This window comes from Beta vulgaris, chromosome 5 (genome assembly GCF_026745355.1).
Source record: "Beta vulgaris subsp. vulgaris cultivar EL10 chromosome 5, EL10.2, whole genome shotgun sequence".
NCBI classification, from domain to species: Eukaryota; Viridiplantae; Streptophyta; class Magnoliopsida; order Caryophyllales; family Amaranthaceae; genus Beta; species Beta vulgaris.
This window is the reverse complement of record NC_079206.1, coordinates 49,780,688-49,852,195: the sequence shown is the minus strand read 5'-3', so window position 1 is coordinate 49,852,195 and position 71,508 is coordinate 49,780,688. Positions and strand designations below refer to the sequence as shown.

Here is a 71,508-nt window from a genome sequence, read left to right as displayed (position 1 = left end):
TAAAATCTTTTTCATTTCATTTACACTATTTATACCAAATGCCCCTTAAGAAGTTAAAACTTTCCATTATGTAAATCCACTACTTCCTTTATGTCAATCTTTATACGCAAACCAATTTTGTTACATGCTATTTTCCCTTTTTATCTTACTGAAACCCTTTCAGACGATCACATTTCATACTTCCATACTGTATAGTAAACCATAAATGTACTAGAAACTAGAAAGTGCGCATTATATTATCTGTTTGTTTACTTGCCCAGAATAGCCGCACTGAAAGAATAAAAAAAATGATCCAAGGATTCAGAAGCGTGAGAACACAGCAACACACAAGCTGGATCAGTTGGAAAATTCAACTGGAGCAATATTCCTTTACTGCTATAGCACTGCCCATAGATGAGCAATATGCCTTTAGTTAATTGTGTTGGATGATGAACTTATTTCTATTTGTGAGAATTGTTACACTTTATGTAGTAAATGAATTTTTGATGTTCTTATGTGAGTTGTGAAAGTTTCATTTAGTGGTTATTGATGGTGTTATTAATGGTGTACATTGTTAATGGTTGATATAAAAACGCATAGGCGTAGTTTTGGAATAAAAACTTCAAATGTTCGATGATTTTTGGAGTATAATTGCGAATGAGATAAAAAAAACACTTTCATAGAGATTGTTAAAATATAAACAAAAACATCAAAAACCAGAGAGAAGGAAAGAAAGGGAAAGAAAAAGAGAGGGGGAGTAAGAACAAATACACGTCTTAAACGATAACAATAATGATTTGGCTCAAATTGTTACACCATTGATTTCATTCATCAATTTTTTCGACCTTGGCGGATGGCGTTGCTAAGCCTACAAACTAAGCTAATGCATTAATGATCCAAATAATCCTTTTGTTAGATGTTTGCTATTCCGACTACTGGTATGCGTTAATAGTTTGCCCCTTAGAGTTAGGTGTTGTGTCGTATAAACGAAAACCTTTTGCTAGTAGCCCTGTTTAACTTCTTGGAATATATATATATATATATAACAATGACCTGGGATCGAATTGCTACATGTTCTAGCAAAGACCCTTCTCGTATTTTGTAACCCAACAATACCAAAATTAACAAGGGCTATATGCACTTATGTGAAGCAAGCTACTTAACTTATGTCCTTAACTATCAAAGTTAGATGCCTTTGTTTCCCCTTACTCGATTATTGTAAAGTTCAGTTCGAATAGCTAAAGCAAATACACTTTGTAAATTATAACAAATTAGCTAAAATTGTTACACTCTTGATTTTGTTTCTTAATTTTTTTTCCACCTTCGGGGTGCGGTGCGCATCGCGTGTCGGACAACAACTTGTTATATTAAAAAATAAATTAAACCGATAACACTTGGATCAACTGGGTGGGAGTTGTTCCAACTTAACCGATAAGCGAATGGAGCAGCACCGCAAGGAGAGTTGATCCCCTTTTCAGGGCATGTGCTTACTGAAGGATTTATGTCCTCGACTTAAATGCAATTACTAATATATAATGGATCGTATTATAGAGATAATAAGTTCGTTATATTGGGTCGTCTATACGTCTTGCTAGAGAAAGCTATAGAACTTCGGATTAGTAAATAAATAAACCCGAAGCCCAATGTAACGGATCCTACAAGGTCACACATTAAACTTGGATCAACAAAAGAAACCTAGAGCCCAAGAGGGCCCTAGGGTGGCCGGCCAAGAGAGGGGAAAAGGAGAGAAATCTGACCTAAATACTTTTATATATTTGGGTTAGGCAGAAAAGAAAACAATCAGTTTTTCTCTTATTATCTTCTCTCTCCTATTCTCTCTCTTCATCAAAGTCACGTTTAAACTCCAAAAACAAGAAAGAAGTTTTCTTCCTTTCCAACTAGCATTGGTGGAGTGTTGATCCGGGTTGGTGGACTAAGTAGAGGAATCACATCTGAGATTCTCAATCCAAGTCATTCAAGCTTTGTTGAAATCACGCTACAAAGGTTATTTCTAAACTTGTATGTGATCCTTAATTATATATGCATGTGATCCTGATTTAAGTGCTTATGAATTTGATTCATGAAATTCCGCTTTATAGTACTTATAAATTCCTACACTTACAGCTCGATCGGATTAGTCAAGAGTCTAGCTAGGCTCCGGATGGCGAATGTCAGCAAGGAAAAGTACTCCTTTGAGACCAAGAGTAAAGTATGCAATGAATATCCAAAAGTCTGTGTTGGAGTATGTCCTACAATAAGTGCATAATTATATATTATAAATGATTATATGAATCCAAATATAGTTTGGGTAGCCATGTCCTTGGAAAATGTTAATGAGATTTGAATTAGCATCTCAACTTAGAAAAAGGAAAAGCTATAAATCTTGTTTTGATAATTGTCAAATACTCCAGTAGTGCATCTATTTACCTGTATAAATCAATTTCTCTTAGCTTAGAGTTAGGGGTGTTCATTTCTGATATCAAAAATTTGATCCGAATCCGATCTGAAAAATTCCATATAAGATATCCGACCCGAAAACTAAAAAAAATTGAAATTTTCAAAGGAAAAGTTCATAAAATAAGTTTCGAATCAGATATTTCATACATCCACGCTTGAAAACGGATCTTTCAGATCGGATATCCGAAAACACCTACAAAATCCGAAAATTTTCCATGTTTGGGAAAATTTCCAATCAAGAAAACAAAAAAATCGGATCGGATATCAAAAAAACGGGATCAGATGGAGCGGATGGGATATTTATGAACACTTCTAGCAACGGATCCCAATTCCCAACTGGAATCAGCCCTTCATCAGCGAACTCAAGGTAGATCCTTAAATTTGAATAGGAAATCCTGCAGCATCTAGAGATGGATTCTAAGCCTGTAGTAGGGGAGGTCATGACCTTGGTAGAGTTTGAGATATATGAGGCCAAGAAGAGAAAAGGAATTCAACCTTGGTCATCAACTAAGATCAAGCTTCCCCTCAAAAAAAAAAAAAACTAAGATCAAGCTAGTATATCATACTTTGTTGGCTGTTGCATCTTACTATCTATTCTTCTAAAACTCGATCCCGATGTCATTAATTAAGAGATCCATTAAGTTCCATTGTGTAGATAAGAACGCCCAAACCTATCCTTAGCTCAAATATGAAAGAACTCGGTCTTATGTATCAGATCAATTTTCAGGTTATTTTTCGAGATTTGGCCTATAATCCTGACTCCAGATATGTTTCAAAACTATTTTGTTAGACTCACATTCGATCTGACCCAGCTGATCATTTTGTTCCTGAAATTCGAAGTCTACATCGGGCTATTGCGCGCTCAATATTATTGAGCTAAAATAGTCCAATTCATGCTCAACTCTAATATTACTTCTTTGATCAGTGTAACTCTTAATTTTAGACAACTAAGATCGTAGTCGGTATATTATAGTATGCAGCTAATACATGCTCTTGCTACTTTAATAATTTTGTATCAATATCATTATCTAAAAAAATCATAAATCCTATGTGTCAAGCTCACAATCACCGAGCAATTTTAGAGCATTTTGGGAGTAAAACGCTCAGGTAGGCTATCCACGTAGGATTGCCTACGTGGCATCCGAAATTTTTATTATTTTCGGAAATTTTAAAATCTTAATTAGGGTGATTTGAGGTAAATATTGATGATTGGCGTAAATTGTGGAATAAGAAAGGCAAGGTCGGATTTTAAAATCTCCAATTATGTTTAAATTTGGTCGAAAATTTTGGAGATTCACTCCATATGAAAACAAGCAATTACAATCTTCAATCATGTGCAAGTTGATCACCTAAATCAAAATCATTCCTAATTTCAATGACGTAATTTTAGGGATTGATTCAATCAAGCTTTAATATGGAAATTCGTAATTTAATGATATTTTATTTAAAAAATTTCTAAAAAATCGTGTTTAGGAAGACAACCTTTATTTTGCACTATAAATACCCTAATCATATTTGCATTGCACTACAACATCAAAATTAATAAATCCCAAACACATTTTCATACATCATTTGAGGAAAAAAATTATGTCAAGCATCATTCACGGTTTGCAACAACATCCAATTTTCTGTAGAAGGTGAATTCGTCGCAACATCAAATGGGAATATCAATTCGTTATTCATGACTTGCGTGAATGAAATAGTGTATCATATCTCAGGTGGTGGTTTAACATTTTTGCATGGGATTACATTAGAGTTTTTTGTAACAATGTTTAACATTATTTGTTATCTTATTTTTGTCGTGATTGTAACACAGTTTGTCATTAGTTTCCTCTATGTCATTCTTTATATATATAATATATATTATGGTCATAGTTTTTTTTTTTTTTTTGGAAAGATATTATGGTCATAGTTAATTTGTATGAAATAGTGTAAACCGCATACTAGGAAGCTAAGGAATTTATAGTTTTTATTATTATTACATGTCCATAATATTATTATAAAAAGGAAGAGGTGATTCGAATTTCGATTGATTTCTTTCCCAATCTTATTTCAATAGTTAACTAATTACGAAATTCGTGCTAATTTATTTCTTCCAACTACCTTTTTGTAAATAATCTCAAACTTTAATTATTTTGAAATGAGATCAAAGTTTGTTGGACATCTCCAAAATAATTGAAACGATCTATTTCCATGTAAATCATAAACACAATGAATCAACAAAGGCAAGAAGAACTACAATTTACATTATATGTTTTCGAAAGATGCACCAAAAAATATGGAGTACATAATAATTCAATATTGAAATCTTTTACAATCATACAAGCATGGGAAATTTTATTTATTGCCACGCACCTATATCAAGAATGGTTCTTCTTATTTACGTGAAGGTCAATGCATGTGCATTAGTTGTAAACTTTCCGATGTTGTAATTTGGGCAACTAATCTACATATGTATAAAATAAGTCACTGTTAATTACGGAATCATCTATATCTATATTATTATCTAAAGTAAAATCCTAAATCCTACATGGCAAGCTCACAATCACCGAGCAATTCTAGAGCTTCACAAGCTAAAACTCTCAAATTCGGTGTCGACGTGGCAATTCATAATATTGTGGCCGAAATTTATTTGAAAAATGCAAAAAAAAATCGTGATTTATGTTGTTTGATTTTTTAAGTTAGGCAATTAATATCATGATATCATATGAAATTTTCCGAAAATCAAGAATATCCCATTTATATATTAATGTGATTGACGTCAATTATGATTACAATTACGTAATTAAAATCTCAAATTGATATACTTTTGGCTGAAATTTATAATTCTCATATTGGTTAAGTTTCAAAATTTTGAATTCCCAAAAAAATGGCAATGAATTTAAATTATCAATCAATCTTAATTATTGTCAATGTTAATGATAATTTCCAATCAATCACTTAATTTAAATTGATAGTATCCGAAATTTTTAATATTCACCTAAATCATGTGCAAGTTGATCACGTAAATCAAAATCATTCCTAAATTGAATTACGTGATTTTAGGGATTTGTTCAATCAAGCTTTAATATAAAAATTATCAATTAATGATATTTGTTTACAATTACATAATCAATCTACGACAATAATCATGTGATTGATATCATATAAATATCAAACTTTGCATAAATTAGGGAAGTAATTCAAGCAAGTTTTCAATTTCAAAATCAAAAGGACCGGTGAATATTAAGTATAAATACACGTTTTATGTGGTGTTATCTACCACCAAATTCATCATTTTTTTCCTCCATACATTCGTTTCATCACCTTGCAATTTACCCCGTTAGGCTGAATATTTTCCTTTGCAAGTTGTATTATATTGGCTAGATATAGAAATTATCATGGCCAAACCCAAATTGATTGCATACTCTTCCTTGAACGTAGCCTATTGCTACTTTTATGTAACTATCTTTACTTAGTCTTCTACTATATTCTATCCTACATATAATTGTAAATATCTACTATCCTACATATGTCAATGTAAATGTAATATATCATTCTACAATTATAATTTACAGAAAATTACCCAAGCATTTTCTAATGATATAGTTCATCATTTCTTTTTACAAAAATTATATAGTTCATGCTTATTTTATGGGGGAAAAAAGAATAAGTTATGTGATGAAGGGTCGAAGATCTTTTGGTTCTTCCTCTTTTAGGATCTGAAAAATAAAAAGTTATAAAAAGAACAACTTTGATTTATTAAAACCCAAATTATCTTAAGGCTACAACTTAGAAAATTTATTTTATCAAGAACTTATAATGTAAAAGTAAACTCTATGTTAAATGTGATTTTCTATTTAATTTTGTTATACATACTACAAAGTTATTGTTTTTTTCCTTAATTTTAATTACGTTTTAATTTGTACCAATGTTAAAGTTTCTAACTGGATGTCCGAAATCTTGATCGTAATTTCCAAAGGGGCAATTGAATCTTAAGATACTCACTCCGTTTTCAAAAGTTCTTCCTACTTTGACCAATTTCATCTCACAGATTTCAAATAGAAACAATAATAGAAAACGAAGGGAGTATAAGTTAAGATTTTATGTTAAACAATTAAATATAGAATATCCATTTTCAATATATTGCAATATAATGCTAGCAATTTATAACATACTCACAAAGATAAAATTTGACATACTCACAAAATAATTTTAAATAAGCTCATATATGGTCTAATAAGGACTAACAAGGTGTAATAAGTTTAGATGAGTTCTTAGATAGATTCAGTTAAGTTCAAATAAGACTATATAAGTAAAATAAGTTGAAAAGAATAGGGCCAATAATGATAATTGGGAAATTATACAAATTTAAAAAATCTTATGTACATAAAACATTTTCTTACTGCTTTCTATAGGGGGTTGGCATATCGAATCTTTTAAAGAAATTCAAAGAAGTCCAAAGAAGTCGTCAATTACTCCAAATTGCACATCACCAATGGAAAAAAATAAATGTCCCAAATCAAAATTGTCAAATTAGGGCTTCGATTTTGTTATTTCTTTTGGTTGGGCGGCAGTGAGGGTGCTACTGTGATGGACCGGCGGTGACGAAGTGCCGGCAGGTGGTGCAACGGCTAGCAGAAAGTTTGTCGGAGAGTTCGTCGGAGAGGGAGAGGTTGCTGTAGGCTGTCGTTCCTCTTGCTCTCTCGACGTGCGTGCTGCGCTTCGTTTCAAATTTTTTTTTAATACCCGAACAGCAGCAACGAGCCAGCGAGCGCTGGCAGGCCAGCGGGCCCAGTAGAGAATGCATTTCGCTGGGCGTGTAAGCCAGCAAACGCTGACTCTTCAGCGGGCTGGGCAGAGAGTTGCCTTGTGCAGCTCGTGAGGCCCATTGGGCGCTGGGATGGTACGAGAAGCGCTGGTTGTGCGAACAGACAGCCTTCGTGTGTCGGCTTAGGCAACGACTCGCGACATCTTAGGAGTGTGTAAGTGAACCAAACGTGCCACTTCCTACACATGCTTGCAAACTATGACAAATAAACTCAACACATTGTTAGTTCGTTAGTGGATAAAAACAAGCCGAAATAAAAAAAATTCAAGTGAAATCTAAACAGGAAAAAAATACGAAAATAAACTAACTAAACTAAGAAAGAAGAATAATTCAAATGAATTCACAAAAATAAGAAATAAACAAAATAATAACTAACCTAAAAAAGAAAAAAAAATTAAGTTCAAGTGAATTCAATCTAAAAATATTTTTTTGTTCTTTTCATTTTTTCATTTGCTTTTTTTTTTTGTATTTTTCTTTTAAGGAAAGAAGAGAGTTAGAAATCCGGGTTGCCTCCCGATTAGCGCTCTTTTCAAGTCATGAGCTCGACTTCTCACCTCAAAATCATTCGTCAGTAGGAGGTTCAGTGAGGTAGATTGTCTCCAATTTCCCAATGAACGCACCCTCAATGTAAAGCTTCAAACGTTGGCCATTTACTTTAAATTTGGCTCCATTCTCATTAATAACTTCAATAGCTCCATGTTCTTTCACATCCTTAACTACAAAAGGTCCAGACCATCGTGACTTAAGCTTTCCAGGAAAAAGCCGAAGTCTAGAATTGTAGAGTAAGACCTTATCACCAACATTAAATTCTCACTTTTGGATCATCTTATCATGAAACTTCTTCGTTTGCTCTTTGTAGAGCCTATGATTCTCGTCAGCTTTAAGTCGAAGCTCATCTAACTCATTCAATTGAAGAAGTCGTGCTTCACCAGCCGCTGCAAAAATCCAGATTGATCTCCTTGACGGCCCAAGCAGAGAGATACTCCATCTCAACTGGCAAATGACAAGCCTTGCCATACACCAACCGATACGGAGTTGTCCCCAATGGAGTCTTGTAGGCCGTGCGCAATGCCCACAAAGTGTCATCCAATTTCAATGACCAATTCTTCCTAGACTTGTTTACCACCTTTTCGAGAATTCTCTTGATTTGGCGATTAGAAACTTCAACTTGACCACTCGTCTGAGGATGATAGGCCAAGCGGACCTTATGAGTAACTCCATGCTTCTTCAGAAGAGCCTTAAGAGTCCGTTGATGAAAATGAGAACCACCATCACTAATCACAACTCTTGGGACTCCGAAGCGTGGGAATATGATCTTCTTGAAAAGCTTCATAACAACTTTTGAGTCATTAGTTGGCGATGCAATAGCTTCAACCCACTTAGTTACATAATCAACGGTGACCAATATATACCTATTCCCACAAGATGAAGGGAATGATCCCATAAAATCAATACCCTAAACATCAAAGGGCTCAATCTCAAGAATTCCAGTTTGTGGCATCTCTTGCCTCTTCGAAATATTGCCCGTTCTTTGACATTCATCACATGTTTTGCAAAAGGCATGAGCGTCTTTGAATATAGATGGCCAATAGAAACCACTTTGAAGAACTCTATGGGCAATTGCATTAGGACCAAGGTGTCCACTAGATGGCATGCTATGACAGTGTTCCAGAACACCCTGAGTCTCCTAATCAGCAACACATTTACGAAAGAGCCCATCGGCACACTTGCGATACAAGAAAGGGTCATCCCAAAAGAATTGCTTAGCATTATGATAGAACCTCTTACGTTGTTGATTGGTCAAATCAGGAGGATGAGAACCACCAACGCAGTAATTTGCAAAGTCTGCATACCAAGGGAACTGAGTAGAAACAGCAAAGAGATTATCATCAGGAAGAGAATCATCTATAGGGCTATCCGAGCTCGACTCAAACCTCAAACGAGAGAGATGATCTGCAACCACGTTCTCAGCACCCTTCTTATCTCGTATCTCCAAATCAAACTCTTGAAGAAGAAGAATCCATCGAATGAGCCTCGGCTTCGCCTCTTTCTTGGCCAGCAAATACTTGAGCGCGGCATGGCAGTGTGAACAATGACTTTCGAACCAATGAGATAGGTTCGAAACTTATCAAGGGCATAAACAATCGCAAGGAGCTCCTTATCAGTAGTAGCATAGTTCATTTGAGCCCCATCCAAGGTTTTACTTGCATAATCGATGGCATGCAACACCTTATTCCTCCTTTGACCCAACACCGCTCCAACAGCATAGTCACTAGCATCACACATAATCTCGAACGATAAATCCCAATCTGGAGGTTGTATGATTGGAGCAATTATCAGTGCTTTTTTAATCCTGTCAAAGGACTCCAAACAAGCATCAGTGTAAAGATAGAACTCACATCGTGTAGCAAGATACTCATCTCTCCGAAAGGGTGGTGGAAAGAGTTTATATCCGGCTTCCACCTCTCGACAAACGCACATCTCAACGGCTGATCCAAATGATCAACCATAATATCAGGCAAGTGACTCTATCTAGTAGCTTGTATCATCCCCTTAACATCGATTGTCATACTAGAGTACCATGCCTAAAGCTTGCTACACGTCTTCTCCCGGTTATGACACTTCAACATAGTCCTCTCGTCCTCTCCAGCCAAACGCGTGTAGCTATATGGCCTCCAAAACCCAGTATGACACTATCGTTCACCGGCCCACCTGGCCTAGCGTCACGTACTAGCCATGAAGTGTCATCCTTCGTTACCTTCGTCTTGCCCACCCTACTACTCTCGGATCCCTAAGCATTTCACGATGCTTCATCTAAAGAACGTGCAGAATGACCACGAAAGGTACGTGGTTTGCATCCCCGAGAGCGTTGATGGATGCTCAAACTGACTATCATAATAAGCACCCGCCTCTTGCTCGTTCCCCGCCATCGGATTGCCTGTCGAAGGTGCGTGAGGTCTCCACGCCTCAACATCCATAATGGTAGTAGGCAATGCAATGGTCAAAGGAGGAATTTCCGATACCTCCTCTATTTTTGCGCCTGATGAAGACTGCGTGCTCCTGAAAAGCAACTCTTTTGATGAGATTGTCAATCCTCTATCATGAGGATGACGATGACCCAAATCTATAGGCAAAGACTTTGCTTTGTCCTTGTCTCGCCCACTCATCTTTAATTAAACGTATAAGATTTAATTAATATTAATAATGTAATAATATGAAAAATCAATTATATTCAATAATTTAATGCGTTCTCAAATACATAATTATTTTTCTAAAGTTCATTAACTATCTTTTCTATTATATTTCATTAATTTTCTGCAATAACACATTTTTCTACTTTAATACACGATAATTAACAAAATTTTATAATCCTTTTTTTTTAAACTAAACAAATTCAAATATATAACATAAAAAAAATAAAATATCAGAAATCACCTAAATTAAGTGTTAAAAACAAAAAAAATAGTTCAGGTGCATAAATTAGGCGCTTGAACCACTGGTCAGACGCCTAATGTAGACGCTTGTACCTTTGGTGAAGCGCCTAAATTAGGCACCTATACCACTGGTGGAGTATCTAAAATAGGCGCCTAACCTCTGGTGCAAGCGTTTAAATTAGACGCCCCACCAGTGGTTCAAGCGCCTAAATTAAGCGTCCACCTCCAGATTCGAATTTCAAATTCACTTTTTCATTTTCATAAAAACACATTGCAATCCTAGTCTAACATATGCAATTCTAACAAGAAATTTACAACATTCGAATCAAATATGTAATTCTACACAAGCGATCTTTTTTTTTAAAAAACTATAAATGTTGGTGGGCGTCTGAAATAGGCAACCCACCATAAGTATAGGCGCCTAAGTTAGGCGTTCCACCAATGGTGGAGGCGTCCTCATCAGGCGCCTATGCCTATGGTGGAGCGCCAAATTTAGGCGCCTAAATATTATTTTACTTTTTCTACACTAACCTTGATCGCCGGATATCTGGGTAAGCCGAGGTCTTACCGGAGTTTCCGCCGCTGAAGACTCCTACGCCGCCGAAAAGTTAGTCTCGCGCCGCAGAGATGGTAGTTGGTTGCCGGAGTTCTTGTCGTCGAAGATCTTGATTGGAAATCCTTGTTGATGAGAGAGATGGAGTAAGAGAGTGGAGATAGAGTAAGAAAGTTAGGGAGGGTGAAGAGAGTGAAAGAGAGTGGAGATAGAGTAAGAGAGTTAGGGAGGGTGAAGAGAGTGAAAGAGAGTAGGAGAATAGTGAAGAGAGTGGGAGAGTGAAAGTATTAGAATACAAATACATATATTTCCTCCGTTTTTTTTAGATGTTACACTTTCTATTTTAGGAAGTTTTAAATTAGATGTTACACTTTTATTTTGGGTAATAACTTCTCTCTATCTCTCTCCTATCACATGCTCACATGGGGCCCTTTTGTTTTTCATTCTCTCTATCTCTCTCCTCTCCAAAAATTACCCAGGAGTCCGTGATTTGAAAAGTGTAACATCTAATTAAAAAACGGAAAAAGTATATATATTTATACGGGGCGTTAGTAAAAAATTTCAAGACGTCATTTAGCAAACCAGTATATCCAAATAACTTCACCCCCCTAAGAAGTAAGAACAAAACACTCCCATCACCATCCCTCTAAAGTCTAAACAAATACCCGGTTAAGGTAAATCCGAACAGAGTAAACTGCCTATCTGGCATCAACCTCGCACGTTTCTGGGACTCTTGTTTGCTAAGCAGCACAAAGGAAGAGCACTCAAGGAAACAATATCGAAATCTCTCTCTCTCCTTTTTTTTGCACTTTCGGAGAAACAATACAGAAAGCAGTAACACACAAATACAACTACAGGTTTTGTTATTTTTTTTTTTAAAATCTTGTTTCCGCAATTAACATCTCTCTTTCTCTTTCGATCTTTGTCTATATGTGATGTGGGCATTTAAAATAAATTTGCAACATATATTTGATATAATCAAATGGGTCAATTTTGATCGTAGTTTGTCGATTTAATAATCTGGGTACTTTCTGATCGAGTTTGTTTGACTTGGGAACATTTAATTTCTGTGATTTGTTTGCGGTTTTATTTGCTGTTGTTGCATTTGTCAGTTTATTGACACTCTATTTTACCTAACCAGTTAAATTGCGGGTCTAAAGATTCAATCTTTGAAGTTTAATTACTTCTCGCGTCACCAGTTCACTCTAATAGTTTGGTAGTGTAATTCTTTCTTGTTAAATTGAGTTTTTGAGTTGATTATTGGAGTTTTTTATTTATTTTGAAAGTTTTGTCATGGATGATTCATGTTAATTGGATGGTTAAAATTTGTTTTGATTTAGAATGAATGTAAATTCATACTTATGGTTGGTTCGAATCGGTTTTTGGTTCAGTTGCACATTGGGACTTTCGTTTTAAGTTTGGGATTACTCATGTTCTTCTGGATTTGAGTTGATGACGTTGATTTATTCAACTTGTTCGAGCAAATGTTGTAGGGAAGGAGAAGCAGTAAATTTAGACATTTTAATGTGTGTTTGTGAGCTTTCCTCTTCTCATTCAATCAACTTCCTGCTGATATAGTTCAGCAACAAGGTCCTCCCACCCTGCTTTCTTGAGGTTAGAATTGAGGTTCTAATGGTGGGGGATTCGAATATGGGGGACATAATAGGTTTAGAGGGACTGTTAGAATGGGTTCTACATGGAACATTGTTTCGGGAAAGGAATGGTGGGCTATTGCTATCAATTTTTCCTTGTTTTGTTGGGTGTGACAGATTTGAAGTTACATTTTCTCTTTGATTATTGATGCTCAGGTTAACGCGGTCAAATCGCCAAGATTAGCAGGATGGATTTTGTATCTGGCTACAAGGTCCATTTCAATCTCATCTCTCATCTGTCATGGATTTTTCTCTGTATTTATTTAGTTTTTGGAGCTCATGATCTTGGTTGTTGATGATAAATGTGATATTAGTCTGGTAGCTTTTGCTGGCAGTTGGCACTGGGGAAACATCATTTTACTTGTTCTTGTTATTGAATGGATTCCTGTCAACTTATCCAGTAGGGGCAATGAGGTCTTTCAGGTTTTCGCATACTATTAAAATGTTACTTTGCGATACTTGGAGGTGGCCTCTTTATTAGCTATGGGATAAGGCTTCATAACTTCATCTCCCTTACTTTGCCTTAACCGGAAGCCTGTTTATAGGGATTGGGGAGTTGGGGAAATGTTGATGTTTATTTGGAGTTGTTGACATGACTTTTTGTTGCAATTTTGTTTTCTGTTCCATTTTATGAAAAAACGAGTTTCCTTAATTATGCATCTATGTATTACATGGTTATCATACTTTGGTTTGCATTTTAGATTTAGCTATCATTTGACATAGAAAGAGAACTATAAAGTTGTATCCTTTTCTTACAGGGAGTTGTTGGGCGTGTATTTGGAAATGATAATGGTACTTCAAATGAAGACAGGTGTGTTGTTTTTTTTTTATGGAGATTTTACATTACTCTTTCTAAGATATGGTCGTAATTATAATTTATTTAACGGCTAACTAGATATTATCTGAAGAACAGCGTGCATATTCAGTTGTTTGAACTTGAATTGGATGCATTTGAGGCTCAGTTGTGAGCAGACTCACTAAAATGAGCTGCTGAAACCTTTTTTTTTTTATAGCAGTAATTAATAAATATCTAAAGAAAAGAAAAGAGAAGCTTTGCTTCCTTAATGCCATGCTAAGAGAAAGATACAGACACATAGAGAACAATGTGTGATGTTGGTGATGAGTGATGCCTGATGAGCCTGATGGCTGCAGTAATAGTTGGGCTTTGGCGATTGCAATATTGATGGTGGCATCGATCTAATAGCTCTGGGCGAAGTGTTTGACGAATGGATTGGGGTGGGGACAGGGAAGGTGGTGCATCTAAATTGATGTGCTGAAAATCTTCTTACTGCCGAGTTTGATGATTTTAGCTTTGTGTTGGGGGAAATTCTAAGCAAAGGGAAAGTATTAAGGAGCAATTAGGTGACATAAGGGTTAAGCACTTGAGCTTAGTAATTCTTTTGAATACTGCTATAAGATTTTTCACAAATGCCAAAGAATCACGATCATATGGCAATCTGTGAGGAAGAATATTCTCTTTGATCACTTTTGCATCAGTTACTCTCAAATCTGAATTACTGCAAACATCACAAGCTTCCATTGAAACTTACTTGTTAAACACCAGAACATCCTACCTTGGAAAACTTTCCAATATCTGAGAGTCATGAAACTGATTTTTGTTATTCGTCTTTTTTTTTGGAAATTTTGTGAGAAAAGGCCTTACTTGTTACAGTTTTAGTGAGAAATCACCTTTTAATATATTTTGGATAAGAAAATACCTTATAGGACACATATTATTAGTATACCTACCTTGTCTTTGCATTTCGGCCAAAATTTCAAACTTCCAGTTACTGACCCCTGTGTTTTTTTCTCCCTCTTGAATTATTTCATGAAAAGTGTACCAAATAAGGTCATAATTTATAGTGTTTGATGTGATAGGTTTGATGTCTTCCAGAGGAATATAATAAGCCTCGGTATTACTTTCTTGGCAGTCTGCACTTCTGTGCAATGTTACGTCATCCTTCCTTGCATCACCCTCAGCTCTGCCAAGTACCATACCAAGCATTTGTGACACCTCTAGGAAGCATTTTATAGCCGTTTAACTTTCTGCGAATTGGCCAATTTGCTTCTTTGCAAATTGAAGTACGATGTTGGGGAGAGAAAAAAGGTAACTGGAGGGGACAATAGAAGTGGAGGTGCAGAGTTTGGGCTATACAGAGTCTAGAGAGGAATGATTCAAATCGTAGAGCTTAAAAATTGTTCTCCTAGATCTGTAGCATGAATAATACGGACCTGCTTGTTGTCGACACATAATATCTAGAGTTTTCTGCTAGTGCAAGAAGACCCCCTAGTCGTAGAACTTGTAATTTTGTTGATGTAAATATTGTCGTGTTGATTATCTAAATTTCCGATGCTGACTTCGTATGCTGAATTATTGATTGTATTATTATATCAATTATCAATAGTTACGTTGAGAGGTTGCTTGATCGGATAAATAATGGTACAAAGGCTGAGGATAGAAGGATGGCAATGGTTGAGCTTCAATCTGTTGTTGCAGAAAATCATGCTGCCCAATTAGCTTTTGGAGCAATGGGTTGGTATTATTTTTATGCCTAGCATTAAGAATTGAACCTTGTATATTTCTTGGATTTTTCATCCTTAATTTTTCTTCCGGATTTGCAGGCTTTCCAGTATTACTAAGTGTGCTGAAGGATGAGCGAGATGATGTCGAAATGGTTTGAATTCTTCACATCTTTTAGATTTTCAATCTACAACATGTGTTCATGTATATATTACTTCTCAATTTTCTTATCTTATTCTCATAAAAAGTTGTTACATTGTCCCCATATTAAGTGTCATGTAAGACCCTTCAAGGTCAGAGGTAAAAATCAGATTTCTTTTTTTCACTATTATATAAGAAAAACATTATCAAGTGGAATCTTGTTTGATGCTTTATAATGTGTATTTTCAAATATAAAATCTTAATAATTATTAATTACCATTTTTTTATTGAGGCATTTGCTTTTGCACCCGGATGAAGGAAAAAGTGCAAAAGATAGAGAAAAGGAGAGTTATAGTAAGGAAAAAGTGAAAAGTTGGAGAGAAGAGTAGAAATAAGAGAGAGATGATGGACCAACCTACCTTATACGGAACAATGGTCAAATGTCCCATTATAAAAATACATCCCTAAATAGAAAAATGTCCCAAATAAAAAATAGACGGAGAGTGATACGTAATAAGGACTTTAGTGGTCAAAGTTGTGTCCTGAAACTATGAAAAAGCTTACATAACACTTGATATGGATGGTTCGGAGTATGCTTTTAACTCTTGATAACAAGACAATTAAGTAGAGGTGTCAATTCGGGTTATCGGCCAAGTTTAAGTATTTTGGGTCTGGTCGTGTTTGGGTTAAACATTCCCACGGGTCGGGTGCGGGTCAAGTCCATCTGGGTCGGGTCATCAGAGTCATCACACGATCAGGTTCCGGTCAGGTGACGGTCGAACCATTTTCAGGTGGTCTATATCGTGTAAGGTGCCCCATGGACGGGTTTTAGACGGATTTGTGCTGTCAGTTTTGGTTGCATGTATATTCCGGTCGGGTTCGGTTTGGGTTGAGTTTAGTTCAGGATTTTGTTTGTTGTATTAAAAAAATTATCACACAAAATTAAATTTGTTGTCTTTGATCTTGTTATTCTTGTATTGCTGATTTTATCTTGTTTTCTCCTTGTGAAAAGCAAAATAGAAAAGTTGACATTAAGTCCCACATCAATGTAAAGTGTAAACTGAGAGGAGGAAGTAAATTGCCATATGAAAGAAAGTTTTGACACAGCTGCAATCATAAATGTTGGACATTGGGTCTTTATAATAATAAAATCTGATTTTCGTCTGCACCGTGCACACATGCACTCACTGATGTCAAGCCAAGGGTTAGGATTTAAAGTTTTGAAAGTTATTATTTAGGCCTAATCTTGTTAGCATCATGCACGCATGCACTGACATGAAGACTATGTCAGGCTCGACATTTTTTTTTTCTTTTTTTTAATATTTTATAAATTATTATCATCATTAAAGGTTTAGATTGAATTAGGTCAGAAACAAGTCGGGTGAAATCGGGTATTTATCATGTGTGAACGGGTTTTGGGTTGACTTCAGTCGGGATCTTAGATTGCCGTGTTAAGTTGGTCACAGGTTTGCACTCGGGTCGGTATAGCCAGGTCAGAATATGATCTCGCCAGGTGCCGGTCATGTCTAAGGACCGACTCTCTTAGGTTAGGTTTCGATCATGTATAAGGACCGACTCTCTTAGGTCGAACCAGGTTGAACCACGGGTCACATCTGTTTTGACACCTCCACAATTAAGTACCTTGCATGTTTGCGCTAGGATGTAGTCTTATCAGTGTTACCCGGATCACGGATTGGACGACAAACGACAAACCGGATCGCCCATTCAGAATCATGTGCGAAACGCGAACCAAGTCGCTGAAGTTTGCGACCTGTTTCATCTTACTGGTGTCACTATGTTACTTCGATCAATTTCAGATCGCAAGAAGGTCCATTGAAATTGCAAAGAATAGATCTAGTTTTGAATTTGGAAAGAGAGGAGATCGAGTTTAGTAAAATTACCTTGGGGTTTCTGCTTTTTCGATCAATTTCGAACTGTTAGTGGGACTCCATTGTTATTCGGTGCTATGATGTGATTGACAGAGAGAGGGAGATTGAAGAACAGAACTGAACAAAGATGAAAGAAAGAAAGAGAAGGTGGGATGCCAAACATGGGAAAAGGTTTCAATAGAAAACAAAACAAATAAAAGCGAGATAACTACTACTTCCTTATTAAATGTCTGCTATTTACAGTTGACTATTGAAACTAGTGTGTGTATTGGAATATGGCCCTTATTTACTCTTACTTATTAAACCAACCTGAAAAATAAATGTCTGCTGTTCTTTTTTTTTTCAAGGTAAAATTTCAGTTGTACCTAATTCTTTGACATTATAGGAAAATTTGTCAAAAAAACCTTTTAAATGTCAATTTTGCGAGAAAAAACCTTTTAAAACATTTTTTGCAAAAAAAACTACAAACTTAATTTTTCTTGCAAGATGAAACCTATTCCCATTTTTCGGCGTGGTTTTTGAGATGCAAAGGAGTGGTGTTGCAGTTAACAGAAATAGGGGGTCAAAGAAAGATAGAAGGGTCGTCGCCGGAATTGAGAAAAAGCACACCGGAAAATGGGAATAGATTTCTTCTTGCAAGAAAAATTAAGTTTGTTGTTTCTTTTTGCAAAGAATGCTTTATAAGGTTTTTTTTGGCAAAATTTCCAACATTATAATACTTTTATTCTTTATTTTTAATGGAAAAAAGTGTCGGTATTCTTTTCCTTTTGATATGTTTTCAAATTCTCATCTCATCTTATCACTTCCATTCATTATTTTATTAAAAAAGTTACTGGTACCCAACGTACCCAATTCATCATAGGTAGCCTTCCCCGTTCCTGCCCGTTCCCCGAACCGAATCGAATTTCATACCTAGTAACATTGGTCGTATTTAACTCTATTTCGACAAGAAAAGGGAGAAAGTTAATGAGCAAAGGCATGTCGCTAGGTGCTACAGTGTAAAGAACTTCCAACATGGCTTGTGCGAAGTGGAAGTAGTTAGTCGAGGTTGCTTAATAGTGTACAATGTTTAAACCAAAATACTTTCTGCTTGAAGCTCTTATTGTTTCCCTCTCTTTTGTCAATCCACTAGACGCATCCTTGATTGTCCTTTCTTAAAGCCTCTTGTCTGTGTTAATAGAGATGACGAGAGATAAACATCAAATTTGTCTGATGAGACTCGATTCTTCGAGGCTCAATATTGGAACTTTGATCTTTTGATTTGAGATCAAACAACCAATGAATATTTTGATTAGAGATTCAACTACCAAATACTAACTTTATTAATGCTTAATTAATTTAGAACATAACAGAAGTCCTTATATACCTATTGTATTCCTAACTAAGATAGAAGAAGATACCTAATTAAATTAGGATAATTAAAAGATAGACTTATCTAGTAAACATATAATTAATAATTAAAGATCTATTTGTTACGCCTAATGTGAGGCCTAAAAAACCACGGAGGCCCTTCAAATTAGTGGGGGGAGGCCAAGAAGTAACCGCAAAAATTTTATCGGGATCGACAGAAACCCCATTAGAGTCGATGATATCACCCAAATAAGCCACAGAAGACGTGCCAAAGGAACATTTCGAAGCTTTAATGAACAGATTGTGGTGACGAAGGGCTTCCAAGACTAAGGTAAGGTGCTGCACATGGCTCGATTCGTCGCGGCTGTAGACCAGTATATCATAAAAAAAAAACCAAGACGAAGTGCCGCAGGTAGGGCCGAAAAATATCATTCATCAAACTCTGAAAAGTGGCCGGGGCGTTGGCCAATCCAAAGGGCATGACGAGAAATTCGTAGTGACCGTCATGAGTGCGGAATGCAGTTTTGGGAATGTCAGCCTCATGGACCCGTATTTGGTGATAACCTGCGCGAAGATCCAACTTAGAAAATATGGAGGCCTGGTGGAGCTCGTCGAGTAATTAGTCCACCACAGGAATCGGAAAGCGATCTTTAACGGTAGCATTGTTAAGGGCCTGATAATCCACACACATCCGCATAGAACCATCTTTCTTTTTGACCAGTAAGACGGGTGAAGAAAAAGGGCTGGTACTGGGGCGGATAAATCCCGACGACTGCAGTTCGGTGACGGCCTTTTCAATCTCGGCTTTCTGAAAATGTGGGTAGCGATAAGGCCGAACGTTAACTGGAGCGGAACCGGGCTGAAGGGTAATATGGTGATCATGGGTTCGTGGAGGGGGGAGAGAAGTGGGCGTGCCAAATACATCGCGAAACTGTAAGAGAAGTTGCTGGATAGCAGCTTGGGAGGCGAGGAGGTGGAAATCATCGGTAGTGACGGCAGGGGAGGGGTTTTCGAGGGATAATAACAGCACTTGTCCCTCGGTATGGATGGCCCGAGTCAGAGAGGGGGAGTCAATAAGCTGCACCGATGGAGAACCGTTACCGACAATGGTGTAGACCACCCCTTGTTGCGTAAACTGCATGACCAGCTGATCAAAATCAAACACAATGCGGCCAACGTACGCAGCCATTGTGTCCCCAAAACGATATCACACCCAGAAACCTCCAATAGAAAAAAATCGGCAGTGAAAGTATACCCTTGTAGGACTAGTGTGACTTGAAAGCAGGCGCCATGGCTAGGAAGGAATCCCCCATCGGCCACCATAACCTGGAGCCCAGGGTGATGCTGAATCGGTAAGCCGCAAGCTTCAGCAATACGGGGATGCATGAAATTGTGGGTGGAGCCAGAATCCACAAGGACCGAGATGGAAGTGTGTTTGAGTTGGGCAGTAGCACGCATCGTGCTCGAGCCAATGGTGCCGGTGAGAGCATGTAAAGAGACCTGGACCGGCTCTTCGAGGCTGCTGGGCGCGGCAAAAGGCAGGTCATTGTTTTCTTGGGTAGAGTAGGTGTCCATCAATAACAGCTGGGGAACGGCACAACGGTGGCCTGGTTTATACGTCTCATCGCAATTAAAACACAGTCCTTGTTCGCGGCGTTTCTGTTGTTTGGCCCATGTCAGGCGTTTGACGCCGGACGGCAGTGAGGGGTTGCTTGGGGGCGGCTTAGGGCTCGGGCCGGAGGGTGTAGGCCGAAGAGAAGGCCGGCTGGTGCTGCTAGGGCCGTGGAGTGCTTTTGTGGCCGTGAAAGCATCCTCTTGATATAAGGCCAATTCAAAAGCATGTGAGAGGCAGGTAGGGGAATGAAGCCGAACACCGGCTTGAATGTCGGGACGCAATCCAGATAAAAAGAGGCTAACTTGGTGGGGAGCTTGAAGACCGGGAACCAAATTGATTAAGGTTTCGAATTGAGTGATATAGGACGAAACAATGCCAGATTGAGTTAACTTCGATAGGGAGCTCATGGGGTCCAAGTTCTTGCGGGAGCCAAAGGGAGCCAAAGCGCTTACAGAGAGCAAGCGAAAACTGGCGCCAAGATATATCGCCCATAGACTGCTGTAACCAGCGGTACCACGCGACTGCATCACCGTGTAGATGGATAGAGGCCATGGTAACCCATTGATCCGCCGGCAGGGGGTTTAAGCGAAAGAATTTCTCCACCTGGAATAGCCAACCCTCAGGTTCCATCCCTTCGAAGCGGGGAAAATCCAGGCGTAAGGGGCGACCTTGGATGTGGGGTGGAGGCTGCGGTTGCAGCGGTGGTTGAAACACGGTGGCGGGGTGAGGAGGCGCCGGAGGAGGCGTGGGAGTGGCGTCGAGGCGCTGCAGGATTTTGTGGAGGGTCTCCTGTAGTTCGTCAAATCGGGTGGAGTGTTCTTGGACAGTGGTGGCAATATCCGAAATAACTGATTCATGGCGGGCAGTGATTTCTTCCAATTCTTTTACCGTCATGGTGATGAAGATGGAAAAAAAATTTATGTGAAACTTGGCTCTGAATACCAGATGATGAGACTCGATTCTTCGAGGCTCAATATTGGAACTTTGATCTTTTGATTTGAGATCGAACAACCAATGAATCTTTTGATTAGAGATTCAACTACCAAATACTAACTTTATTAATGCTTAATTAATTTAGAACATAACAGAAGTCCTTATATACCTATTGTATTCCTAACTAAGATAGAAGAAGATACCTAATTAAATTAGGATAATTAAAAGATAGACTTATCTAGTAAACATATAATTAATAATTAAAGATCTATTTGTTACGCCTAACATAAGTTATAATAGGCTTAGCTGCTTGAGGTGGACTTGTAGATGGGTTCGGTATCCCATCATTGTCCTTTCTTAAAGCTTCTTGTGTGTGTTAATAGAGATGACGAGAGATAAACCTCAAATATCCGATTCCTATGGATATGGAGCTTATGTGGCTAGTGGTTCTGAATTCAAGCTGTGTATCTGATAAAATTTTGACATTTTATTTTGAATTGTTGGTTTCAGGATTTTTCTTTTACATGAATGGTATTCAAATTATGGTAGCCAGCCTAAGGAAATATTTTTATGAAGTTGCTGCTAGGAGCTAAGATTCTATTTTTGAAGATGATATATGATGTTAAGTACATTATTTCATAATGAAATATTTAGAGGGAGTTCTAACAAGAAACGGAGGAAATTTTGAAAGGGGAAAGGGGGTGCATTATAAAATTCCTTTTTAAAAACCTTGGATTTTATAAAATCCCTTTGCTATAAATGTGGCTTCACGCATAGAAAAGAAAACGCGGATGCGGTCGCGATTGCGGTAACGGTCGCGTTATTGCGGATGCGGTTGCGATTGCGGTTGCGATTGCGGTAACGGTCGCGTTATCGCGGAAGCGGCTTGTATCGGATGTGTTGAACGGATCACGGCTTATGCGACATGAATTTTTTCAAAATGTTCACATATAAGGGATTTACCATCACATTTGCAAATTTATAGTTTAAGGAGTATTTCTTCATCATACTATATGAAACATATACATCGAAACTTAAATGGCCCCACTAATTTATTCTCCCTTCTTGAGTGTGTGTATGTTGTTTTTCTTATTATTTATCATAGTTTGAAAATGCGGTTTCGGTCAAGATCGCTATAATAGTCAAGTTGATGTAGGAACGGGGATGATGCGGATGTCGTACCGTTAAGTATCATCTCACACTATGAGATATCTGTTGAACCCGCCTAAATTTTTTACACCTTTATGATGTGGATGGTTTTGGTTCCGTAGATCTGAAACGGCGACACAATACAATGCAACCTTGTTTTGATACCATGCTATTTATGCTTTTTCTTTTGTCAATTCTGTTGAAAGAATTGACGTAATAGAGAAAAAGAATGCTTTAATGCTGCGAGTCACTTTTACGTAACGGATGACACGGCGAGATGGATGTGATTTTTGTCGCTGCGTTTTATCACGGGATTTCTTGGAACGATAACTTCCATAACAGTTGCAGGATGGTCGTTACATAGCGGAACCAAAATGTTCTAGTTCCATGGCCTCATGACTATTTACTCTGACAATATTGCCCTCTACCACCGGAGAAGACTGAAAGGAAGCTATATTCGTTGCAACCTCTCTTTGTTGCTACTTTTTGTGCTTGCTTGGGAGTTGGAGTTGCAATTTGCTTATTTGTGGATATTTGTTAAGCGTATGTGTTCGAGATTGGGACAATGCTTTTCTCCAACTTTCATATCTTTTGTAGCATGTGGGGTTTTGTTGCCGTAGGCCATTCTATCTTTATACTGTTTTAACTGACACATGGACATTGATTATTTTCTCAGAATTGCTATACTTCAATATACTTCCCTGAAGAACTTGTTTTCATGATTTTTAGTGATTCACAGTTTGGTTGGTCTAGTAAGCAAAATAGTATTTGTTTGTGTTTTTCTTCATAGCCCGATAGCCTTTTATAGCATGTTGTGTGACTAGCATGTTTTCTGCTGGTCGCATACAGGTTCGAGGTGCTTTAGAAACTCTTGTTAGTTCTTTAACTCCTCTCAATCATACAACAACGGCAAAGATTGAAGTAGATCCATCTAAAATGAATGCTGATTTACTATCAAGAGAAGTAGACAACATAGCTCTCCTTCTCGGCTTGCTGGTAAGTTATGTTTGTCTCTTATTTACTTAGCCATATAATTTACTGAGGTCTTGCTTGTTTAATGTACAATTTTTCTTTCATTTTTCAGGCAGAGGATGACTTCTATGTACGATATTATACGCTCCAAGTTTTGACTGCCCTTCTCACAAATTCACTGAGCAGGTGACTGTCTACCTGTTTTTTCTCTGTTCCGTATAGTTGATTGTTTACCTCTACGGAAAATTACAATGTGCTTATGTCCAGGTTACAAGAGTCAATTTTGACTATTCCTCGTGGTATAACTCGACTGATGGATATGCTGATGGACCGTGAGGTAAACATTCCCTAGAGTCGTTAATGTATCTGACACAATCATTGTAGTGCATATTGTTGATCATAGATCAAGTAGGAGGGATGTCAATTTTTCTCAGGACATCCCTATTTATAGCATGTAATAGTCCTTGCAGTTAAAACCCTACCACTATCTTTCACTAATTCAATTTTTGTTACTTCACATTAACAATATTATCTTTTCAATTCATTATCAAGACTTAAAAGACTGTCATCAAGGATTATGTAGTAAGCTTCAAAGTTGATGTTTTAAATTAGAGAGTGGCATATTGTTTAGGATGATATTAAACAGAAATGTGGCCCATCTATTTGGGATGAAGGTCGTATATTTTTATTCTACATCCAAAATGCTTCTTTTTTCCTCCTTATTTTACCTTTTCGTTTTGCCCTTCTGATTTTTTTCTTACTCTTGCTGAGACATTTTGTTTCCTCTTTCTCCTAGGTTATACGCAATGAGGCCTTGCTGCTTCTTACATACTTGACTCGTGAGGCTGAGGTTGGAATTCACTGTTAGTGTTTACACCTTTACATGAGTAGTACACATTCATGATTCCCGCTAAGCTTATTTTATGCAGGAAATTCAAAAAATTGTCGTATTTGAAGGGGCTTATGAGAAGATATTTACCATTATGAAAGAGGAAGGAGGTTCTGATGGTGGAGTAGTTGTTCAGGTGAGCGCCAAGATCTTTCCGTTTGCTTCTCCTTGCTTGAACATATATCATATTTGGAAAATTTGTTTACGTTCTTTCTGAAGTTTTTGTTTGATAGTGTATAGAGTCGATACTGAAACTCTGAAAGCTTTAAAGAAGGTACTTAGAGGTTTTGTTTATTTGCATTGTTGCGCAGGATTGTCTTCAATTGCTGAATAATATATTGCGTAACAATACCTCAAATCAGGTACATTTCTGCTCATTTATTGATTCTTTGTTCGATTTTTTTCTGTTGCTAACTAAGTCACGTGTTTTAGACTCTATTGAGGGAGACGGTGGGATTTGATCCTGTTGTATCACTTTTGAAGCTTCGAGGGGTCTCTTATAGCTTTACACAGCAAAAGGTTGGAAATTTACGGAACCCAATATGTTTGTTTGTTTTAATAGCTATGCCTGAATGACTCACTGGTATTTTTGAATCTCTTGAAAAACCATCATACCAGTAGACAATCAATCTACTTAGCACGTTGGAGACTGTTAATATGCTAATTGCTAGCAGTCCACAAGCTGAAACTGGAAAAGATACTAATAGTATGACCAACAAAACAGTCCTGGTTCAGGTTTGTCAAGCCCTTGTGTTCTTTCTTGTACATAGTTACTTTGTTTTTTCCTATCTTTGCAAGGACTTTGTTCCTTTAGAAGTTTCTTGTATCTTTACGTGTTTATTGCAGAGAAAGGTATTGGATTATCTTCTTATGCTGGGAGTTGAGAGTCAATGGGCTCCAGTTGCTGTTCGCTGTGCGGTATGATATATCCTTCTTTCTGGGTATCTGTTGGCGGTATCAGTCTTCCAACTCGATCCTATTCTTGTTGATGCTGTTTGCTCTATTGGTGGTATGTGCCATCATTCTCCTCACATAAGCTTTGCTTAATTGTTTCAGGCGCTACATTGTATTGGCGATTTAATTGCTCGACATCCTCAGAATGTTGGTGAGCTTGCTAATAAAGTGCTTGGAGAAGAGCCACAAGTAGAACCTGCTTTAAATTCCATTCTTCGGATCATTTTGCGAACTTCCAGCATGCAAGAATTTGTTGACGCTGACTATGTTTTCAAGAACTTTTGTGAGGTAGGAAGTCTGAAGCTTACATCTTTGAGTTTTAAAAACAAAGTGAGAATGAGGTAAAAAAATGACGTATAGGCATATACTAAGGAACCACACCCAGTCCAGACGCTTTTCAATCAGTCTTTGACGACCACTTCTGGAAAGGGCTTACTCGGTCACTGATGGTCAAGAATGATTTATAGTCTGTCTTGCTTGAAACAGAAAAATCCTGAAGGTCAGAAATTGTTAGCATCCACATTGACACCCCAACCACAGTCAATGATTCATGTTGCGCTGGAAGATGATGTAAACATGTCATTTGGAAGGTTCTTTTCTGACATCTCTGAAGCATATATTTCCTCTTGCTAATTAAGTTAAAGTTGAGCTAATGGTCTCTTTCATCTGCTAGCTTTGCAATGTTCTTTGTTTATGTTTGTTAGTCAAATAGAAAAACTTTCTGTTTTGCAGTATGCTGCTCCATGGTCTGACGATGAGTGAAAGTGATGGCGATCTTGAGGTAATTACTGATGTATTATCCATCTGTGGATTAAAAAAGAACCTGTAGCAACTAACAGAATAACGAGTGCTTGTTCTCAATCAAACCAGTGTTTTTTTCAATTTGAAACCTATGTTTGTGGGCCACTTTATTAATTTTATCTTGCCATCAACTATTATTTTTATTCTTTCGTTTTCCAAGTTGTGTCTAAACACTGTTGACATGTAGACAACATATAAATGTGGTGGTTGTGCTGGTCTTCCATGTTCCAAGTATTGTCTGTTGTCTGACTCTATCGTGATACCTTGAGAAGGAGAATTCTTAAGTGCAGCCCCCCTTGCCTGTGAAAGAAGGAGGAAAAGTAGAAATAAAAGAGAACATAGTATTTTGTTTGATTTTCTTTCCTATTTTCAGTTGGCACATCTTTTTTTGGGTGCAGATTAGCGCACGAGCTGCTAGTGTTTTGTCTCATCTGCTGAAGGACAATATGCAGTGCAAAGAGAAGGTAGACTCTATTTTCTGTACTAGTTATGAAGTCCTTGCACAGTTGCATATTGTAATTGTAGGGGTACATTTTTATGTTGCATGTTGTATCATGTATGATGTATTCCTTTCTGTTAGTGTAAATATCTGCCTCTGAATTATGGAATCATGCACGGATGAACAATTGAAGGGACAATTCAGTAGTTTTATGAACAATTATGGAGTAGTCAGTTATGCTTGGCTTCTTGTTTTGACTTGTTAATGTGTGTCTTTGCTTTGCTTATTCTGAGATTGTGCTACAACCACCTCCACCGCTCTACCACCAGTTAAATACTGCTAAAGCAAGTTCTGCAGAGGTTAGATGTAGCAGCTTTTTACCACAATTTAGTTGAAGAATTATAGTGTGCTTTATGTATTAGTTGATCTATATTTGTTCATCACTTTATGACATTACTGATAAGAATTTCAAGATTTGGACTCCCCCTAAAAGAAAGAATGGACAGAGAAAAGGAGAGCAGCTGACTTTTCCATTGATTACTGTGAGATTTTCTAAGAAAGATGCATTAAACTTCCACAGTATTTACTAAGCATCTTTCTGTACATCAAGCTAACTCATTTTGGTATCTTTAACCCTTACTCTGGAATTGTCCACCCCATTCTCGTGGAGGTTGGAGAAATTTGACTAGAGTTTCAGGCTGGGGAAAAGGTGGAGAGATCATCTACTGTATTGGGAGCGTGACTGCAAGCCAAAATAAGGGATTTTGAGGATTTTTGTCATTAACGGGTCATAATTTCTTTTGTTAGTTCAGCGTTATTTTCGTCAAGAATTTTCTTGTGACTGGATTCTTGTTCCTTTGCCTTCGCCAGTTCACGTTCAATTGCTTATGTGCTAATGCTTTGACTTATAGTGTACGTCTTTATGATCTTATTTGCTACAATTTGCAGGCTTTAAAAGTTGAGCTGTTCAATTGCTTATGTGCTAATGCTTTGACTTATAGTGTACGTCTTTATGATCTTATTTGCTACAATTTGCAGGCTTTAAAAGTTGAGCTGGGGGCAACAGTGCAGTCTATGGGAACCCCTGAGCCATTAATGCACCGCATGGTGAAATACTTGGCAGTTGCTTCTTCCATGGATAGTAAAGATGGAAAATCAAATGGGAAAGCAAATCTCTACATTCAAGAGATGATTCTGAAACTTCTGATCATATGGCTTGCTGACTCCCCTACTGCAGTGCAATGTTTTCTTGATGCTCGTCCCCACCTTACCTATCTTCTTGAGTTGCTCTCAAATCAATCTGCAACGGTATGCACTCGGGGGCTGGCAGCTATTCTTTTGGGAGAGTGTGTTCTTTACAATAAGTGTATTGAAAGTGGTAAGGATGCTCATGGCATAGTTGATGCGATTAGCCAAAAAGCTGGGCTTACCTCATTCTTTCTTAAGTTCGACGACATGCAAAAGAACTTCCTTTTTGCCTCCAAGAAGCTGACGGAACATCGCAAGCCCTTGACAAGATCCAGTGGTGCTAGTATGGCAGAAATTGAAGATGAAGAGAATGATGCTAGTATGGCAGATAATAGGGATGAGGAGCATCCTGTTTTGGCTTCACTCTTTGATGCTGCCTTTGTCGCCATGGTTGGTAACTTGGAGGCTAACATAAGAGACAGATTTATAGATGTTTATAGTAATCCAAAAGCAAAGGTGGCAGTTGTTCCTGCGGAATTAGAACAAAGAGGTGGAGAAAGTGATGTGGACTATATCAATCGTTTGAAATCCTTTGTGGAGAAACAGTGCTCTGAGATCCAGGTAAATTTTTGATCCTAGGACATTCTCTATAAAAAAGGAGGCTGTTGTTGCCCTTTTCTTAATTTCCTTCTTTTGTTTTTTGGTGTGTAGCCTTGTGGGAACAACCAATTTATTATATAAGTTCTACTGACAACAACACTTTTAGACTTTCTGTATTGGGTACTAATAGAACACTATAATTGGAGAGTAAAAGGAGATTCTTGATGAATTGCGTATTGATGGAACACTATTTTATGTCTTGTGAAGGATCTCCTTGGCCGCAATGGGAGCCTAGCTGAAGACCTAGCAAAATCAGGTGCGAAGTCCGAGCAAAAGACTAGTGGGCCTTCAGAGAGAGTCCAGGTTGAGACATTCCGCAGAGAACTTCGAGAAGCATCTCAGCGACTCGAGATGCTCAAGAGTGAGAAAGCAAAGCTCGAAAATGATGCTTCCATGTACCAGAATTTGGCAGGTAAGATGGAATCTGAATTGAAGAGCTTATCCGATGCTTACTACAGTCTCGAATTGGCAAATGCCCAACTCGAGAAAGAGATCAAATCTTTGAGAAGTGGGGGTGCGACACCTTACCCTGATATCGAGGCAATCAAAGAGGAAGTAAGAGAGGAAACACAGAAGGAAAGTGAGGGGGAGTTGAATGATTTGCTTGTCTGCTTAGGGCAAGAGCAAAGCAAAGTGGAGAGACTTACTGAAAGGCTGTTGGAATTAGGAGAAGATGTTGACAAACTGCTTGAGGGTGTCGGAGATGATACTGCCATTCCCGAAGATGATGATGAAGATGAGGACTGATTCATGTTACATGTAAAATCTCTTCTTAATTTATCCACTGTTACAGGTTTATTTCCAAGTTATCACTTTTGTGTTCTTAGTACTATGTACATTTTCAAGGTAGTTGTACAGTTCATTTGTTGGTGGTACACAAGGACGATTATAATCCGTCGCGTGGCGTGAACATTAAGTGTACTCCTGAAATTAATGTGTACCAGGCCCTCCCCAAGGTCAGATAAAAGCACCTCAGCAAACTGGGCGTATTCACAATTAAAACTAATTGCACGAGTTTTTTCTCTAGGAATATTCAAGGGGTAATATAAGGTCTACATCAATGGTGTGGTATAAGGATAGGAGTTAGCTCAAGTGGGTGGAGCGCTCCTCCTTGGCCCTTGAGGTCAGGGGTTCAATCCTTACCCCCAGCATTATGTTGCGGCATTTCTTTAGCATGCTATGCATGCTTTACCAGCTAATGTATTGGTGCTTTCTAAAAAAAAAAAATAATCAATGGGGTGGTACTTAACAAAAGTCAAAATTCGTTCTCAAAATTGGTTATAATAAAAGTAGGGATAACAAAAAAGAAAAAAAAAACAGAGCTGAGTATCTTTTAAAATTTTATTAAAAGAAACATTACTATAAATTAGCAGCCTTACTTTGTTCTCTAGATACAACGTAATGATACTGTAGTGCGGAATATTCGAAATCCAATTTATCACTGTATATGTACAAGAACAACATTCTGTTTCTATAGGAGCCAAGCTTGACACTTTCTGGAAAAGTTTGACTCACTTTCTTGAGTCATCTTCAGCATGCAGGGCAACTTCTGTTTAATTAACATTAGTTTTCCCATTTTCTTGGTTACTCACAACAATTACATTTCGACCAAGTGTCAACAAATACGTCGCTGATGCCTATGTAACAGTTTCCCATTCGCTTGGTCAACACGCTTATGTTTACAATTAAAGTAACGAAGATATTTCCCCCCCATGAACTAAGGAATAATTCTACAAAGTGTTCTAACTGTTGCAAATACGAACTCCACTTTGATTTTTCTACTCATGTAGAAGTATATATGGACTGCTGGCCTCTATCATTTGATTGTTGATTCATTCTCATTTCCAAGTTCTAATCTTGAATGATGTCGTCGACCTCTGAGAACTACTCTCGCCGGTCCTCTCCGATCCCATCCTTCCTATACTCGTCCTCGTCCTCGTTAACAATTGATCAAGCAGTGTCAAACAATAGTAGTGCAATAACGGTAGGAGCTCCAAGTGAGAAGATGAAGATGTATTCACCAAGTTTCTATGCAGCTTGTACTGCTGGTGGAATGCTTAGTTGTGGTCTTACTCATACTGCTGTCACCCCTATGGATCTCGTTAAGTGCAACATGCAGGTAGTTAGTCCTTCCATTTCACTTTCAACAAAATGTTAACTTGTGATGAAAACATTTTCTGGTTATCCCATTGTTCTTTCTGTGGTTTGTTATTTTCCTCCCTAGTTTTAGCTTCTGCTTTATGTTTTTCCATTCATCGTCTCATGTAAATTATAAAATCTTTTTTCCTTTTGGCCTCGTATTATTGTATTAATACTTCTGAATTATGCAAATCTGATAATATCTACCGCATTTTAGATTGATCCAGCAAAATATAAGAACATAACCTCTGGGTTTGGAATCCTCATGAAAGAGCAAGGCTTTAAGGGGTTGTTTAAGGGTTGGGCTCCAACCTTTTTTGGTTACAGTGCTCAAGGAGCTTTCAAAATGGGAGGTTATGAGTTCTTCAAGAAGTACTATTCTGATATGGTGGGTCCTGAGTATGCATCGAAATACAAAACCTTGATATACTTAGCTGGCTCTGCATCTGCAGAGGTGATTGCTGATGTTGCCCTATGCCCATTCGAAGCTGTTAAAGTTCGTGTGCAGACTCAACCTGGCTTTGCTCGAGGTCTGTCTGACGGCCTCCCTAAGATTGTCAAGTCTGAAGGTGTTATGGGGTATGTCTGCTTTTTCACCCACAATACCTTCCTTTTGTTCTTCAATTTGATATGTTTTCTATATGTTGATCTCATCATCGACTATGATTCTCTAGTTGATCTACCATAATTTTTTTGTTGTTATTTCATGGCATGCAGTGCACACTAAGACACTATTCACCGTTAAAATCCTTAATTATATATTATAATAGGAGAAGCTACATATTTGCATCCGGTATATACACTATTTGCATATCCCACTGTCTCTTATTTTCCTTTGAACAGATGAACCGTTCTCTTAATAGTCTTTCTTCTTCAAATATGCTATCAAATGATGTTAGTCAGTTAGTTAGCAATAGAAATGATTACTATAGTCCTGATCAGATTGGACAACACTTTTTCAGTCCTAGAGTAGAGATATTTGTCAATCTTGATGTCTAGCTACAAATTCTTACCAACTAAAATGAAATTTAATGTTGCCGTTCTCACAGATTGTACAAAGGACAAGTTCCTCTTTGGGGGCGTCAGATACCATGTAAGTGAAATTGCTCTTTTTCCTAGTCTGCTTTCAACCTTTTTTTTAGGAGAAAGGAATTTTTATTTGTAAAACTGTCAAGTAACAGTAGGTGTTAACTTAGGTCGTTTGAAAGTGAAGTTAAATGACCTGTTATAATTGCTTCAATTGCAGATACAATGATGAAGTTTGCATCATTTGAGACAATTGTGGAGCTTTTATACAAACATGCCATTCCAACACCTAAAGATCAGTGTAGCAAGACATTCCAACTTGGTGTTAGCTTTGCTGGTGGATATGTTGCTGGAGTATTTTGTGCTGTTGTATCACACCCTGCTGACAACTTGGTTTCTTTTCTTAACAATGCTAAGGGTGCCTCTGTTGCTGATGTATGTTCTCTAATTTCATCCGTTATTTCTAATTCCACGCTCTTGTCATTTCCGTAGAATTATCAGAGCTGTTTTAAACATATTAGGACCCTATTCTAATTATAAAGAACAGGACCATAAAATAAACACGTAAATTATGAGGTTAAGAGTTAAGACACTGTGGCTATTGATAAACTTCAGACTTTTGGATCCTCTTAATATGAGGAATCTTATATTGTAGGTCATTTTGCACACTCTATTAGACGCCTTTGAGCTTAACATTTTGAATCCAGTATGAAATTACTCTATGCTTTTATTAACATAATTCGAGTTTTTTGCAGGCTGTGAAGAAGTTAGGAGTATGGGGTTTATTTACGCGTGGTCTTCCTCTTCGTATAGTCATGATTGGAACTCTTACTGGTGCTCAATGGGGCATCTATGATGCTTTCAAAGTGTTTGTTGGCCTGTATGTTCCACACTCTTGTCTTCTCATACCTACTTGTCTCTACAAATTAGTGTGCGCTTATGTGAATACATAGATTATAATTTTGATCTCTTTATTCTTCTGTGATTAATAGGCCAACTACAGGTGGAGTCTCTCCTGCTATTGAGGCTGAAAAATGAAGTAGTGTTTGGCAGCATGATATGGAACAAAATATTGGAATCAAGATTCTTAGCCACAAATCATATGATTATTTTCCATCTTTGAGATGGGGTTATCATGACCCATTTATCTATATAGATTGTAGAATAGAGCTAATAATTTTTGGAAAATTGGGATGATTCTCGGTTTTCAATTGTTAGTATATATAAAGGCATTACTATTATTTTTTGTCATACACAACATATCGCGTGTACAAAATGTGCAAACTAGCTAGAAAAAGGAAGTACAATTATACAATAAATCATTTTGGTTCTAGATTACGATTATATAGTAATCTTTTTTCGTGATAGGTTAGAGATGAGGATAAGGAATGTCCAACTTGTCCAACAAATGAATGGTGAGAGATAAATATTTATCTACATATTAAACCCTTGGTATAATCATTGAAGTGTATCAACAATTTACAATTGGTTATGCCATAATAGAGGTGAGAAAGAACAAATAATGAATGCAGAAAAATAATAAACAACACACACAAATTTATGTGGTTCACCAACGGAGTGTTAGCTACGTCCACGGGTAGAGAGAGAATAGTTTTATTGAGATGAGGAAAATCAGATTACAAATGTAATTAATGACTAATTTGTCGCATAAACAAATTAGGTTAAAAACCTATTTATACCCCGTTTTGGAAAACGCGTTTCCGTGTCAAAAAGCCCATCGCCCGATGGGGTCGGGTGACATCCTCCCGATCGGACGACCTATTTTCCCAAACGTCAATTGCACTTAGGCCCAACCGGGCGACCATCACCCTGTTATAATTCAGTAACGACCCTCGATTGCGTTTGGCGCCCTGCTTTTAGAACCCTACTGAGACGATCGACCTCGCCCGGTCGGGCGAGCCGACAAAACATCGAGTTGACCAGATTCAAGGCACAAATTCCTACAAATCTCCACCTTGACTTGAATCCTCTCACAATAAAGCCGAAAACCATATAACAAATGCATTAACACAATGCCCATATTCTCCCTACAACTAGCTAAATTACCCCAAAAGACAACCAGACCAGATTTGTCCATTAAGGACACCAGATTAGCCCCTAAGGACCCCATACTTACCCCACAAGCGACAATTAACAATCACGAACATTGAGCAAGTTCAAACAATGTTGAAACTTACTCTGCAGAACCGTTTTGGTGAACATATCAGCAGGATTATCAGCTGTACCTACCTTATTCACCTTAATTCTTGTCTCACTTCTCATAAAATGATACCTAACATCTATGTATTTAGTCCTCTCATGATGAACTTGATCCTTGGCCAAGTATATCACACTCATTCTGTCACAATTACTATCACCTGATCATATGATGTAGACCCAAATCACTGACTAGTCCCTTTAAACAATTTTCCTCCTTAATTGCTTCTGTCAAGGCCATATACTCTGCCTCAGTAGTAGACAAAGTCACTGTAGGCTGCAAAGTTGCTTTCCAACTCACAACAGAACCACCAAGAGTGAAAACAAAACCAATCATAGATTTCCTACCGTCCAGAATCAGAGAAACCTGTGGTTAAACATGCCACATCACCTCCATAAATAAGACCAACATCTAACATACCTATAAGATACCGAAAGTTTCTCTTGACTGCCTGCCAATGCTCCTCACCAGGATTATCATGAACCTACTAACAACATTGACTGCATGTGCAAGATCCCGCCTAGTGCAAACTATAGCATACGTCAAGCTCCCTACTAGACTAGCATAAGGACTATTGCAATAGCTCAATTACTGCGGTTTTTGGCCCTATTGCAATGGTTTTTGAGTGTTGCAATAGCTCAATTATGTAGTAGTGATAATGGATTGCCAATGCACCATTCATTAGTGATTTATCATCCCTCTTGTGGTGTTAGTGTTTTGTAATCCATGTGATGTGGACTTTTTCCTTTTTTTGTTAGGACTTCATTCATCATCTACTATTTTTATTATCTTTATCTAATTTTTCTTATACATGAATTAATACTTCCTCTGTTTTAAATTAAATGCAACAAAAAGGTATTATTTGTGAGAGATAAAATATTCTTTTGTTGCATTTAATTCGAAATGGAGGAAGTATATGCTATTTAAAGTTTTGAACTTTAAGCTGAAAATTATTCGAAAATTAAATAATTATCATAAATCTATAAATAAAAAAAGCAATGCGTGTGTATTTGTGTCCAACTTAGGACAAAAAGAATTATATAATATTAATTTGATAACTCATATGAAAAATTAACAAATATGGACAATTAGTAAATCACTCAAACAAAAGTATCGATCTCTGTACCAGCATTTATTACTAATCAAGTACAAAGATTAATTTAAAGCTTATTTTATTTTGATATTTATATACTCCCTCCGTTTCCTAAAGATCTTCCCACTTACTGTTCCTACAGATACCAAGAAAAATCAAGTTGTGTGGGGCATGGTGTGAGTAAAGTAGGAGAGAGAAAGGGGTAAGATAAATAAACAAATAAAAAGGGGTTAAAGTAGGAGAGAAAAAGGGAGTAAAATTGAATTAATAATGTAATGGTGGACCATATGATAGTGACATGAGAAGGTAAATAGGAAAATTTGTTTTGTCAAATAAGGAATAAAGCAAAAGAGGGAAGATCTTTTGGAAACACCCTTAAACGGAAAGAGGGAAGATCTTTAGGAAACGGAGGGAGTACATATTTGTTATTTGTTTACTATGGACATGGAAATAATATCCATATGTTTAGTAGTTTTAGACATTCATGTACATCATCCCTTTCAAAATAGAACACACGGTTCAACTTTCACACTATTCATACATTGTGTTTTGACCGTGTTTTTTGGTTTTTAAATAAGAAATACTATAATCATGTGGGATCTTATTATATTCGTCGTGATACATATATTTTTTAGAATATCAATTTTTTCTAATTTTTACATGTAGATAATTAATTAGAGATAGTAATAATTAAAGTTATGTATTACCAACGTGTCGGGAAAATATGTCGAGTATTTTGGAACAAAGGGATGCAAATGTATAATCTTTTTCCTTCCGATAGTAAAAATTTTAAGATCCGCCACTGTTAGCGTGGCACTATGCACCATCTAGACGTTGCTTGGTCACCACAACTACATGTCGACCAAGTGCCAACTAGGGGTGTAAGTTCGATTTTTGGTTTGGTTTTAGGTCAAAACCAAACCAAACCGAAATAAATTCGGTTTTGAAATTTCCAAACCAAATCCAAACCGAAATTCGACTCAATCCAAACCAAACCAAACCAAAATATGAAACCAAAAATCAAACCAAACCAAACCAAACCGGATTTTTTTTATCTTTCAAAATCTAAACCAAAACAAACCAATTTTTTTTCATATTCCAAAATCCAAACCAAACCGAAATGAAATTAAATCAAACCAAGATAAAAACCAAACCAAATTTAAACCAAACTTTCTGATAATTTGTATTTTAAGTGACAATATTTTTGTATTTTCGTAATTAATATTATAAAAAAGAAACACAAAAAAAAAATAGACAACATTCGTATGTTAAGTGACAATAATTTGGTTTTTTCAGTTTTCCAAAACCAAAACCAATCCAAACCGAAAAACCAAAAAAAATAATTTTTTTGAATCCAAACCAAACCAAATTTCCAAAAAAACCAAACCAAATTACTAATTCGGTTTGGTTTGGTTTGGTTTTCGGTTTTTAACCAAATAACTTACACCCCTAGTGCCAACAAGGCAACAGCCAATAGGTACGTCGCTGCCTATATAACACTTTACCCTTCGCTTGGTCACTGGTCAGCACGCTTATGTAATTATGTTTACAAAGTAAACAAGATATTTCCAACCCATGAACTAAGGAAGAATTCTACCAAGTGTTGTACTGTTGCAAATAAGACCTCCCCGTTGAATTTTCTTCTCATATAGAGGTGTATATGGACGGCTGGCCTGTATCATTTGATTGTTGATTACTTCTCATTTCTAAGTTCTAATCTTAAATGATGTCACTGATCTACGAGGACTATTCTCGCCGGTCCTCTCCGATCCCATCCTTCCTATACTCGTCCTCCTCGTTAACAATTGATCAAGCAGTGTAAAAAAATAGTAGTGCAATAATGGTAGGAGCTCCAAGTGAGAAGATGAAGATGTATTCACCAAGTTTCTATGCAGCTTGTACTGTTGGTGGAATGCTTTGTTGTGGTCTTACTCATACCGCTGTCACCCCTATGGATCTGGTTAAGTGCAACATGCAGGTAATTAGTCCTTCCATTTCACCTTTACCAAATTGTTTACTTGTGTTGATAACATTTTCTGGTTATTTCATTGTTGTATGTGGTTAGTGGCGGATCTTGAAACTTTTGCTACTGGGGGCCAAATTTTTTTTCAAATGACATATATAAAAGTCTACAACTATAAAACATACATATGAATTTTATTATCAGGTCTAAAGTAAACAAATAAATATATACTATATCAAAATAAAGTAAAACTATAAATTAATTTTTACACCTCATAAGTAATACTCCATCTGTTCCAAAATATAGTTCCCATTTCATTTTACACAGTCTTCAAGATGTACCTTTGACCTACGATATCTTCTATTTCTTATTAGTAAAAAATATAAAAAATTGATATTACGAATTTACACATTAAAACGAATCTAAAAAGACCCCTCATGAATATGTATTTTTGTATACATTAGTAAGAATATTTGGTTAAAGTTTTTAAAATTTGACTCCCAAAATAGAAATGAGAACAATATTTTGGGACGGAGGGAGTAAGTCTTAGCACAAAGACGAAATAGACAAGTCAAAAGTTTAAAGTTTTAAATAACATTAGGTAAAACATGTATAAGAAAAATTAGATAAAGATAAAAAAAAACAATAGATTTAATTTCTAAATGGAAAAAAAAAACACTTCAAAGAAAGGAAAAAAAGAAAAAGAAAAAAAAAGTGCTTTTCATAGGTGGGTTGCGGGTTTCTCTCATTTTGGGCTACAGTGGTATAGTATTAATGTGTAAGTCAGTGATATACCTACAATTGTTTATTAAAGGAAGTACACAGATATGTGCCAGTTCACTATTTATAGCATCAACCTGTGGGCCCAAGTGTTTTCTCTTTCTCCTTCATAAGACACGGTGGGTTACATATTCTCATGGCCCATGTACTGTATTCCTATTTTTGAGCTTTTTTTTATTGGGCTAAAATAACAAGACCTTATTAGATTTTTTTTCAAAATCTTTTGGGGGCCAGGCCTAGTCCTGCCCCAAGAAGGTCCGCCCCTGTATGTGTTAGAAATGCTACAAAGATGTTACAAGGATCACGAATTTGACTACTAGAAACAACAATGAACAATCTTCTAGGCGTGATATGCTTTCCCAAAAGCAATGTTCTGACCCTTACTTTGAGCACGGGTTACACGGAATTCACTCTCGAGATACAAAGAAGAAACAGCGATGATCATACTCACTATGATATATAATCGTTAAATGAGAATAAGTGTGTGAAAGAAGTTAATGTGATGAACAATGAACTTGTGCTTTTCAAGAGAGAGAGTTTTCTCTTGTTGCTTTCATAAACATGTCTATGATAATGAATAGAGTGATTTGAAACACAGGAACATCTGGTATTATATGACAAATAACCGTCACAAACCAACCGAAGAGATGCGAAATAAGCTAGCGCATAGGAGGAGCTGGCGCTCCTCTCTAGAGCGGGTGCTCCAAGTAGGAGATGGTGCTCCAGGTAGGAGTCGGCGCTCCTCGCGCACTTTTGTCAGTTTTTCGCATTCTTAAAATCCCTGCCAAATCTGATCGTTCGCTCTAAACCGAGCGAACGCTCCTTCATCAATGTAGTAAATACATTAATGAACTCTATAACTCATGTTGATTCGAGTCATGCCACCATAACCATTGCGACTCAAAACCATGTGACATGAAACCAATACATCTGATACTCTAAATCTCCAACAATCCTCCCCCACTTAGAGTATCCGTTTGTATTACTAGCACACACTTCATCACTACAAAAACAACCTCATGCATAAATGAAAGTGTACAAAGACTTGAACTTCCACTTAGTAAAATACACATTCCAAGAATTATGGTGTCGTTAAATGTTTGAACCATTAGCAAAAAATCATGAACACTTGAAGATATTATTCACACAAGATTAAATACTTGTTCTCATTATATACTTGACACTAAATAGCCATGTGCCCGTATCATTCATAAGTACATCAAAGCTAAGCCCACTAGCTTCTTGAAGCGGCCTAACTTCGCACTTACATAGGTAGATCTCTTAGAAGAAACATGCTCCTGTGATAAAGCATAATGTCAAGAGACCTATTAAGATTATACAACCTATTAAATCATCACAGATTTAAGGAACTTTATCTTGGATGATTATATTAGTTCTTTTAATCATCAAATAAGGAAATTAATCTTATTGAATTCAAGACCCAATGTCTTATAATTGGGCGTTAAGTTAAGATTTCCCTACTCGTAATTTTCAATGGGTACCAATCCTAAACCGATTGCCATCCTCTTTACCGTATCTCTAGCTAAAGCCTTAGTGAAGCAATCCGCTAGATTATACGTAGTACTTACATAGTCAACTGTAATAGCACTATCTTTGATCAATTCATGGACATAACTATGTCTCACACCGATGTCCTTGATTTACCATTGTAAACTTGACTATAAGCCCTTGCCAATGCTGCATCACTATCATAATGTATAGCAATATATGAAATCGGTTTTGGCAACAAAGGTATCTCAAACATGAGATTCCTTAACCACTCGGCTTCTTTGCTTGCCGATGACAGAGCTATAAACTTCGATGTCATTGAAGAATTCGCAATGCAAGTTTGTTTCTTGGAAGCCCAAGATATAGCACCTCCCCCAAGGAATACCCATCCACTTGTGGAGGAATGATTTTCTCTATTAGATATCCAACTTGCATCCGAATACCCTTCTAAAATCGAAGGATATCCACTATAGGACAAACCATAATGCATGGTTTTTCCTCAAATACTTTAGTACTCGACGAATTGCTTACCAATGTTCCATACTAGGATTACTAGTATGCATACTTAATTTCCCTACCGCAAACGCGATATCCGGCTTAGTACTCGTCATAGCATACATCAAACAACATATAACCCTTCGCATACTCAAGTTGAGACACGGCATTATCACCATTTGACAACAATTTTTCACTTGGGTCCATAGGAGTTGAAACAAGAGAACAATTACTAACATTGTACTTCTTGAGAACTTTCTCTATGTAATGAGATTGTGACAAGATCAATTTTTCATTGTCTCTCTTAATTCTTATACCTAAGATGACATCTGGCTCTCTCAAATCTTTCGTGGAGAATTTTGAAGATAAAAAGGATTTTGTCCATTCAACTTGTGACAAATCCGTTCCAAAAATCAACATGTCATCTACATATAAGCAAATCATGACACCATTACCGTTGTCATCAAATTTGCTATACACATACTTGTCTGAATTATTCAACTTAAAACCATTAGAACACAACCTCATCAAACTTTTGATGCCATTGCTTTGGTGCTTGTTTTAGCCCATATAAAGATCTATATAACTTGCATAGTTTGTGCTCTTGACCTTTCACGACAAACCCTTCCCGTTCCTCTAGTTTTCCATTCAAGAACGCCTTCTTGACATCCACTTGATGGATCACAAGCTTATGAATAGACGCAAGAGCTATTAATAACCTTATAGTAGAGATTAGCTGCAAGAGCTATTAATAACCTTATATAGTAGAGATTCTAGCAACGGGTGCATATGTATCGAAATAATTAATACCCGGTTTTTGTGAAAAACCTTGAGCCACAAGACGGGCTTTGAACTTAGAAACTAGTTTTTTTGCCCGGGCAATGCCTCGAGGCAGTTACAATAAACAAATCTGTTATTATTTTTTATTTCGTATTTTATTTTGCTACTTTTCGTAATTTTTTGTCCATTAAGAAATTGAAAAATTCACGTCACGACGTGATAAGTAAAAAAAAAAGAAAAAAAGAAAAAGAAAGCAAACTTCGAGTTTGAAAACAATACCTTAAAAAGAATTGTGGTAAGAAAATATGACATCAAATCATCAATATTCTCTTGGAAGTTACGTAATAAGATTGTTAGGGATGTACTTTCTCCGTTTTTTTTAATTGGTACATTTTCCTTGAATGGTTGTTTTTTTTTTTTTTTTAAATTTCTACATTTTTCTTATTTGGCCCACCATAAATTAATACTTTTATATTCGTTTTTCTCTTTTTCGACCCAAAAATACTACTTTTTCACTTTTTCTCATTATTTTTCATTAAATTAATCATAAAATACACTCCAATTTGAAAGTGACATTGCATAAATGGTTGTGCATACAACAATGTAGCCATAAAAAAAATGAAGGGAATATATACTTGTTAAGTCTTTTTAGTTAACTACAATTATTACAAGACTTTATCATATTTTATTTCAAACATTAAACAACAAAGTCATAGTGTATTGATGGTTAAGCTCGTACTTTTCATTTCAAAGGTCACGTATTCGATACCTTTCACTTACACATTTTTTTAAAAGTGAGGAGTATACATGAACATAAAGCACTTGCATTGGAAATTTGAGGAGAGTGCCACGTGGCACATAGACGTTATTTCGCATGCCTTTTAATATATTTGTATAGATAGTCCCATCTACTTTCATTTTCTTTTTGAAAATCCATTTACACCCAATTGGTTTACACTTATGAGGTAAATCAGCTAGAATCCAAGTGTTATTTCCCATGATGGAATCCATCTCATCATCAATTACCTCTTTCCAAAAAGCGGCATCATGAGACATCATAGGCCCATTAAACGTTAAAGCATCCTCTTCCACATTAAATATATATGGAAACTTAGTCACTATCACTAGTGGAAAAAACTCCGCCTGATGCGGTCAAAACTGGCCTTTCAGATGCGATTTTGGTTCGCATCAGGTGGGCTCACAGCAGGTGTCTAATAAATTCTGATGCGGTCCAAAACCGCGTCAGAAAACCATAATCTGATGCGGTTCATGGGGAAAACCGCATCAGATTAGCTCTGATGCGGTTTTCCCCATGAACCGCATCAGCTTGCCAAACATTTTGCCAAAAAAAAGTTGCAGACCTGCCACCTGCAAGTCTGCAACCTTTTTCATATCACAACACTCACCTTTCACGCTCACTTTCATACCCAACAAACGATAACAGATTTGTATAAAAAAATCTTTTATACATATATATACCTCTAAAAATACATATACAATTTTAATTCAACAATGAAAGTAAACAAAAATTACAAAAAAAAAACGAAAAAAATGACAGTAAAATGAAAAAAATTGAAAATGACAGTAAAAACCAAAATAGATCTAACAACAAAATATAAATTACAGAAAATGAACGTAAATTGAAAAATAATGAACGAAAATTGAAAAAAAACTAACTTAATCTAACTAAAAATATAAATTACAGAAAATGAACGAAAATTGAAAAAAAACGAAAAATCTAACTTAAAACATAAATTACAGAAAATGACCGAAAATATAAAAAGAGGAAAAAAAACGAAACAAAAATTATATAAAAAAAAATCTAACTAGATCTGGAATCCGTCGAAGGATGAAGGCTCCGGCGAGTTCGTGAAGACGACGACGAGTTCGTGAACGACTGGTGAAGACGAGAGATGGAAGAACGACGGCGAGTTCGTGAACGACGACGGCGAGTTCGTGAATGACGCCGCTTGATAGCTTCGAGACAGAAGAACGACGACGAAGAGAAGCTCTGAGACTCTTGATAGAAATTACCATCGAAGGAGGAAAGCTCCAAGGGAGGAGGAAGGAGGGTCAGAGGAGAGAGCGAGATGAGAGGGAGTTAGGGTTATGGGTTAAAGGAGATATAGAGAGATGAGAGGGACTGAGGGAGTTAAGGTTATGGGTTAGAGGAGAGAGAGAGATGAGGGGGACTGAGGGGTTATGGGAGGAGGCTTAAAATCAGCGAGGCTTGAAACGCGTTGAGCTGGGCCTTTATTATGCTGCGCCAAATTGAAAAAATCACACAAATCCGATGCGGTCCACCAAACTTCATCAGATTTTAAAAAAATCGCATCGATTTTTTAATCTGATGCGGTTTTTTAGGAGCGCATCAGATTTTTTTGGCCAAATTACCCTCCCATATTTTGGTTGATTTTCGGATGCGGTTTTACAAAAACCGCATTTGATACTAAGTGACATATAAGATTTTTTTCAACTAGTGTATGGAACTTCTTGATCCTTCAACCAAATATACATGAAATCCGGGCCGAAAGATTTCTCTTTCTCGCCCTTTTACTTCTCCTAGGTTGTGATGATGTTGAAGCAACATTCTCATCAAGATTTTGTTCATCAACTTCTCGATCAATGTGGGTTTGATCAATTTCAACTCCTTGATCAATATTGTATGAGGAGTAATATCCTTTGGTCTAGGAATTGATGAATATCTATTTTCATAAAATTGCATCTCTTGACTCCACAATAGTGTGTATTGACCAAATGTCATTTGGTTCTATAACATAAAACCTATAGGGTTTGCTAGGAAGAGCATACCCTATAAATATGCACTCAACTCCCCTTTCACCCAACTTTTTACATTTGGGTTCCGACACTTTTATAATTGCCCTACATCCCCAAACTTTGAGATAACTCAAGTTTGGTTTTCTTTTATTCCAAAGCTCATATGGGGTAATCTCGTTCTTTTTCATTGGAACCCGGTTTAAAATATGACAAGCTGTTAAAATAGCTTCTCCCCAAAAACCATCACTTAAACCCGAATAGAATAACATAAAGGATTATTTGCCTAGAAAGGGCTCAACTATTCCCCATTTACTTTAATAAGTCTCACCTTTTAATTATTTCCTGCAGGACCCAAGTTTCACATCTTGTGACTTTTATAAGTCCCGGTTTACTTAAAACCTGTTAAGAAGGTTAGATTTTTTTAAATGTGGGACCCACCTCTTCTCTTTCATTCACTTCTCCTCCACTACATTAGCTGGCCGGAAACAGGGGTTGAGCCACCCCTGTTGCCTCCTTCCTGACCTGACCCATAATCTCTCTTTTCCTCTCTCCACCCAACCCACCCCAAGCCACACCCACATAAGGCGCCACCTTCCTAGCCCTTCTCTCTCTCTCCAGTGAAAAAAAAAACAAAAGAATTAGTCATCTTCTACCTCCCTTTCCCCTATCACATATCCCTTATTCAACAATGGAGTCAAATTTCATATCTTGGTCATTAATGGAGCTTGACTCATTCAAACCAAAAATCAAGATTTTCCCCTCTATAAATACCCACATAAATCTACCCACAAACAAACCAAACACCATCCAAGTTTTCTTCATTTCTTCTTCCTTCTTCTCTTTAATTTATGATATTCAAAACAAATCAAAACAACAAAATATATATATTGAAACCCACAATTAACAACCATTAAAAACCACCATCAAACTCCACCACCCGAACCACCACTGACCTCTGTCGGAACGCCTTGACCTCCGCCATGACCCAAACACCCACACCCTTCTCTCTCTCTCTCACCCCATCACACCCACACCCTTACTTACCCATAATCTCCACCTTCCCAGACTGATCTTCCTAATCGGTCGGTGAACCCTCGCCGATGCCGCACTGACGCCCAGCTCCCCTTTTTCTTCCCATCTCTCCTTCGCTCTGTTCCCCGATTCGTCTGTGTTGCTGCTGTTATTGTTCGCTGCTGCCGCTGAACTCGCGCCGTGAAGCCACCAGAGCTCTACTCTTATAGCCATGGTGAGATGGAGATGAGAGAAAAGAAAGGAAATATGGGGATGTAAAAACTCACGTGCTCTCATCAAGCTGTGAGCACGTGACATTCAACCTGCTATAGCAGGTTGGTTACCTGCTGGGTCTTATAAAAGTCACAAGATGTAAAACTTGGGTCCTACAGGGAATAATCAAAAGGTGGGACTTATTAAAGTAAATGGGGAATAGTTGAGCTCTTTCTAGGCAAATAATCCTAACATAAAATTTACCATTTCTTGCAAAGTTCTATTCTTTCTTTTTGCTATACCATTTTGTTGTGGTGCATAAGCTGTGGTTGTTTCATGTATTATTCCCGTAGATTGAAAATAACTTGTATCATAGAATTCACCACCTTTATCGTTTATAAACCGTTTAACTTTGTCATTTAGTACAGTTGTAATTCAAATTCATTCTTATAGATCTTAAATTTATCAAGGGCTTCATCCTTAGTAAACAACAAGTATACATAACAAAACCGAGAATAATCATCAATAAAAGTTATCATGTATTTCTTGTTCCCTAAGGAAGGGGTGCTATGGAAATCACATAAATCACTATGCACCCAATCAAGCAATGTAGTATCCTTTTCCACATTGTTTGGAAAATATTTTCTAGTTTCTTTGTTAACATGCATGTTCTACACTTCTCCATACTTGGATCAAAAGAGGAAATCAAATCATGTTTAGACATGGAATACAACTTTCTATAGTTAACATGACCAAGTATATTATGCCATAGAGAAGAATTGTCGTTAACAACAAAACAAGTATCTTTCAAAGCATTTGAAATACTTAGTTTGAACATATTATTACAAAGATAACCAAGTCCTACAAATGTACCACCCTTAGACAATATAAATTTATCAGCTTCAAACACCATTTTAAAACCTAATAGATTCAAGGTAGCACAGGAGACTAAATTTCTCCTAAGTTCCGGAGCATACAACACATCTCTTAAAATAAGAGGCTTTCCGGAACTAAAGACTATGCCTAGAACTTTAGCCGTAAAATCATTTCCCATGTAAAGAACTTCTCTATTGTCAACCTCCTTGAAGGTCTTAAATAGAGATCACTCCTTACATACATGTCTTGATGCTCCCGAATCGATCCACCATAAACAATCTTCCTGTAAACAAAAGATTTCAGAAATCATACACGATTTGAATTAAGTGAAACTTGTGTACTCATACCTTGTTGAGCATGGGTTTGGTTAGACTCGCCATTCCCACCATTCTTTTTGTACATTTTCTTCTTCCAAATAGTGCAATACTTCTTGAAGTGACTGGACTTTCCACATTCCTAACAACCTCGTTCGTTGAGCACCTCCACCAAACTTAGGCTTCTTCCAATTGTTGCCTTTGGTGAAATTTTTAGCCCTCTTCTTAGGATTAGAAGACTCCTTTGATTTACCATCCTCCACCATGTTAACGGTGGAAGAATTAGGATTGACATCCTTTTGTCCATCGTGGACCCAAATCCCCTCTTCAATCCGAAGATGAGTACCCAATTGTTCAACGTTCATATCATCTTTCTTATGCTTAAAAGAATGTCTTACATCTTTCCAACTAGGTGGCAATTTGTCAATAATAGAGGAAACTACAAAGGTCTCATCCATCACTATGTTGTGTTGTTTAAAACTCCCTAAGATTATTTGAATTTCATGAAATTGTTCCATAATAGGCCTTGAATAAACCATTTTAAAGTTATTGAAATTACTAACAAGAAATTTCTTGCTAGAAGCATCCTCGACTTCATACTTACTTTCTAAATCATCCCAAAGAATCTTAACGGATTCTACAAATTGATAAACATCAAACAAAGTATCAGGCATACAGTTAAGGATGTGACCACGACACATGTAATCGTTGTTCGATCTCCCATTTGTTTCTCTTCCTAATTGCTTCAACAATTTCATTTTCCACTTCATCGGGTTTGGGAGTACTTAGAACATACGCCACACTTAGAGAGGTAAGGAGGAAATGCATCTTCTTTTGCCATCTACGAAAACCCACGCCTTCAAACTTGTCTAGTTTGTGAAAATTCGTTGTCATCTCACGAACTGTAGTCATCTTCGATAGATATTGCATTTGGATTTTTAGAAATGCTAAAAAAATGTTACAAGGATCACGAATTTGACTACTAGAAACAACAATGAACAATCTTCTAGGTGCGATACGCTTTCCCAAAAGCAATATTCTGACCCTTACTTTGAGCACAGCTTACACAGAATTCACTCTCGAGAGACAAAGAAGAAACAACGATGATCACATTGTCTCTGATAATCGTTAAATGAGAATAAGTGTGTGAAAGAATTTGATGTGATGAACAATGAAATTGTGCTTTTCAAGGGAGAGAGTTTTCTCTTGTTGCTTTCATAAATATGTATATGATAATGAATAGAGTGATTTGAAACACAGGAACATCTGGTATTATATGACAAATAACAATCACAAACCAACCGAATAGACGCGAAATAAGCCAGCGCATAGGAGGAGCTGGCGCTCCTCTCTGAAGCGGGCGCTCCAACCAGGAGCTGGTGCTCTAGGCAGGAGGCGGTGCTCTTTGCGCACTTTTGTCAGTTTTTCGCATACTTAAAATCCCTGCCAAATCTGTTCGCTTGCTCTAAACCGAGCGAACGCTCCTTCATCAATTTAGTAAATATATTAATGAACTCTATAACTCATGTTGATTCGATTCACGCCACTATAACCATTACGACTCAAAACCACGTGACATGAAACCAATACATCTAATACTCTATATCTCCAACACTATGTTTGATTTGAAAGTTTCATCCATATTTTTCACCTTGTGCTTTCTCTTTTCTCGTTCATCATCTCATCCACGTTCTCATTTTCCCTTTATTATTAAGATTTCTTACCAGAAACGAAAAAAAGAAAAAGTAATTTCATTTAAAAATATTTGTTATAGGTAAGCATAACCATGAATCAAACAAAATTTATGTTGTTCACCCACAAACTTTGGATGGTGCTTAGGTAGTGGGAGAGAGAATATTTTATCAACAAAATTTACCTCAACACCCTAAACTGTAGCGCGGGTGCATCAAACAACCCCAATTACGACTTATAGTCAGAACACTCCAAAAGTACGGATTTGGGTGCAGTTTGTATATTAAATGAAGTCGGTGTCCATAATTCTCACCGGATTCTCTCCCTTTCTTATTTTCTTCTTTTTAACCCTATTTTTTTTACCTAAACAAAAAAAGGTCGGTGCCTTTATTTACTCCTTTCTCAACTGAACACAAAGACTATTTTCCCCAAATTTCCTCTTAATTCCCCAAATTCCCTCTTTCTTTGTTTCTAAATGAACCCTAAATTATCAAAGAGTGAAATTCGCATAACAACAATGAGCTCAGGTTCATATTCAAGTTTAAGGAAGAATTTTAATGCCAGTTTAGTTAATGGTAGGGTTTAGAGTCGACATTGATTACCTGCAGTAGTCCAAACTACTTGGAAGTTCAACCACAATCAAGGAAAACACTTTTACGGCTTCCCAATATCTAGAACTAGAACTTATAGCCGGTGAAAATTCTGGTGACCGACCTCATTTATGGTATAGACTGCACTTAGATGCGTACCTTGAGGTGTTCTGGCTATAAGTTGTAGTTGGGACTGTTTGGTGCACCCGATCTATGGTTCACGGTGTTTAGGCCAATTTTGCCTTTTTTATTCGCTTTTTTGAATTTTTAATTTTGGAGATAAAGAGTACGCATTTCTAAATAGGAAGACATAATTGTCCACTAGAGAGTTTATAATTTAGATCCTTCTGACACGCCACATACAAGGGATCCCAACAATGCTATTGTTCATGAAGAATCATATTTCATCGAGATGTTTTCAGTACAATGGAACACTTCATATAAACTAACCCATATAAAGCTTATTTCATGGCATGGAGCCATTGATTGAGATCATATAATTCTGTTACATTGGAGTTTTAACAGTATTATTGGATATTTATCAATGAATTGCAAATCTAATAATATCTACCACAATTTCAGATTGATCCAGCAAAGTATAAGAACATAACCTCTGGGTTTGGAGTCCTCATCAAAGAGCAAGGCTTTAAGGGATTGTTTAAGGGTTGGGCTCCAACCTTTTTCGGTTACAGTGCTCAAGGAGCTTTCAAATATGGAGGTTATGAGTTCTTCAAGAAGTACTATTCTGATGTGGTGGGTCCTGAGTACGCATCGAAATACAAAACCTTGATATACTTAGCTGGCTCTGCATCTGCAGAGGTGATTGCTGATGTTGCCCTTTGCCCATTCGAAGCTGTTAAAGTTCGTGTGCAGACTCAACCTGGCTTTGCTCAAGGTCTGTCTGATGGCCTCCCTAAGATTGTCAAGTCTGAAGGTGTTATGGGGTATGTCTGGTTTCTAACTCACAGTACCTTGCCTTTTTTTCAATTTGATATGAATCTTTTCTATACGTTGATTTTATCATTGACTATGATTATTTAGTTGATCTACCATTCGTTTTCTATTTATTTCACGGCATGCAATGAGCACTATTAACCGTATAAAACCTTAATTACATATTCTAATAGGAGAAGGTACATATTTGCATCAGGTATATACACTATTTGCACATCCCACTCTCTTATTTTCCTTTGAAAAGATGACCCGTTTTCTTAATAGTCTTTCTTCTTCAAATATGCCAACGAATGATGTTAGTCAGTTAGTTAGCAATAGAAATGATTACTATAGTCCTGATCAAATTGGACAGCACTTTTTCAATTCTAGACTAGAGATATTCATCATTCTTGATGTCTAGCTACAACTTCTAACCAACTAAAATGAAATTTAATGTTGCCGTTCTCACAAATTGTACAAAGGACAAGCTCCTCTTTGGGGGCGTCAGATACCATGTAAGTGAAAGTGCTCCTTTTCTTAGTCTGCTTTCAACCTCCTCTTCTAGGAGAAAGGAATTTTTATTTGTAAAACTCTCAAGTAACAGTAGGTGTTAAGTTTGGTCTTTTGACAGTGAAGTTAAATGACCTGTTTTAATTGCTTCAATTGCAGATACAATGATGAAGTTTGCATCATTTGAGACAATTGTGGAGCTTTTATACAAACATGCCATTCCAACACCTAAAGATCAGTGTAGCGAAACATTCCAGCTTGGTGTTAGCTTTGCTGGTGGATATGTTGCTGGAGTACTTTGTGCTGTTGTATCACACCCTGCTGACAACTTGGTTTCTTTCCTTAACAATGCTAAGGGTGCCTCTGTTGCTGATGTATGTTCTCTGATTTCATCCGTAACTTCTAATACCCGGCTCTTGTCATTTCCGTAGAATTATCACTCTTCACTTGATCAGAGCTGTTTTAAACATATTGGAACCCTATTCTAATTATAAACAACAGGGTCATAAAATAAACATGTAACTTATGAGGTTAAGACATTTGATGAATTTCAGACTTTTGGATCCTCTTAATATGAGGGATCTTGTATTGTAGGTCATTTTGCACACTATTAAACGGCTCTAAACTTAAGATCATTGAATCCAGTATGAAATTACTCTATGATTCTGTAAACATAATTGGAGTTTTTTGCAGGCCGTGAAGAAGTTAGGAGTATGGGGTCTATTTACGCGTGGTCTTCCTCTTCGTATAGTCATGATCGGAACTCTTACTGGTGCTCAATGGGGCATCTATGATGCTTTCAAAGTGTTTGTTGGCCTGTATGTTCCACACTCTTGTCTTCTTATATGTACTTGTCCCTACAAAATTATTATGCGCTTATGCAAATACATAGATTATAATTTTGATCTCTTTATTCTTCTGTGATTAACAGGCCAACTACAGGTGGACTCTCTCCTGCTATTGAGGCTGAAAAATGAAGTAGTGATTGACAGCATGATATGGAACAGAACATAGGAATCAAGAGTCTTAGCCACAAATTATATGATTTTTTTCCATATCTGCGATAGGGTTATCATGACCCATTTATTTATATAGATAAGTAGAATAGAAATTTTGGAAAATAGGAATAGTTCTCAGTATCAAATCATTAGTAAATAAAGGCATTACTATTATTTTTCATCATACACAACATATTTTTTTTGAGGGGATCATACACAGCATATTATGTGTACAAAATGTAGAAAATTAGCTAGAAAAAGGAAGTACAATTATACAATAATTCTTTTTGGTGCTAAGTACGACTATATAGTAATCTTTTTTCGTGATAGGTTAGAGATGAGGATTAGGAAGGTCCAACATGTCCAACAAGTGAATTGTGTGAGATAAATATTTATCTAAATTTTAAATCCTTGGTATAAGAGTATGTTCAATTGTTACTGGTTAGACTCTTCAAGTAGAGATGGCAGTGGGTAATGGACCTTATCCGGATCCGTGGATCCAGATCCATCTTTTATGGATCTGGATTCTCAAATTTCGGACCCTATGGATCCGGATAGATACTGGATCCTCCTTGAAAAAAACGGATCTATGCCGGTTTTTAAATTATTACCCTGATCCAGATGAGTTTACCCATTTTATAATTTAATATTATAATATTAGTTATTACATATAATAACGGATTTTTGCTTGAATTTTGAATTATTGTTCTAATTAATGTGTGAATTTACTGGATTATTGAGTTTGAAAAATCGGTTAATAATATCTATTAGAAATAGTTCATTAATCTACAGTTTGATAATTATATTGTTGTAAATGGTTTTAAATATAATTTATGGTTGATATTAGATGACTTTATTGTTTAAAATCTTTAATTATTGTTGAAAATTAGGATAGTTTAAAGAAAATAGGCAAGGATCCGTTTTGGGTGTGTTTAGGACCCGGATCCGTAAGATTCATACGGATATGGATCCAGATCCTCATTCTTATTACCTAACAGATCCGGGTAGGATTTGGATCCTTGCCTAAAAAACGGATCTGGATCATAGAGGACCCTATCCAGATCCTACCCATTGCCATCCCTACCTTCAAGGGATTTATCAAATACTATATTAATTTCTCTTTCCTCCACATCACTCATACCCAATTTACTCAAAAACTTCTATTTTCTTACTCTCAATGGTTAGACCAACTTTTGAGGTCAATAAATTCTCTCTCCTACTATATATCATACCCTACTATAGTTTCTCTCTCCTTATTAATTTGATTCATCCCAATTCTTCACCATATTTATCATTTTGGAGTAATTCAGATACATTATGATGAAATGTTACAATATTTTAATTTTTTATTTGTATTATAACTAATTATTTATGTTAATCGAAGTTATTTTAAAACCTTCTTCAAATTATATGAACACAAAAATTAAGTACAAGAAAATTATTTCAGTTAATCAAACATTAATACATAGATGTTTTACTAGACATTACCAACTTTTCTTAAATAAAGATTGATACACCATATTTTAAAAATAAAAATAACACAACACCTTAACTATTTTGCTCGCTGTTTAGCCTGAATTTAAGCCAAATATTTTCTACGAGATCTAATTTGAGCCATCTATGCGTAGCTTGATCACGGACGCTATCCCTATTGTTCATGAATGTTTGCAAATTTCCGATGCGATTATCACTATTGTGATATATAAAAGGTTCATCGGTATTTTATCGCCGGCTTGAGGATGAGCGAAAATCTTGGTCATAATCCTGAGGATCAAAACGAAAGGAGTTCGAATCTCGTTCATCTTCAGTTATCATGTTATGTATTATAATGCAAGAAAACATTATTTTTCCTAGCATATATTTATCACGAGCTAGTGCCGGTTGACAAATTATTGCAAAACGAGCTTGTAATACTCCATATGCACGCTCCACGTCCTTTCATTTTCTCTCTTGCTTTTGGGCAAAAAGGTTTTCCTTCTCATTCAATGGAAGAGATCTTGTGGTAATAAATGCGGCCCATTGAGGATATATACCATCTATTAGGTAATAACCCATGTCTTACGGGTGGCCGTTGAAAACATAGTTTACTGAAGGTGCACGACCTCCAAATAAATCATTAAATATTGGAGATCTATCAAGAACATTTATATCATTGCACCTACCTGGTATTCCAAAGAAAGCATGCCTGATCCACAAATTATATGTCGCATTAGCTTCGAGAATTTAAGTCGGCTTACCAGCCCTTCCTGAATAGATCCTTTAATTTAAATTGTAGTGGACAATTTTTCCATCATGCAATTAAGAGAACCCATCATTCCCGGAAATCCACTTTCCTCGCATGCATATAACAATCTCGTTAAATCTGTTTCATTAGGTCTTCTTAAGTATTAGAATTTGTTGCTCCCTTCCCCCTTTCTCTCTAAACCCTAGCCTCCCTTACCCTTTCTTCATTAGTTAGGGGGCTGCCATGGATGTTTTCATCCATGGTAAGCCCCTGTCCCTCTTTTATTTCCAGTTTTTATTTTTGTTGAATAAATTACTATCTCTTTATGGGATTTTTTAGTACTCTCTGCTGTGGAGATCTCCTTCTCCCCTATGGGAGTTGTGAGTATTCTTTTTTTTTTTTTGTTTTTAGGTATGAGAAATTGTTCTCATTGGTTGAAGTTCGAGACTCAACATGAAGGTATTGGAATCTCGGATGCGGTAAACATGGCTCGATCAAGATTGTTCTTCCCAAACTATCTCGGAATGATAGACTATACTTCCTCATCAATAGCTGCTTGATTGATTCAGCAAATACAAGGGGGTTGTGTTGTATTGTTCGATCTGGTTCATTGTAGTTTTTTCGAATACGAATTTGATTTAACCTTGTTTGATTGTATCTTGTTTTTCTTTAATATCTATTTTAGATGCCGTTTGGCCTTCAATTTATGAAATTTCTCCTTTCAAAAAAGGTCTTCTTAAGTATTCGTCATCGAGCTCGGCAACCACACCCTCAACAAAATGTTGTAGTGAATCTCTAGCATGAGAGCCACTCATTTTCAGATAATCGTCCACCGAATTTGCTGATGTGGCATATGCTAACAACCTTGCAGCCGCAATGCACTTTAGCAATGCTGATGCACCAAGTCTCTCTGTGGCATTTGGCCTTTGTTGGCAGAATGTGTTCTTATTAGTCAGCGCTTTTACTATACGAAGGAAGACATGTTTTTGCATGCGAAATCGGCGGCGAAATAGTCGTGGGGGGTAGAGGGAAGTGTCGGGAAAGTAGTCGTTCCATAAGCGAGTGTGCATTCACACGATTTCGATCAACATGTTGCTAGGTGTCCTAGGAACTTGAGTTACCATTGCATATACTTCAGCTGGATTAGCCAAAATGAAGGGCTCGACCATTTGGTCCATCATACGATTTGCATGTCTACGTCTTTCAAAACGCCGCATGTAGTTATTGTTTTGTTCTTCTGCTATATGATCTGGTGGGATAAATTTGACAATATCGGAACTAGAATAATTTGAAGATGAAATGAAACTATTATACTTGATTCAGATGACATTATAGAGAATTTATTTGATGCTATAAGAAGAGATATTGTGTGGAAAGCTGAGTATATTGAAGTACAAAGCATTGTGAAGTAAATATATAGAAAAGGTGAGGAGCAATAATACACTGAATATGGCAATTGAATTGTCACTTCATTTCAGAGCAATAATACACTGAACATAGCAATTGAATTGTCACTTCATTTCAAAGCAATCACAACAATAATGCACTAAAGAAAGCAATTGAATGGTCATTTCACCACAGTATTTATCACAAAAATAATGCACTAAAGAAAGCAAGTGAATGGTCATTTCAGCACATTATTTACTACAATAATGCACTATTTCACTAAACAATAATAATTTCAAAATTTTAAGACATTAAAAAGACTTCTTATTTGAAATTAACTTTTACTAATACGTTAACAGAGTTTACATATAATAGAACAACAATTAGAAACACCACTACTAAATTCATAATTAAACAACTGAATAAGACATACACCTTTGAATAAAAAATTATTTTAGTAAATGAGATCACATCTCATGGAAATAAAATCTTCACTAAATGACTCTTTAAATTTTTCTCTTCTTTAGTGAAGTAGTCCTTTGATTCAAGCACTTTGAATAATTCCAAATTGATCTTCCTTTGTTTCATAGAAACTTTCCTATTTTCCAACAACACCCTCTCATTTCGAATTTCCCTTTCGTACTTCAACCTCTCAATTTCTGATTCTTTTTCATACTTCAACCCAGTTAGTTCCATTTCAGTTTCTAAACTTTTTGATAAATGTATTTTCTCAATATTATCCACCCATTGTTGGAATGCTACTGATGGCATGTTCACAACATATCCCATCCCCTTATTTTTGGTGGACCCATCCCTTGGAGTTTGAATAAAACACCCTATATCACCACTGGTTGGTGTATTTGGGTCAGTTGAAGTGGAGTAGTTTCTAGTTTCATTAATCCTCCACCTCTTTGAACCACTTTCTTAAGTTGTTGCCTTCTTCTTGCACTTCTTAACAATATCCCCATAAGGCTTCCATACATCACAACCGTTAAGAAGTTCCCAACAATGTCAATCATTAAAATCCCTATAATGAGGCTCGTTGTAACTCTTGTAAAGAGCATACGCTGTCTTCATAAGATCATCATCGCATTCACCACTTTTTCTCCTTGATTCTGCTTGAGCAAAAGCACCAACAAATTTCGATACTAGTAGAAAAAGGACGATTTGCGTCGCCCCATTTGCGTCGCATGAAATGGAAAACGACGCAATAACGTAATTTGTGTCGCACGTAAAGAGGAGTGCGGCGCACAACATGGGTACATAAGCACCAGATACGAGCTATATGCGTCGCACGTGCCTTAGGTGCGTTGCAAAAGCCCAATTTGTGTCGGATCCCCTGGCCCATCTGACGCAAATTGTCTCATCCTTGAAAAAAAAACTTTCACATTATCTGCGTCGCACGTCTTTAAGTTGCAAAAGACTAATTTGCATCGCACCTTATTTAACGTGCGACGCATATCGGACCTTAAATCTCCCATAAGGCCCACTTTCCTCTTTATTTCAAAGCCAACCCTAAAAAATACTCTATCTCCACGCCGTCATTCATCTCCCCTCTCTCTCTCACTCCCCTCTTTGTTCTTTTGACTTCATGGGTTTTTCAATCCTTTCAAATCTAGACATATCCCTAAATTCCATCTCCATTAAGCAATAATTTCAATGGACCAAACCCTAATTTTCGAATTAAGTTCCGACGATGAAGTGGGCCTCGATAATTCTTCCATCGTAGATAAATTCGTGTAGGTAACGAAGCGAACTGAAGATGTTGGTGCTGAAGATCATGAATTCAACGAACTGCCCTCTACCTTCTATTACTTTCCATGCAAATCACTTGGCGATTTTGAAGAACAACGAACACCAACGTGATTTTGGCAAGACAGACTTATTCACGCATCTCAAGATTTTAATTCGTGCTGATAATTCTTCAAGAATTCGATTGGATCTAAAAATGGAAACCCAGGAGTTCAAAGAAGTTGCGAGTTCGACGAATTATGTTTATTTTCTGTTCAAAGAATTCGATTCGGACCATTTTATTTTCAGTTCTCGATTTTCAGGTACCAGTTTATTCTGAATTTCTTTGTTTTGCCATATTTATGTTTATTTTTGGAAAAAAAAATTCATATAAACAACCCACTATAAATTGCTTGATATATATTATTTCCCGTCTGACTTTTTCAGTTTTTAACTCATTTAAAATCAAACTTATGTTTGCAGATCTGGTGGAGGAAGAAAAAGAAGATGACAGTGAAGATCTAGTATTGTTGATTGTTTTAGATTTTAGGTTTTTTTGTATTAGATTTAATTTTGTTTCTTTGGGTCATATTTTTTAATTTTGTTTCAGACACATGAAATTAAGTTATCCAAGTTGTATTGTTAATTTTGTTGCTTGTTGATCTCAATGGAATGGAAGAAAATTTTTAATTTCGTTTCAGTCCTGTTCTTTTCATTTAAAGTTCTGTCATGTTCTAATGGACGAAAAGTTACAGAAAATCTGCACCAGCAATTCAATGAAAGAAAAGCACATGTCAGTGCAACATGTGTTTTGCATGTTCCTACATGTCTGACGCAGAAGGCTACTATTTGCGTCGCACATAGACAATGGTGCGACGCAGATGAGTCTCACACCAGAAACCACGAGAGACTCATCTGCGTCGCACAATTGTCTATGTGCGACGCAAATCGTTAAACAATTTGCGTCGTTTAAACGTCCAACTCAAATTATATATTGGTAATTCGCGTCGAGACCTGTGTCGTCGGACCTATGTCTGACGCAAATAGGGGTCCCAGGTCCGACGCAAATCGTCCTTTCTCTACTAGTGATATTTATCATTTCCAATGACTTCTTAGAGGATCTAATTCCTTTTCATTTAATAGATCAGTTTCTCTCATCCCTTCAGCTTCCTCTGCCCACATTTTGTTTCTGTATACTCTAACCTGCTCATACATATTTGTAATTCTATCTTAAAAGGGCTGTCCATTTTGTTTTGTATTTCGAAACTTGTTAGTACTTACGTGAAGCCAAGACTTCACTAGGACTTCCTCTTTAGCTAGAGACTAATATTTTCTTAGTCCCTTTTCGACTTGCGACTCTCTAACTTGAACATCATTTTCTTCATTTCCTTCTTCTTCATCAGCGTCGTCACGTTCAACAGATGGAGCATGGGTATGATATGAAATATTGAAGTTCGAAAGTGAACCTCCACCTTGTGATGTTTGAAAATCTTGGGACGTAGGAAAAATTGTTTCTTCTATAGAAATATGACTTGGGATAACATAGTTATGTTGTGAATGAGGAGGAAATTGGGAGAAAGAACTAGGATTAGAGAAACTTATATTTTGTGATAGATATAGTTGGGAGTACTGAGTGGCAAAACTCTTATTTTTCATTCCCTAATTTGGATATTGTGAAAAGTTTTGTGAACTGGGTTGATCAACATAATTATTGAGATCGATTTGAGAATACAAAAAGATTGCAAATTTGGATTATTTTGGGGTTGTGGAGTGTTTTTAGATTTTTGTTGGTTTTTTTCTCCCATTTTTTGGACCCATATATTAATTAAGTGTTTAATGAAAAAGAGGTGTATGAAAAATGTCTGGAATTACCTCAATAGTGGGCTCTATTTATAGAGAAGAGAAAAACAGAGTTGTTGGTAAAGTTTTTTTTATTTATTTAATTTTTAATTATAAAATATGACCAATATTTAAAATTGTGTCAAAAAAGCATGAACAATTTCTTTGCAATCTCAACTATTCACCACAATTAATTACCAACCATTAGATCCAAAGACACAATTCCCATGAACCAATAATGCTTTGCCACTTGTCACACCTAAGTGATACTTTTCAGGAAAAAGAAATTGTAAACAGTTCATCACTATAAATGGGCAAACACATCTCTCCTCTTTTTTTTTTTTTCTCTCGCTTCATTGTTTATTATTTTTCTAGCCCTCTCTCTCTTCATGGACTGTCAGTGGACTAACTGTTTGTAATGCTCAAATCATTGAAGTGTATCAACAATTTACAATTGGCTGAAACGAACCAAAATGCGAAGTAGCAATATTTTCAGCTTGCAACTTATAATGGATCACACACATGATGACAATTATCTACATCAATATGTTTCGTCCCCTAATAATGAACATACAGTACAATCAAACACAATATAAAGAGCAACATCATAGGCAAGGTTGCTTTAAACTCCTAGAGGTTAGAGAAGCCTGGCTAGATATAAACCACGTTATTCACAATGAATAACAACAAAAGCTCTAAACAATATGAGGAACAAGATGATGAACAAGATTACGGGAGCATTTAACAATGAATTGGTAATTATTTTACTTGGGCTTTTTCTTTTCCTTCTCAAAAAGGGATTATTTTGTAATATGAGGGAAATAAAATTCGAATATGAAAAAGGTTACGACACTAAATTTCAATTATGCCAAATTTCATGACACTAAAGTCGAAATATAAAAAGGTAAGGACACTAAACTTGGGTTACGCGAGATTTCATGTTGGCATGACAACAAAGTTGATTTTATTTTAATAAATAATTATATGACATCTTGTTAGATTTTTTTTGAGGGGAAAGAGAAGTGCATTAATCAAGGGACAAAGAGTCCATGAGTACATAAGGGTCAACATCACTAGGACAATGACGTTCCCAACATTGCTCAACTCCAAACGACACTACTCTAGCTAAATTATGGGCGATAGAATTCCTATCTCTTTTGACATGACTAAAACGAATGGATATAAAAGCGTCACACATAGAGAGAACATCACCATGTATGGCATCCAAATCTGAAAAATATAATGCAGCCTTTGAGAGTCTTGAAGAGATCACCTGCGAATACGAATAAAAAATAACATGGGATAAGCCCTGCGAGATAGCCAATATTGCAGCTATATGAACCGCCAACCCACCCATCATTGCTGATAGATGCATCTGCATTCAGCTTGATCACGTCGGAGGGGGGCCCACACCACCGAGCGGGGCTACTCCGTCGATGCCTCGAGTTGCTCTCATAAATTCTCATTGCATATTGATTAAATTCGTCAACTTGCCTTAGGACTCGTTGGCTTACCAAATCAACATGTTGGCTTTGATTCTCAAATACCTTCTTTTTTCGCACCACCCATACATTCCACATAATATAGCTACCTTTTTGAACAACTTTTAGATCAGGAGTACTCCATCTTTCAAGACTTTTGCACATTCCTTCATCTTCGATTCCTTGTAACAAAACACGACAACCTAACTTTTCCCACAAACTCGCCACACTCGAGCAAAAAAACAGCATATGCTGTTGAGTTTTAACGTGGCCTAAGCAGCATGGACAACCACGATCCTCGACAAGGTGTTGCCTATGAAGAAGCTCCCTCACCGAAAGCGAGTTGGTGCAAGCGCGCCACATAAAATGTCGTACCATTGGTGACACCTCCAAGCTCCTCAAGATGCCCTAAGCTCGATGAAAATCCTCCAAATTGCCTCCTTTCCCTAGCATGTACGTCGTTTTTCACCGAATTAGCCCCGTCTTTAGAGTAAGCCCATGTTAACTCATCTTATAAATCTCTTGAACTTAAGGGTATAGACAGGATGCAACGTTGGTCTCTCGCATTGAAATATTCTTCCACCATCTCTACTATCCACTCCTTTCTAGCCTCATCAATCAGGTCACCTACTACATTGAAACCATCCACACGACTACTCTAAATAAATCTTCCCTCATAAATCAATATGCTTTACATTCCCAACTATCCAGAGTAAGCTCTCCATCACCAAACTCTTGGCTCCCCAAATACTACACCACACATAGCTATTAGAGAGCCTTAGTCATGCTGAAAGAATGTCACCATGGGGGTAATATTTCGCATCATAACATGATTCAAAAGAGAGTGTTTATAATGTAACAAGCGCCAAACTTGTTTACTCAACAAAGTATCATTGAAAACCGCAATATCCTTAAACCCCATCCCACCTATACACTTGGGTTTAAACATTTTTTCCCAGCTCAACCAGTGCATTTTTCTCTCTTCACCTCTCCCTCCCCACCAAAATCGAGCCATCGCCGAGTGGATTTCCTGAATAACAGCAGCAAGAATTTTATAAACACCCATCAGATAAGTAGGAAGGGCTTGAATTACAGATTTTATAAGAATCTTCTTTCCCGCTCTGAATAACAACTTCTCTTTCCATCTCCTCAACTTCTTCCACATTCTATCTAAAAGTTCTGGAAACATCACTTTTTTGGATCTGCCACTAATGGTAGGAATACCAAGATGCTTCTGGTGCCTATCAACATGCCTCATATGGAGAATATCAATCAACTCTTCTTTCACAGCGAATCCTTTTACTGAAGGAAACCTTTGACTTTTCAGAATTAATTTTCTACCCGGATGCTGCTTCATACTAGTTGAGAATATCAACTATTGTTAAGCATTCCTGACGAGTAGCCCTTGTAAAGAGAAGATTGTCATCTGCAAAGAGAATGTGAGATATTTCTGGACCATTTCGACTTGCTTTAGCCCCATGAAGTGCCCTGGTAGTAGCCTTCTATTGGATCATCTGAGAAAAGGTGTCAACAACCATAATAAATAAAAAGGGAGATAAAAGATCACCCTGACGTAACCCTCTAGAGGGCGATACTGAACCACTCACTCTTCCATTAACAATGAAAGAATAAGATAGTAAAGTAACACAACTCATCACCAAATTAACCCATCTGCCATCGAAGCCCATAGTCAACAACAATTTTGTTCTAATATAGATTTCTATTATACTATCAACTCATGTATAGTTCTGGTTATTAATAATTGATTACTTCTTATTAGTAGCCAAATTATGTGTTATAAAATTCAGTGTCTACTAACTGAAAAAAGGGATTGGATACTTTTTTTTTTTTGAAATTAACATTAATTCATTGATTCAAAGTCATACGACATCTACAATAGAAGTCAAAACTAAACAAATACATATCAAAATGAAATAAATACAATTCTAATATGAAAAAACCACGATACATATTTCGTTGAGTAGATCTAACACTTCTGAAAACCCTCGTCTTTTACACCGATGTCTGATGCAGCCTTATGCAAGGGAGTCTGTCGATCTTTTGTAGTTTTGAAGTAGAACCGAATTCAATTCAAGTGATTGTAAACGAAGTCTTGACATCTATTGCAACTCTGAACAAATTTTGATCAGCAAATCAACATCTTGAATTACACAAAAACCCAAAAACAAATTCTCTAAACTCTCACATGGAGAGAGATAAAACCCAATATATATATGGGTAGACGTAACCCAATACATGGGTACAAAAGTCTCCATTAGAGAGAGACTGAAGTTTATTAGAAACAGAAACATAAAAAACTAGTAATAAAAGGAGAAAAGGGGCTTACCACCGCCTAAAAGGATGGTGCTAGCGCCTAGGTTGAAAATTAGGGTTTTGTGGGAGAGGAGAGAGAAGAGAGAAAAAGAAGGAGAGAGGGGGCGGTATTCGTAAAGAAATAAGGGGTTGGATACATGGTAGAGTTAAATTAGCAATTGATAGTATAAACTTGGAAATTAAAGCAAATCGAGAAACATAAAAACGAGTAACTCAAATATATAGTACTTGATGCCTGATGGTAGTGGTGACAGTAAGATTTAATTTGTATATGAAAACTTCAAGGTTGTGGGATCAAAACTCCACCAAAAACATTTCCAAAGGATCTTGCTTGAGTTGGATTAACCTGGCTTGAATTGGATTAACCTATAAGAGGTTGTGGTCAAGTACATCACTTCATCTTAGCAATCTAGAAAAAAAATAGATTAATAGAAAAATGTAAAAATGTGAGGAATAAATAACAATACAATCCAGGGGCTGAGAATTCAAAATTTTAAAAAATTCACCATGTGTTCCCTCATCCTCATAAATCGCAGGATGTTATGTATGGTCAACCCTTCAAAATCGTCGACATTTTAAACATTTTAGATCCAAGGTTCTTCATTTCCTCAAAAATTTTCATCTCTTTTCATTCTTTTTCTTCATCAATAACCCTAATCATCATAAACATTTAATACATCCATGGCAATTTCTGGGAACTCTAACAAGTCGTCTCCTTTAATCCCTTCCTTCCTCTACACCTCCTCATACACATCCAGATCATTTATGAATCCTACCCATCTTGATCATGCATATAGTTCTTCCATGCAGCACGGCAAATATTCTCTATCGTCGTCGTCGCCGTCATTATCATCATCTTCATGTGAAGTATCAAGGGAGAGTATAATGGTAGCAGCTCCGAGCGAGAAGATAAAAATGTATTCTCCGACATTCTATGCAGCATGTACTGCTGGTGGAATTTTTAGTTGTGGTCTTACTCACATGGTTGTTACTCCTCTTGATCTCGTCAAGTGTAACATGCAGGTCTCTTTCTCATCTTCTAATCTTAATTTCTAAGGGATACTTCGCAATTCCGCGAAAGTTGCAACGCTTTTGGATAATTAAACTATATATACACTCCCCTTTTACCACCTATTGTGAATTATACTAAAGGAAGAATTTAAGCCGGTAAAATTTGTTGGATTTGTTTCGGTATATAACTTACAAAATATCAAAGTTGTACATTGAGAAGCGTTAAAAACTAGATGTTGGAATTTACCGGAGAAGATGTGAAACATATGATGATATGATAAAGATTAATCAACTTCAACGAGCCAACGAGGATCCTCAGATCTGTTGTGAACATTTTTTTGTTATATGTCATAGTACATCATATTAAGACAATACTTTCATATGATCTATTATCAATCCTTTCATAGATTAAAAAAATGGATTTTACCTTCATTTACATCTCTCAACATCACACATCTCACACGAGTATTGATGCAGTTCTAGACGATAGGATTGATTGGTTATCAATTGTTATTTTAATGAAAGATAGATATGATAAGATAATACAAATTTTATCATACACTGGTGTATAACGTGAATATGGTACAACAAATGCTATTTTTTTTGCTCATTGCTCATTTTAAATCATGCAAATGAGTCAAATGTACTAAAAAGGAGAGTTTCAAATGAGCAAATTAGTAGAAATTAGTCTCGGATGTACGATGATGAACTCGATAGGATATAATGGTTTTTTTAATAGATAGTAAGAGAGACTGTAAGACCCGAAGAAGGAAAGTGTAGACACTAACGTGAGATGGAGGTATTAATAAATTTACATAAATACATAATGCTTCTTTTAGAGTTCTGACTTGTTAGTCTCAATTATTCTTGGAGTCTAATAAAGGTTGTTGATGTGGATGTCAACTAGCTTAGTTGGTTAAAATATTGGTGTATGGAACTTAATACCTGAGATTAAATTCCATCTACATTATTTACCCTTGTGACTCTCTATACATCAAAATACAAAAACAAAGGTTGCTGGTACTTGATACTTGACAGTTATCATTAGATAAGTACTAAGCTGTATGAAACAGATTAGAAAAGTTTGTGATAATACCTTAAAGAACATTTCCACATTTTAAACCATGATATAAAACATTAATATGCTATCTATAAAATATTGTGGTTACAGATTAATCCAGCAAAGTATAAAAACATAAGCTCAGGCTTTGGAGTTTTGATGAAAGAGCAAGGAGTTAAAGGCTTCTTCAGGGGTTGGGTGCCAACCCTTCTTGGTTACAGTGCACAAGGAGCCTGTAAATTTGGGTTCTATGAATTCTTTAAGAAGTACTATTCAGATCTTGCTGGTCCTGAAAAAGCTGTCAGATACAAAACCATGATTTACTTAGCTGGTTCTGCATCTGCCGAGGTCATTGCTGATGTTGCCCTTTGCCCCCTCGAAGCTGTTAAAGTTCGTGTGCAGACACAACATGGCTTTGCTCGAGGCTTGTCCGATGGTTTCCCCAAGTTTCTCAATTCTGAAGGTGCTGCAGGGTATGGTTCTTACCCTCTAGATTTCGCCTTTCTTATTTATTGAACTTTATGTTTTAGGAACGGGAATAAATGTAACTATGAGTCTATGACCGATTTATAACAGCTCTAACTATGGATCATTCCACATAAATCTCAACTATGGGGAGTGTCTTGTAAAGAAACCAATTTAGAAAGTTATATAATAATTGTGACAATCTTGTTCGCTACATTGCATCAGTCGATGAAAAAGAAGAACAAAACACTACTGAAAAACAAACAAAATATAATCAATACGACGCATTATTAAGTAGTCACTTGGATTATTTCCGGACACTCTATAGTCTGTACGTGGGAGTGTTATAAGAAGATTTCCATAATTTAGATTATTCTGTGTACTTTTTCTATTTTAATTTCTATGTGTCAAAGGGGTGGATGAGATTCGAACCCGTGACCTTTTTGTCACGTTGGCTCTTGATACCATGTCAAAGGACCAACTCAACCAAAAGCTTAAGCTGATGGTTGAGGCACCAGGAATAGATCTATACTCTATCACTATGGATAGAAGTAAAGTATGAGTAATATCGATGTATAGAACTTTTTATGCTCTAACAATTATATTTTCTCGCAGATTGTACAAGGGACTAGTCCCGCTTTGGGGTCGTCAGATTCCATGTAAGTAAATATAATTGTACTTCACTAATTTTTGGCAATGTCTTCTGTTTAAGTTATTCTTATAATACTAATGTGTTTACTTACTTTGATTGAAGATACAATGATGAAGTTCGCCTCTTTTGAGACCATTGTAGAACTCTTATACAAGTACGCTATTCCAAGACCTAAAGAACAATGCAGCAAGACATTGCAACTTGGTGTTAGCTTTGCTGGTGGATATGTAGCTGGAGTATTTTGTGCCATTGTGTCACACCCTGCAGACAATTTAGTATCTTTTCTTAACAACGCAAAGGGCGCTTCTGTTGGTGATGTATGTTCTCTAATTTATTCCTTGTCAATTCAAGACATTCATCGTATATTTCTTAGCTCGATCTACATTCTTCTTAGATCAATAGAAAAAGTGTTTGTTTGGTTAAACATGAAAAGTAATACTCCATCCGTTTCATATTAATCTACACACTTTGACATTTTACACTATTTACAAGTTGCACTTTGACCCTCGGTTGTGATTTATACGTGAATAAAAACATAGTCACGTGGGATCTTGTTAGATTCGTCTTAGTATGTAATTTTTTTTTTGATAATTTGGTCATTTTATTGCTGGGATCCCCAGAATAAGTTGATTTCTACTGAAAGCAGAGTATTCCTTCCAAAAGGAGGGAAACTTTCATAGTGTAAAACACACCCGGCTAGGAGGAAACCAATTTACCCGTCTTAGTATGTATTTTATTAATATGTACTTTTTATAATTTTTAAAAGTACAAAACTAAAGATATATGTCCTCAAAGTTTTACATTGGCATGCGTGAAAAGTGTAAGTGTGTAGATTAAAATGAAACGGAGGGATTATATCCCATGTTCTTTCACTCCTAGGAAGTATAAGTTTGGTTTTAACAAAGGAAGTCACTATTCTGTGTGCTTTATACCATTTTCTAACCAAACGACTTTAGATACTTCTACTTGCTATGTTTCTTGTATTAATGAAACAAGCACCAAGTTTGTTATTCCCTAACACAACTTGAGTTTCACAGGCTGTGAAGAGGTTTGGGCTAGTGGGTTTATTTACGCGTGGTCTTCCTCTTCGTATTGTCATGGTTGGAACCCTTACTGGTGCTCAATGGGGAATTTATGATGCTTTCAAAGTGTTCGTTGGCTTGTACGTTCCATATCCTCATCTTCTTATAATTTGTTTTAGTAAAACATACTGGTTTCAAAAAAATATAACATCATTTGTTATTGTAGAGAAAGATTAGGGTAGAATATGTGTGTTGCCTTTCATTGAGATATCAAAACTATATATATACAATGTACATAAGGAAACTATCTATACAAGTATAATAAGCCCATATAACATAATATCTCCTAACACCCCCTCTCAAGTTGGGCATGGGATGGATCAAAAATGCCCAACTTGGAAAGCAGTAGATCAAACTGAGACTTGCCAAGAGCCTTAGTAAAGATGTCAGCAAGCTGCGACTTGGTGTGAACATAGGAGGGAAGAATAAGACCATCATTGAGGGCATCTCGAACAAAGTGGCAATCAACTTCTATATGTTTGGTGCGCTCATGAAAAACTGGATTCGTGGCAATGTGAAGAGCAGACTGACTGTCACAAAACAAAGGGATAGCTTTGGGATGGTGAACTCCCAAACTCAAGAGCAAGGCCTTTAACCATTTCAACTCACATGTAATAGAGGCCATAGAACGATATTCTGCCTCAGCAGAAGAACGAGAGACAGTGTGTTGTTTCTTGGTCTTCCAGGAAATGGGAGAATGACCCAAGAAAACAATCCAGCCAGATAACGAGCGACGAGTGAGAGGACATGCGACCCAGTCCGAATCACACCAACCGGCAAAAGAGAGATCACTGTCGGCCCGTAAGAGAATGCCTTGACCTGGAGTGCCCTTCAAATAGCGAACCACACGCAAAGCAGCATCCCAGTGCTCAATGCGAGGTTCCTGCATGAATTGAGACAAAACATGCACAGAATAAGCCAAGTCAGGGCGAGTGACCGCCAAATAAATAAGACGACCAACGAGACGACGATAGGCCCCAGCTTCAGATAATAAGGAGCCAGAAGCATGCGCAAGGCGATGATTCTGCTCAATAGGAAAACCACACGGTTTAGCACCCAACAAGCCAGCCTCAGAAATGATGTCAAGAGTATATTTCCGTTTGCATAAGAAGAGACCAGCAGAACTACGAGCAACCTCAATACCCAGAAAATACTTGAGAGAACCCAAATCTTTCATCTTAAAGCAATCACTCAAATAAGCTTTGAAAGAAGAGAGAGCAGCGGAATCATTACCAGAAATAATAATATCATCGACATACACCAAAACACCGAGAGCCCCGAGTGTAGGTGAAGAGAGAATAATCAGAGTAAGACTGGAGAAACCCATACTGTTGCAAAGCTGTAACAAGCTTGGCAAACCAACACCGGGGGGCCTGTTTCAAACCATAAAGAGATTTTCGCAGACGACAAACCAGATTAGGATTGGAACACTCAAACCCAGGAGGAAGCTTCATGTAAACTTCCTCAGTCAAATCACCATGAAGGAAGGCATTATGAACATCCATCTGATGCACTTCCCAATTTTTAGAAGTTGCAATGGCAAGAAAAGCACGCACAATAGTCATTTTAGCAACATGAGCAAATGTCTCCGTATAATCAATACCTGCCTCCTGATGATTGCCTAAAACCACCAAACGAGATTTGAGACGTTCAACCTCACCATTAGACAAGAACTTGGTACGATAAACCCACTGACTACCCAATGCACGTTTCCCGGGAGGTAAAACCTCTAGAGTCCAAGTACCATTATCCTCCAAAGCCTGAATCTCATCCTGCATAGACTTTTTCCAACCATCATACCGCATAGCCTCCTTAAAAGACTTTGGTTCTGGAGTAGAAACAACAGCTGCAAGAAATTTTTGATAATGCGAAGAAAAACTTGTACAATTTATATAGTGAGCTATAGGATAAGGAGTACCTGAAGAAGGCGACGGAGGAGAAGCAGAAGAAGATGGACTTTCAGCAACAACAGAGTGAGTAACATAATCCTTCAATAACACAGACGGAATTTTGTCGCGTAAGCCGCGACCCAAAGGAGGAGATGAGGCCGGAGAAGGAGATGGCCCATGTGAGGGAGAGACGGGAGTGGGAGGCCGAGATGGAGAGGTGGGCCGAGAGGAGCTGTCGGGAAAGGAGAGGAGAATTGGGTCAGGAGAGGAAGAACGGGTCTGCTGGGCCGTGTCTAGAGTGGACCGCGGAGGAGAATTAATGGGAGTGGATTGAGAGGAGTCCGGATGAGAAATAGAGGGAGAAGTAAGGTTGGCGGGTTGGGCTTCAGTAGTGGGCGAAGATGTAGAGGGAGTTTGAGGGATATCGGTGGGCCGTGAGGAATTTGAGAGGGGGGTAGAATCAGTAGATGAAGGGGTTGTGGGCTGAGAGATGGGCAAATCATCACGAAAATATTCGTGAATGGTGTCATCATACAACATGAATTTTTGAGGAACATTAGCAACATCATCAGATTTAGAAAAAGGGAAAATGTCCTCAAAAAATTTAACATCACGAGAGACAAAGAACTCTTGGGTGTCTAAATCAAACAAACGCCATCCCTTTTTACCAAATGGGTAACCCACAAAAACACATTTCCTATTCCGACTGGCAAACTTATCCCCCTTAGTTTTGTGATTATAAGCATATGATAGACAACCAAAGGTACGAATTGCTTCATAAGCAGGGGTAAAGCCAAAGAGAATATCAAAGGGGGATTTGTTTTGTAAGAGAGGAGAAGGGGTGCGATTAATTAAGTGAGCTGCAGCAAGAACACGTTCACCCCAAAAATAGATAGGAAGATGAGCTTGAAAACGCAAAGCACGCCCAACATTTAAAATATGTTGATGCTTGCGTTCAACCCTCCCATTTTGTTGTGGAGTGTTGACACAAGAGGTTTGAAAGATGATGCCAGTGGCATGAAAAAACTCCAGCAGGCAATTAAATTCAGTACCATTATCACTTTGCACAATTTTAATGGTTTGAGAAAATTGTCTATCAACCATAGCCACAAAACGCATAAACATTTGAAACACCTCAGTTTTGTCTTCCATCAAATAAACCCAAAAGCTCTAGAAAAATCATCAACAATCGCTAAAAAATAATGAGCATCACAAGAGGAAACATGTCTATAAGGTCCCCACAAATCACAATGAACCTTCTCAAAAACTCTAGTAGCCTTATTTTCACTCACAAAAAATCTGTCTCTAGAATGTTTAGCACGAAAACAAATATCACATGCTTCAGTTAAACTACCCTGATGACCATAGAGAGGAGGGAGTAACTTCACTACTTTCTCCGAAGGATGACCCATCCGACGATGCCAAAGATCAAAAGTAGAGGAAACAGCATTGCCGGACGCTTGAGGCACATGATCAGCTCCGTTGAAGTAGTAAAGTCCATCCTTTCTACGTCCCGTTCCAATCAGCTCCTTCATGGGGTCCTGTATAGCACACATAGACGAGTTAAATTGTACAATGCAGTTTAAATCATGAGTCAGTTGAGTAACAGAAATCAAACTACAACTGAATCGAGGCACCAAGAGAACATCAGTAAGAGTAATGTGATCAGACAAACGCACAGATTCCTTTTGAGTAGCTACAACAGATTCTCCATTAGGAAGACCAACAGGACACGAAGAAATAGTAATAAGATCAAACAACCAAGAGACATTACCAGTGACATGATGAGTGGCACCACTGTCAATAATCCAAGAAGTGGAATCAAACTTACCACTCAAACGATCCTCAGAAACCGAAGTAGAACCAAACAAGCCCGCAAGGGCCTTCCACTGATCAGGAGAAAATAGGTTAGAAGTGGTCGAAGAAGATGACGGACCAGCAGCAACAGTGGCGTTGGCCTTAACAGTGCCATGACCACGACCCACAGATGATGCAGAAACCGGTGGCCGAGAGCCACGACCCGAGCCCTTAGGCTCCCATCCTTCCGGATACCCGACAAGGTCAAAACAATTAGCCACCTCATGACCATGTTTCTTGCAATGAGAACACGCCAACAAAGAATAACACTTTGACACATCATGACCAACCTTGTGACAGTGAGCACAAGTTGGACGCTCCGAAGAGCCACGGCCATGGCCAGATGCCGTACGAACCGCAAAGCCAAGAACCGCCTCTGCCGGTTTGTCATCTATGGCAGATTTAGAGGTTCTAATACGTTCCTCCTGAACAACAAGATGATAAGCGCGGTCTAACGACGGTAATGGGTCAGTGGATAAAATCTGAGAACGTAACCGACCATAGTAATCATTATAGAGACCCATAAGAAATTCATGCAAACGTTGAGTTTCATTACGAGAGGCGTGTAATTCACCCGCCACACATTGAGAACAACAAGAACAAGAAATAAGAGGTTCATGCTTCTTTAAATCTTCCCATAAAATATTCAGTTTACCGTAATAGCTAGAGACACTCATCGTCTTGGTTTGTTCACACTTTGCTATGGTAGATTTTATCTGATGAATGCGCGGGCCATTAACAGTAGCAAAACGTATTTTTAGGTGATCCCAAAGTTTATGAGCCTCTCTAAATTTAGTCAGCGTACCTTTAACCTCGGGATCAATGGTGTTCATAATCCACGATACGAGCATGGCATTCACCGTCAACCAATCAGCAGCAGTGTAGGGAGATTGAGGAGCGGTGATCGTCCCGTCCAAGAAACCAAATTTACGTTGCGCCTCCAGCGCGAGTTGTATGTTGCCAGCCCAATCATCAAAGTTGTCTGACCGGAGACACGTGGGTGTGATAAAGTCACCGGGTCTGTCACCGGTGTCGAGATAAAAGGGATGAGTGATATCAGTTTTAGGTGGAGGGGGGGGGGGACAGCGGCTGTGCGTCGCCTGCCATGAGAGAATACGAGAGAAAAAAATTTCAGAGATTTGGCTCCGATACCATGTAGAGAAAGATTAGGGTAGAATATGTGTGTTGCCTTTCATTGAGATATCAAAACTATATATATACAATGTACATAAGGAAACTATCTATACAAGTATAATAAGCCCATATAACATAATATCTCCTAACATTTATCTTTGTTTTTGATTTGTAGGCCAACTTCAGGTGGAAGTTCTCCTGCCACAGAAGCTAAAAAGTGAACTAAGGGGTGAGCAGCAATAGAGAATTGTAGGAGCTCTATATCTTCTCTAGGAACAATTTGAATTTCTCAACATAATTGATCGAGTTTCATCTTCTTTCTTGTTAAGGTCTTTATTCTACAGAATATTGACATGAGTCAATTTTGTTTCTCTCAATTGTTTGACCCTCTCTCAATTCCTCATCTTATCTAAGAACATTATGTATTTTATACTCCCTTGAGTTCTTTTTTTTTACCCCCTTTCGGAAAAGCGTGGTAAGATGAATTTCCTCTACGCTACCTTCGCACAGGGCCATTCACCCAGAGGCCCAACAACTCCCAACTTATCACAACTTCAACCTTTAATTATTAGTACATAAACACTAACACATATAGAATAGAAGATGAGAAAGCAAAAGAAGATCATAATGATGGTATCATGAGTAAATTAAATTTAATATAAAACTAACCTCTATTAATAATTGAAAATACTATTTTAAGAATATTCATAATGAACATATCAAGACTAATCAAAACTTCCCCTTTTATATGATCTGCGACCTCTAATAGTCTAGAAACTCGAACTTTGATTTTCCAATTAGTTTAAGTAGAGTTAAGTTCATTGAGAAAAGAATAAGATCTCACATATAGATATATGAAAAATAAAAACATAAATAATTATTTATACAACAAATATTCTAGGAATAAAATAATTAGCCAATTGCATAATACCCCTGCAATGTTGTTAACAAACTTTCATTTGATTCTTCATGTAATTTCATCATGGTATGCTATAGGTTCAAAACTATATGTTTGTATTTTTCATCTTTATATAACTCAATTTTTAAAAGTACGATTTT

At 37.0% G+C, this 71,508-nt stretch overlaps 6 protein-coding genes and 1 long non-coding RNA gene across 11 annotated transcripts in view; 6 read left to right on the top strand and 1 right to left on the bottom strand.

The window, feature by feature from the left end:
- LOC104893900 (F-box protein CPR1) overlaps positions 1-494 on the top strand; it is an 8,806-nt gene extending 8,312 nt beyond the window's left edge. For all 3 annotated transcript variants that reach the window (XR_008969543.1, XR_008969542.1, XR_008969544.1), the window contains one exon: positions 261-494. The gene's annotated coding sequence lies outside the window, so the exon portion shown is untranslated. The remainder of the gene's footprint in view (positions 1-260) is intronic.
- Positions 495-7,807: 7,313 nt separating this feature from the next.
- LOC104893920 (uncharacterized) lies at positions 7,808-8,900 on the bottom strand. Its single transcript, XM_010680059.2, has 3 exons — positions 8,755-8,900; positions 8,230-8,658; positions 7,808-8,015 (listed from the first exon to the last, which is right to left on the bottom strand). The coding sequence occupies exons 1-3, from the start codon at positions 8,898-8,900 to the stop codon at positions 7,808-7,810; spliced, it is 783 nt and encodes a 260-aa protein (XP_010678361.2).
- Positions 8,901-11,879: 2,979 nt separating this feature from the next.
- On the top strand, positions 11,880-29,296 carry LOC104893899 (golgin candidate 6). 3 transcript variants are annotated; one of them, XM_010680034.4, is made up of 20 exons: positions 11,880-12,090; positions 13,042-13,097; positions 13,644-13,696; positions 15,291-15,418; positions 15,508-15,560; positions 23,333-23,479; positions 23,568-23,641; positions 23,723-23,792; positions 24,252-24,305; positions 24,385-24,480; positions 24,656-24,706; positions 24,777-24,863; positions 24,966-25,079; positions 25,191-25,262; positions 25,401-25,586; positions 25,785-25,888; positions 26,031-26,079; positions 26,498-26,563; positions 27,577-28,347; positions 28,594-29,296. In XM_010680034.4, the coding sequence occupies exons 2-20, from the start codon at positions 13,074-13,076 to the stop codon at positions 29,131-29,133; spliced, it is 2,739 nt and encodes a 912-aa protein (XP_010678336.1). In that variant the 5' UTR covers positions 11,880-12,090; positions 13,042-13,073; the 3' UTR covers positions 29,134-29,296. The 3 variants fall into 3 exon arrangements, with proteins under 3 accessions (XP_010678336.1, XP_057251127.1, XP_010678337.1); XM_010680035.4 differs by lacking the exon at positions 11,880-12,090 and adding an exon at positions 12,936-12,956; XM_057395144.1 differs by lacking the exon at positions 13,042-13,097 and having other exon boundaries at positions 11,881-12,090.
- Positions 29,297-29,433: 137 nt separating this feature from the next.
- Positions 29,434-32,792, top strand: LOC104893898 (mitochondrial phosphate carrier protein 3, mitochondrial). Its single transcript, XM_010680033.4, has 6 exons — positions 29,434-30,505; positions 30,743-31,104; positions 31,575-31,618; positions 31,772-31,986; positions 32,307-32,431; positions 32,544-32,792. Exons 1-6 carry the CDS (start codon positions 30,248-30,250, stop codon positions 32,587-32,589), a joined length of 1,050 nt encoding a protein of 349 aa, XP_010678335.1. The 5' UTR covers positions 29,434-30,247; the 3' UTR covers positions 32,590-32,792.
- Positions 32,793-35,704: 2,912 nt separating this feature from the next.
- LOC104893897 (mitochondrial phosphate carrier protein 3, mitochondrial) lies at positions 35,705-50,483 on the top strand. Its single transcript, XM_057395143.1, is given in 6 exon segments — positions 35,705-36,840; positions 48,446-48,807; positions 49,268-49,311; positions 49,466-49,680; positions 50,000-50,124; positions 50,238-50,483. Coding segments are annotated over 6 exon segments (1,047 nt in total). The 5' UTR covers positions 35,705-36,585; the 3' UTR covers positions 50,284-50,483.
- Positions 50,484-55,288: 4,805 nt separating this feature from the next.
- Positions 55,289-56,345, top strand: LOC125497273 (uncharacterized). The gene is made up of 2 exons (XR_007273901.2): positions 55,289-55,968; positions 56,129-56,345. It is a non-coding gene; the product is annotated as an uncharacterized LOC125497273 (long non-coding RNA).
- Positions 56,346-61,980: 5,635 nt separating this feature from the next.
- LOC104893896 (mitochondrial phosphate carrier protein 3, mitochondrial) lies at positions 61,981-70,803 on the top strand. Its single transcript, XM_057395142.1, has 7 exons — positions 61,981-62,042; positions 62,127-62,322; positions 63,482-63,843; positions 64,451-64,494; positions 64,590-64,804; positions 65,525-65,649; positions 70,625-70,803. The coding sequence occupies exons 1-7, from the start codon at positions 61,981-61,983 to the stop codon at positions 70,668-70,670; spliced, it is 1,050 nt and encodes a 349-aa protein (XP_057251125.1). The 3' UTR covers positions 70,671-70,803.
- Positions 70,804-71,508: the final 705 nt, after the last annotated feature.

What these genes read in the sequence shown, in the direction of transcription:
- LOC104893896 (XM_057395142.1), top strand. Translation starts at nt 61,981, where the DNA reads ATGGCAATTTCTGGGAACTCTAACAAGTCGTCTCCTTTAATCCCTTCC. An exon ending in TCGTCAAGTGTAACATGCAG is followed by an intron (nt 62,323 to 63,481) that starts GTCTCTTTCTCA and finishes TTGTGGTTACAG; the next exon opens with ATTAATCCAGCAAAGTATAA. An exon ending in TTGGGGTCGTCAGATTCCAT is followed by an intron (nt 64,495 to 64,589) that starts GTAAGTAAATAT and finishes CTTTGATTGAAG; the next exon opens with ATACAATGATGAAGTTCGCC.
- LOC104893899 (XM_010680034.4), top strand. Translation starts at nt 13,074, where the DNA reads ATGGATTTTGTATCTGGCTACAAG. An exon ending in ATATGCTGATGGACCGTGAG is followed by an intron (nt 23,793 to 24,251) that starts GTAAACATTCCC and finishes TCTTTCTCCTAG; the next exon opens with GTTATACGCAATGAGGCCTT. An exon ending in ACAAAACAGTCCTGGTTCAG is followed by an intron (nt 25,080 to 25,190) that starts GTTTGTCAAGCC and finishes TGTTTATTGCAG; the next exon opens with AGAAAGGTATTGGATTATCT.
- LOC104893920 (XM_010680059.2), bottom strand. Translation starts at nt 8,900, where the DNA reads ATGCCATCTAGTGGACACCTTGGTCCTAATGCAATTGCCCATAGAGTT. An exon ending in ACGGGCAATATTTCGAAGAG is followed by an intron (nt 8,659 to 8,754) that starts GCAAGAGATGCC and finishes TTGTGGGAATAG; the next exon opens with GTATATATTGGTCACCGTTG. An exon ending in CATTTGCCAGTTGAGATGGA is followed by an intron (nt 8,016 to 8,229) that starts GTATCTCTCTGC and finishes CTACAATTCTAG; the next exon opens with ACTTCGGCTTTTTCCTGGAA.
- LOC104893898 (XM_010680033.4), top strand. Translation starts at nt 30,248, where the DNA reads ATGATGTCGTCGACCTCTGAGAACTACTCTCGCCGGTCCTCTCCGATC. An exon ending in TCGTTAAGTGCAACATGCAG is followed by an intron (nt 30,506 to 30,742) that starts GTAGTTAGTCCT and finishes ACCGCATTTTAG; the next exon opens with ATTGATCCAGCAAAATATAA. An exon ending in AAGTCTGAAGGTGTTATGGG is followed by an intron (nt 31,105 to 31,574) that starts GTATGTCTGCTT and finishes CCGTTCTCACAG; the next exon opens with ATTGTACAAAGGACAAGTTC.